Here is a 51,027-nt window from a genome sequence, read left to right as displayed (position 1 = left end):
CATGATGGACCAAAACTGTGGTCACTCTCAGAGGCTCTTTGTCTTTGGCCGCTTGACGAAGTTACTCAGAAACAAGAGAGGAAAAATAATGGCTTCTTCTTACACGAGACAAACAGATAGTTGAAATGTACAAGTTTAAGGCTTATACAGGGCATGTGTTTAACAAAGTTTGTAATTTTGCCCCCATAAAGGCCAAAACTCCAACATTATCCTAATTTTCACAATTTCACAGTATTATTCCAGGTGAGAAGAAGGCAGTGGGATGGTAGGCCCCTAAATGGCAGGTAATCTAAAGAAAGAAGATGAGTAGGCGGCCGGTACGTTGTAATAAACTTTTGTGAACTATTAACAGTATATATCTACAAAAGAATACATATGGGAGCGGCCAGCGTAGTTGTCACTCCTACTCCTGCTCCTTCCTTTCGGAGCTCGAAGTCGCCGGTCTGCTAACCACCGGTCCTGGCAACCCACATTGCGCACATCTGGCAGCCATCATTGCGCACACCTGCTCCCCATCGTTAAGCACACCGGGACTTCATCACCACCCTGATTACTCTCCCTTCATATAGCCCTCAGTAGCCTCAATCATCAGGCAGTATTGGTTTTGGTTACGTTCAGTATGCAGTTCCTGTCCTGTCCTGTCTTGTCATGATGATGATTATTATTATACTCACCTTCTGCACCTGCTTCCTGACTCCCTGCATATACATTATAGAATACTGCCTCAGAAATTATGGAAGCAGTAGAAAGTTACATCATCTTCCAGACGGTTGAGGAACAGGGACATCTACTCCACCAAGACCACGACCAGTTGGCTCTACTGGGTACGACCACAAATGTGGTCCTCCGCGTTCTCCACCGCCTCGTCACCACCAGCGAGGTTCTCCATACCTCTGATTGAGGGCCTCCTACCACGGGTTGTCACAGTGAGCCAGTCCCCCAGCCTATCGAGTTGTCCGTCCAGGTCAGTGATGCTCGACTGTCCCTTCCAGAGAAGTATGATGGCACTCCATCGAAATGCTGTGGCTTCCTAAGCCAGTGCTCCTTCTATTTTGTCTATCAGACTGGAGCCCCCACCACTGAGAGGTCCGAGCTCTGTCCCTATTGCGGCCAGGAGGGGCACCAGCTTCAGTGGTGTCCGGTACGTCACAACCCGGGGTCCACTAGAGAAGAGGGGCAGCCCCGTGACCTTCCGTCTCACAGAGTAGGCGTGAGTATTCCATTATCATCATTTTCCGCCAAACCCTTTGATTCCCACTTTACTGGCTGGCTGTCCCTCAAATGTTGTCTCTACAGCTCTAGTGGATTCCGGTAACGCGGGGAACTTTATTGACCAGGCCCTCGCCTCCTCCCTGAACTTAACTTCATACCCACTCTCCTCTCCTTTTCCTGTTCAAGCCCTGGATATGTGATCATTGGTATCCGGCACAATTATTTGTGAAATCATTTCATGTTGTATTATTCCAACCTCATAGTGTGGAAATATTTATAAAACCTTTTGACTGCACTGGGCCTTTCCAACCATGGGTCTGCTGCAGGTGCCTGACATATCACTTCCTCACTGCTTCACCTCATGTCAAAAAGTCCTGCACGTGTGCCATATGTGCGCAAGCAAGCGCTAACTTGTGGGCAACTTTTATTTTGACAGAGAAAGAAAGTCTCCAGACCACCGTTTGGAAAGTCAGTTTATGAATTAATGGGTCATTCCACTAATTCGGTGCCTTTTGAGAAGTAACTTGGTGATAAAAAAAGTTTTATTTTGCAATGTTTATATTCTCAACTTCATCAAAAACATGTTTAACCATCTCGAGAGGTTAAACAAAAAAAAACGATACTATAGTAAGTGCTAAATAAGGTAACAGGGTTGACGATTTCTTCTTAAATCAGCCATGAATCCACTTGTGACAGGGGGAATGGAAGCTTGTTGTGTGCAACATTGAGTGGCAATTGAATGCAAGCTTCACAATTATTATTTTTTTTATGAGAGGTTCATGGCTAGCCTGTCTGTGTTACAGGGTTGAAATGTTATGCTCGACCCACTCACTTTTCCACCAGAAAATTGCCAAAAAGAATAGAACCAGCTCACCTGCTTTAACTCTATGATTTGACTATTAGATGTTCAATGTTTCTTTGCTTGTGTTTGGCTCGCACTGTGGCTGCAGCACTGAGAAATGACTAGTTCCTGCAAAGATGCTGGGAAATGCGAGATATGTCTATCACAAGATAAAATTATGTCATTTCATTTGATATCAGCTACCTCCCGTCTTTCCAAAACAGTAGGCTACTACTGTATCAATTTAATAAAGCTCAATAAATGCGAAAGGAGTGGCAGTCCCACTACTTAAAAAAAAGATGTAGACTATAGGCTGGAGAATGTTTTATGTATGAGCCGGTCGCTGGGAGACACGAGTGTATCACCAGCTGGCAATATTATAATATGTTTAGATGACAAACCACGTCAGGAATAACAATGCCATCTGGCGGACATTTGGGCTGAGGCTGGAGTAGGAGGCGGAAAGGGATAACGTGCAAACATTTTGGTTTTAGGGCCTGCTATCAAAATAATGGTAGGAGTTTATTTACAGAAGGTCTTACAAAACAAACAAACAAACAATGAACAAAAATAAATCTTTGCAAAGAAATATAAAATCTAACTGATATCAATCCAAAATCTGAATCTTGCCTAAGAAATAGGCTATGTGCACTGTGAAGACAATACAGCTTACCCAGATAGAAATACACATACCTCAGTGGAGGCTCCTCAGAGGAAGAAGGGGAGGACAATCCTCCTCAGTGAATTTCATATAATGTCAAATAGTGAAACATTAAAAAGTTAACCTTTTTAGATAAAAATAAACGAAATATATTCACATGTCACCAAATAATTGATTAAAACACAGTTTTTTTGCAATGAAGATCTACAGTAGCCTCAACAGTACTCTCTGGGGTAGCACCATGGTGTAGCCGGAGGACAGCTAGTTTCCATCCTCCTCTGGGTACATTGACTTCAATACAAAACCTCGGAGGCTAATGGTTCTCACCCCCTTTCATAGACTTGCACAGTAATTATGACAACTTCCGGAGGATGTCCTCCAACCTATCAGAGCCCTTGCAGAATGAACTGACATGTTGTCCACCCAATCAAAGGATCAGAGAATGAATCTAGTACTGAAAGCATAAGCTACATCTAGTAAGCACTGCAGTGCATAACACGTGGTGAGTAGTTGACTCAAACAGAGAGAAAGACAATAATTTCTTCAAAAATGAAGGAAATGCAAGACAGGGAGAGAGAAAGCTAGCTATATTTCAATTGTATTTTTTTCACTTTCACTTTAAGATGCACTAAAAGGAAATCACTCCACCATTTCCATCTCGCTAAAATTCTAATAGTTTCCTTCATTTCAGTTTGAGACAAAACAAGCAAGTATAGTGTAGAGAATAATTGTACCATCTAAACCGCTGTGAAATATATTTTCCATAACACAGAAATATTGTATTTTCAGCTAATTTGAAGCTGGTGTACAAAACCGAAAGTAAAAGACACAAAAACGAAACATAAATAAATGGGAAGCATAGAAATAGCGCACATAGAACAGATCTACCACTTCTTAGACTTGCTTTCAATGATAGTGACAGATCTATAACACAAATTTTTATGTGAATTTGGTCAGGTCGCCTAAAAAGTTACATATTGCAGCTAGCGAATGCAACTAGCTAGTTTAGCCTACTCAAACACCCGGCTCAAATAGAGAGGGATTCTATGTTAGCTAGCTGGCTATGGCTATCCAACACTGGAACTCTTCCAAGTCAAGCCATTTATTGCCACCGAGGCATGCCGGTGTAACTCCTAAACTGCTTGCTGCACACTGTACTGCATGATTGTAGCGGGTTTACTAACGCGTTAGTTCTAGTAGCTATGTTGACTATGACTATCTAATATGGTGACAACGATGTAGGCTGTGTGTAGCGGTTAGCGATTATGGTATGAAGATTTGGCTTGGAAAGTTTTTTTCACCTGGTCACAGAATAGCGCGTAGATGGGAGATATCATGCTGATGAGGCTGCTATGAAAGTGAACTGTGTTTGGGGGTGAACAGGGGTGCATTCATTCAGCCGATTCTGTTTAACATTTCTTAAACAGAATCCAACGGAACGAAACACGAAGAAACATACCTGAATTTGTCCAACAATCTTTTGTTTGCAACTCTTTGGACTAATGAATCCACCCTAGATCAGGTAGATGCAGGCAAGAGTGCGTAAGGCAGTATTGAATGTGTCACTGTCTGTCACCTTGATTACTCCATTTTTTTCTCTCGACCTGTAGGTTGGTGGTAGACCTACATTGTAAACTTTCATTTATAGTCTAGGTTGTAGCAACATCATGATGGGTATAGGGAAAATTTGAGTGTCATGTAGTAAGTAGCCTAAATCTATCGATGTTACACTGAGCTGGGTGAATGGAATATGAACGACAGTCATCCAATATGCTGAGATAGAAATAAGGCCATACTAATAAATAAATAAATTGTCCTACAAAATCTTAAACGGCACCGACCGCCACTGATGTACCTTGGGGCACCCCCTGGGCAACCAACCTGGTGACACACTCCCTTTAGTATGATATGTTACAGTACGTTTTGTATGGTATGTATTAATTTGTGGATTTCCATCACCCATTTTCTATGATATGTTATGAATGACAATTGGTATTGTATGTCTCAAATTTGCAAAACGTATGATATGTTACGAATTTTGGCTAGGTGGCTAGGAGCTAACGTTAGCTAAACTAGGGGTTAGGATTTAGGGTTAAGGTTAGATTTAAGTTTAGGAGTTAGGTTAATTAAAGGGTTACGGTTAGGGGGTTAAGGTTAGGTAAAGGGTTAAGGTTAGGATTAGCTAACATGCTAAGTAGTTGCAAAATAACTAAGAAGTAGTAAGCAGTTGAAAAGTTGCTAATCATCTAAAATTGTCTGTGATGAGATTCGAACTCACAACCTTTGGGTTGCTAGTTGTTCACGTTATAGCCTAAACCTATTGATGTTACATTGAGCTGGGTGAATGGAATATGAATGACTGTCATCCAATATGCTGTAATAGAAATAAGGCCATGCTAATAAATAAATAAATAAATCATTCTCCCTAATCTTAAATGGCACTGAGCACCACTGATGTACCTTGAGGCACCCCCTGGGCAACCAACCTGGTCTCAGAGTATTGCATTATATTCTGTACACTCCATTTATACTGAACAAAATATATAAACGCAAAATGCAAAAATTTCTACGATTTTCCTGCGTTACAGTTCATACAAGGAAAGCCGTCAATTGAAATGAATTCATTAGGCCCTAACCTATGGATTCCACATGACTTGGCAGGGGCACCACCATAGGTGGGTCTGGGAGGGCATAGGTCCAACCACTTGGGAGCCAGGCCCAGCCAATCAGAATGAGTTTTTCCCCACAAAAGGGCTTTATTACAGACAGAAATACTCCTCAGTTTCATCAGCTGTCTGGGTGGCTGGTCTCAGACAATCCCACAGGTGAAGAAGCTGCATGTGGAGGTCCTGGGCTGGCGTAGTTACATGTGGTCTGCGGTTGTGAGGCTGGTTGAACATACTGCCAAATTCTCTAAAACAACATTGGAGCCGGCTTGTGTTGTGTGACAAAACTGCACATTTTAGAGTGCCTTGTATTGTCCCCAGCACAAGGTGCACCTGTGTAATGATCATGCCGTTTAATCAGCTTCTTGATATGCCACACCTGTCAGGTGGATAGATTATCTTGGCAAAGGAGAAATGCTCACTAACAGGGATGTAAACAAATTTGTGCACTTTTAAGAAATAAGCTTTTTGGAAAACGTTTATTTCAGCTCATGAAACATGGGACCAATACTTTACATATAGCATTTATATTTTTGTTCAATATAGTAGATATGTTACGTTTCAAATGGTATGTATTAATTTGTGGGTGTCCATCACCCATTTCTTAGGGATATGTTATGAAATACAATAGGTCAAAGGGTTAAGCTTAGGAGAAGCGTTAGCTAAAAGGGTTAAGGTTAGGGTTAGAGGTATGGTTAGCTAACATGCTAAGTAAACTCAGCAAAAAAGGAAACGTCCTCTCACTATCAACTGTGTTTTTTTTCAGCAAACTTAACATGTGTAAATATTTGTATGAACATGAGATTCAACAACTGAGACATAAACTGAACAAGTTCTACAGACATGTGACTAACAGAAATGGAATAATGTGTCCCTGAACAAAGGGGGGGGGGGGGGCACCAGCTGCATTAAGTACTGCAGTACATCTCCCCCTCATGGACTACACCAGATTTGCCAGTTCTTGCTGTGAGATGTTACCCCACTCTTCCACCAAGGCACCTGCAAGTTCCCGGACATTTCTTGGGGGAATGGCCCTAGCCCTCACCCTCCGATCCAACAGGTCCCAGACATGCTCAATGGGATTGAGATCCGGGCTCTTCGCTGGCCATGGCAGAACACTGACATTCCTGTCTTGCAGGAAATCACGCACAGAACGAGCAGTACGGCTGGTGGCAATGTCATGCTGGAGGGTCATGTCAGGATGAGGGAGGAGGATGTCTTCCCTGTAACGCACAGCGTTGAGATTGCCTGCAATGACAACAAGCTCAGTCCGATGATGCTGTGACACACCGCCCCAGACCATGACGGACCCTCCACCTCCAAATCGATCCCGCTCCAGAGTACAGACCTCGGTGTAACGCTCATTCCTTCGACGATAAACGCGAATCCGACCATCACCCCTGGTGAGACAAAACCGCGACTCGTCAGTGAAAAGCACTTTTTGACAGTCCTGTCTGGTCCAGCGACGGTGGGCATGTGCCTATAGGCGACGTTGTTTCCGGTGATGTTTGGTGAGGACCTGCCTTACAACAGGCCTACAAGCCCTCAGTCCAGCCTCTTTCAGCCTATTGCGTACAGTCTGAGCACTGATGGACGGATTGTGATTTCCTGGTGTAACTCGGGCAGTTGTTGTTGCTGCCATCCTGTACCTGTCCCACAGATGCGATGTTCGGATGTACCGATCCTGTGCAGGTGTTATTACACGTGGTCTGCCACTGTGAGGACGATCAGCTGTCCGTCCTGTCTCCCTGTAGCGCTGTCTTAGGCGTCTCACAGTACGGACAATGTCATTTATTGCCCTGGCCACATCTGCAGTCCTCATGCCTCCTTGCAGCATGTCTAAGGCACGTTCACGCAGATGAGCAAGGACCATGGGCATCTTTCTTTTTGTGTTTTTCAGAGTCAGTAGAAAGGCCTCTTTAGTGTCCTAAGTTATCATAACTGTGACCTTAATTGCCTACCGTCTGTAAGCTGTTATTGTCTTAACGTCCGTTCCACAGGTGCATGTTCATTAATTGTTTACGGTTCATAGAACAAGCATGGGAAACAGTGTTTAAACCCTTTACAGTGAAGTTATTTGGATTTTTACGAATTATCTTTGAAAGACAGGGTCCTGAAAAGGGGACGTTTCTTTTTTTTGCTGAGTTTAGTTGCAAAGTAGGTAAAAAGTAGTAAGTAGTTGAAAAGTTAGTATTTAGCTAAAATGCTAAAGTTGTCCGTGATGACATTCGAAGTCGTTACATGCCCATCCATCCACCCCGACCAACCAACCTACTTTCTTTTTTACTTAAGTAACCATATGTTTTTATGTAACCATACCCAAATTAGTATGATATTTTACATTTAGTATTTCAGATTTACATTTACTATGTTAGGTCTAGTCTATGTGACCTGGCTGGGGCAGATGCTCAGTAGAAGTTGAGACTATGTAGGCCTACTACATCAGAGCAGTTCTCCCCCCAATGGAAAATACCACAGGTTAACATCTCAATTCAGACGTTTGCTAGGGTTTTATTTCAATATTTTTCGTTTAGATTAGTATTTTTGAACTATTCCAGAAAGTCAGACAAGTTTGGGTAACCACTTATCTTTTTAGATTTGTATTTTTAATGTATTATTTACAAAATTTAAATGTATTAAGGGGTCATATCCACTATGCTTAGTGACTAGTAAAAACAGGTCATTTTCAACTGTAAAAATGTATTGCCTTTTAATGTAGCATGAACACAACCAGGCATGATGTTTTCATCTGATTGTCAAACAAATTACTTAAAAAAGTAGACTAGCTGCGCACGTTCATCCACTAAAATAATCCCAACATCCAAACAGTTAATTGTGCACCCGCCATTTGAAGAATGGAAAGAGACGTGTGTTACAAACAGCAAAAAGTGTATGTCAATTCGGTGATTGTCATAAATGGTCTACTTTTTTAGCTCAAATTGATTGACGCGTCTTGTTTCCCACGCGTGTCTACGCCAGTCATCTCTGCCTTGGCAAAATGTCAGTGTTAACTTCGAACCAGACATTCGCTCATTTCTATTGCGACTGATAGGCGGTAGTGATACATTGTGGTGTAATAGCCTACAGTTTTCACACCATCTAATTATTGTGATGCGCTCATGCTTTACCCGTATGGCGTACTGCCACTATTTATTTCGCTGGTACTCTGTACCAGGCAACATCCTAACTTCAACAAGCAGTGCTGAACATGAACAATTAACTGGTTAAAACAGATTTTAATAGTTCAAAGCTAGAATAAACGTTAAAGCAGACTATCATACAATCACATAATATTCACAGACCTTTCTCAATCAAACCGGTATTCCTTTTCAATCTCATCAAACAAAATAATAAAAAGACAGAACCTGCAGGGGAAAGGAGTGCACACTTCTCGAGCATTGGCTTGTATTCTTGTACACTAGTGATGCGTGATTGATTCCTAACCCGACAGTCCCCGCTGGGCGGGCAGATGTAGGGTCATGAAATATTGTCTGGGTGAAGGGCATGTTGAAACAATACATAAAAAATATCCATAAATGTATAATTCTTGTGCAATTTATATCTATAGGCCACATTGAGGTTTTTATTTTTGTAATTGTTTGGCTCTCTGGCAGTAGTGTGCTTTAGGGCAGGGGTATCAAACTCATTCCTTGGAGGGCCTAGTCTCTGCAGGTTTTAGACTTTTCCTTTCAATTAAACCCTATAGACAACCATGTATGGGGAGTTCCTTACTAATTAGTGACCTTAATTAATCAATCAAGTAGTACAAGTGAGGAGCGAAAACCCGCAGACACTCGGCCCTCCATGGAATGAGTATGATGCCTTTGCTTTAGGACCTAACTTTAGGCCTACATGCACGAAATAGCCTACACTCCAATCGCGAAACGCTTTTGGGAGCGGGCATAAAAAGTTAATGTTGAGCCACTCAGGCAAAAAGGGCAATGCCTGAGTTTAATTCAATAAGAGAAAATTAAGCAAAATGGAGAGTTTAAAATAAATAGAATAGAGGGCCAGAAAATGTTTGGGAAAGATTTGGTTTAGTGGTAAAAGATGATGATAGCAGTACAGCACCTAAGTTATGTGTGATTATTGTGAAGCACTATACAAATTCGACAGTCAAGACAGGGACTTCAAATAGGCCAATGGCACCTCAAGGGAACTGTAGCCTACTGTTCAGGTGGGTTAAATGGGAACTGGAATCTGGACACTGACTGTAGGTCTGTAACCTCTCACATAGTCTTATTAGTATTAACTCCTGCAGAATTAAGCATTTCGCAGTAAAATGACTTTGGAACAGTAGTGGAGAAATATTAGTTATTTCTTTAAGCATCTTTAGATAAATTTGCACACAATGCATCCCTGACCAACTCCAGAAGTGGTCAGCCAGATCTGAACACAATCAGACCACAAAGTGACTTTTGAGCGTCTAGACCCGTCTTTTCAATGCGATCTTCGTATTCTGATAGGAGAAGTCGCATGTAAGTGGCATGTGTGCACACGACCAAAAAAAATCATTCCGCCGTCTGTGAGGGTGTTTTCACATATGGTCCGCTTTAAAATAACCGATCTTAGTCCTCTTTAAAGCAAAATAACTCTGTTCTCTTTGAATTCCCACTGCCCTTGCCTTTGAAAGAGGAATGAGTCCTCTTTGTATTCATTGCTATGTTTATAAAAGAACCAAGAACTTTTTCCAACATTCACTCAATGCACTCTGGGTTTTTACAAAATGCAGGACCAGCCATTCCATCAGAACAAGTATGGGTATATGCAGCTCGATATGATCCAATCAGCTAATTGGGCAGATTTGTTGCCACTCGACTGTTTTGCATGGCTGATTGGGCTGCACTACGAATCGATAGTAAGCCGGCGACCAGTGCTCTGGCTTTTGTTACTCGCCGACTTGAAGAGCTTCCTACTGGTTATCATGGTCGTGTTGCCGGCAGGAGCAATGTGGATTTTTTTTTCTCTCACATGATTTTATTTAATGTAGGATAGCAGCCTACACAATAAATAACTCATTAATAACCATCTAGATGTCACATTGATACATGGGAAATAGCTACCTAGTAGCCAATATCAGGGTGACAGTCCAGGTAAGCACACACATACAACGCATGAAGCAACAGTACACCCATCATCAATACTGACAATGTACAATTATTTGTTGTAAAACTATCAGTGAAATACAACTCAGACTCATCCTCTGGCTTCAACGAGAGTCCAAACACTCGCGGTATTGTATCTCAATGTATGGTGGTTGCGTGGTAAGAAACGGTGGAAGAAAAACATCGCTCAATTAAACCCGTCTAACCACAGAGTTTTTCTGTCTTTATTCTAACGTAAATTAGAGCGCTTTACACACGCCCACTACTTTCCTTTCGACACACACACACTCGCTTATACTCCAGACGCTATATTGGGATGCAGCTACCTCCTCTATCAGAAGGTGTTATCGGACAGCTAGATGTACTTACTCACATTTTGGAAGAGAATAGATTGCATTTTGTTAAAAGATGAGCCATAATAATTATAATCAGAAGATAATATTAACATGTACATTTATTGACAACAGAATAATTAGCATAATAACTGCAGATTATGCTGTAAATAATGCTGTAATTGAAAATTGCACGCCCAATGTAGGCTACTGCCCCTTTAAGAGTTAGCGTTGATTTTGTACCCTATGTTGTGACCAAATATGTTGTCTTTTCACACTATTCAAACCCACAATGGAATAAAATATTTTTGAAGCTCCCTTAGCCTAAATATCACATATTGCAAACAAACAATCTAAACATTGTGTCAGTACAAAACTCCACGTATATTTTGTAATGTCTGTGCATCCTTCACAATCGCTAATCAATATTCAAAAACAGCACATGTTTTGTCCGTGAACCTGCACATCATCATCTTCTTTCTTTTGTGGCACCAATGTGAGGGGTTATGGCAGGGCAAATAGTGCTGCAGTAGTAACTGCAGGGGTAACTCTTACCCTACGAGGTCCAGAGCCCGCTGTTTTTCTGTTCTACATGATAATAAATACACCCATCTGATGTCCCGTGTCTAAACCAGTCCCTGATTAGAGGGGAACAATGAAAGAATGCAGTGGAACTGGCTTTGAGGTCCCGAGTTGAGTTTGAGGGGAGTGTGTGGTGCGGGAATAATTACAAGTGAACCTGGGAGCTTTGTGTTCACATTGCCCTTAAAAAGGGAACCAGACTGTGGAATTCAAGTGAACCAAACAGGCCACCTCTCGAGATGGTCTCAGTTCCGGTTCACTTCTGGGGATCTTTTGAGGGTTCTGAGTTCCATTGGAGTGTTCACACTGCACAATAAATTAAGAGAACTGCACTTAGTTCTCAAAAATTGTCTGATTGGAACCAAATGTAGTCTACAGCGCATTTTCTATATTTGCAGGTTAGGGTCAAGTACAGGCCTCAGATTTTCCCTTTATCACATATAGTTGGGGTTGGGTTATTAACAATTGTGGGTGGGGGCGGGATAACAAACAGCTGACCTGCACACAACTACCAGACAAGTCTGTGGGCATGCCTCAGTGCAGATGTGCTCGAGTAGAGATTCAGGAAGCTACAACAGGAACAAGACTAGTCACAAAACGTGGCGATGCTTTCAATTGTGTAGGCAATGCCATTCACGTTTACATAGATAAAACCCTAAACATCCCTTGTCTGTCACAAATGTTGGACTCATCAGACAGCATTCTGCAGTGATACGCCATCCCATCTGGTTTGCGCTTAGTGGGACTATCATTTGTTTTTCAACAGGACAATGACACAACACACCTCCAGGCTGTGTAAGGGCTGTTTGGCCAAGAAGGTGAGTATTTATAGACACACTACCGTTCAAACGTTTGGGGTCACTTAGAAATGTCCTTGTTTTTGAATGAAAAGCTATTTTTTTTGTCCATTAAAATAACATCAAATTGATCAGAAATACAGTGTAGACATTGTTAATGTTGTAAATGACTATTGTAGCTGGAAATGGCTGATTTTTAATGGAATATCTACATAGGTGCACAGAGGCCCATTATCAGCAACCATCACTCCTGTGTTCCAATGGCATGTTGTGTTAGCTAATCCAAGTGTATCATTTTAAAAGGTTAATTGATCATTAGAAAACCCTTTTGTAATTTTGTTAGCACAGCTGAAAACTGTTGTTCTGATTAAAGAAGCAATAAAACTGTCCTTCTTTAGACTAGTTGAGTATCTGGAGCATCAGCATTTGTGGGTTCAATTACAGGCTCAAAATGTCCAGAAACAAAGAACTTTCTTCTGTAACTCGTCAGTCTATTCTTGTTCAGAGAAATGAAGGCTATTCCATGTGAGAAATTGCCAAGAAACTGAAGATCCCGTACAGCGCTGTGTACTACTCCCTTCACAGAACAGCGCAACTGGCTCTAACCAGAATAGAAAGAGGAGTGGGAGGCCCCGGTGCACAACTCAGCAAGAGGACATGTACATTAGAATGTCTAGTTTGAGAAGCAGACTCCTCACAAGTCCTCAACTAGCAGCTTCATTAAATAGTACCCGCAAAACACCAGTCTCAACGTCAAGAGTGAAGAGGCGACTCTGGGATGCTGGCCTTCTAGGCAGAGTTGCAAAGAAAAAGCCATATCTCAGACTGGCCAATAAAAAAGATTAAGATGGACATAGGAACTCAGCATCCCGGAGTGGCCTCTTCACTGTAGACGTTGAGACTGGTGTTTTGCGGGTATTGTTTGTTTTTAGTCCTGTCCTTCCTCTACCCTCAATCTATCCAACTATTTTGGATGTCCATCTAGTTTGAGTTTCTATTTGCCATATATATTTAACTGTGCTGTTTTACAAAAGTTCTGAACCTATATACATTTTACATACACAGTATATATTAGTTATCTTGTTATTAGTCCCACCCTTCAGCTCCGTTCAACCCCTCCAATCTATCTCTTAACACAATCCATATTGGATTTCTATTTGCCATATATTTTTCAACTGTGCTGTGATGTTTCACAAAAGTTTTGAACATTTCTATTCTCATAGTTTCTACAGATTGATTTTTGCTGAAGGTATTATTATATTATTGATTGATTATGACTTTTCAAATCACCCAGTAGTGCTATCTGCAGAGTTAGCTCCAGGTAAATGTTGTAATTCTTCAGCCATTCCTGGACCTGTGACAAAAAACAAGCTACAGTACCAAAATAAATGATCGAATGACTGTCTCTTCACAGCAAAATATGCAGAGCTGGGAAGGTTGTATCCCCCATATACTGTATATAACATTATATTGGTTCCAAGAATTTTGTATATTTCTTTAAATAGAAAATTCTAAGTTTTGAATCTGGCGTTGTTTTGCCTATCATTTTATAAACCATGTGCCATGGAATTGGTACATCAAAAATCTATTCCCAACTATTTTGCAATCTACACTACCGGTCAAAAGTTTTTGAACAATTCAAGAGTTTTTCTTTATTTTTACTAATGGAGCTCAAAATGTCCATATATTTTTGCTAGCTGCATGTTTGACGTACTGTAACTTCACCAGTCCTATTTATGATATAATTTACAAAGAATATACCTTTTTTTTTATATGTTTTTTTTTATCAATTAGTATATTTTAGTTGAATTTGTTGTATTATTTGTTCTGTCTTTTCTGGTGGATTAAACTGAAATTGCAACAAACTTTCTATGGCTTGTTTTAAAAATAGCGATATTTTTGGAGATGATTTCATTTAAAAAAGAAAAAAAAAAAAAAAAAAGTGAGATCTGAATAAAGGGAAAAAGGCCATTCTTGAACATGGGGTGAGACATTCTTACTAATTTGCTAGAGAACCAGTTCGGATTAAGTATAACTTTTGTAAGACTGACGCCTTTTGTGAGAGGTCTAATGCTTTTGTATTTAATATTTTCTGCCCTCCGAATTCATATTCGTTATATAAATAGGCCCTTTTAATTTTGTCTGGCTTGCCATCCCAAATAAAATGGAAATCAATATTCCAAATCAAGATGTGTTTGCTCATGACCTTGTTGCACTTGCACAACACAGAAGTACATGCATGTGATGCATTTATACTCAAATTTGACATGGTTTTGCGCATGTGCCAGATTATATAAATTTCAACTTCAGTACTGGCGCTCTAAAAAGTTTGGTAAACAATACCCACTGGGCACACACACTGACTGAATCAATGTTGTTTCCACATCATTTCAATGAAATACATGGAACCAATGTGGAATAGACTTTGAATTGACATCCATGCCCAGTGGATTATTTTCCTGTGGATGTTTTGTCTCACATTTTGAGCAGGTAAAGGACGAACTGCACAGGCAACCGGTAGAGTAAGTTCAAATGTAATTTTATTAAACATTCTGGCTTGTAAGGAAAATTTCCAATATTTGGCAGTGATTTGTTTCAGACTGTATACCAAGAAGTGTGATTTGGCAAGAACAAGATAAACACAAAGTAAGCACTTGAAATCACTTGTCACGATCGTCTTCTTGAAAGACAGTGGACCAAGGCGCAGCGTGTGGAAAATACAAATTATTTTATTTAGAAGAGAGAGAAACCACGAAACGAACACTATACATAAACTGAAACAAAACAACAAATGACCGTGAAGCTACAAACGTTCAACATAGACAATTACCCACATAAACCTAGTGCCTATGGCTGTCTTAAATATGGCTCCCAATCAGAGACAATTAATGACATCTGTCTCTGATTGAGAACCATTCAGGCAACCATAGACACAGCTAGACACCTACAAGTAAGTCTATTGGCGCAAGTGTGTGCACAGGCATGTATTTTGCCATCACGAAATGATCAAATGAAGTCAAACCATTCTATAAAACCACACTGTAGGTCATATTAGGCCTAGATGTGGGGATTTTTAAATAATCATCTGTCGGTAGCTAAATTAGGGGGTGCTAATTTCCAAGAAATGTAGTCTACGCTGCAGTGAAAATAATTAATTATTTTCAAAATCATACTTGGTGACTGACTTCCTTTCTCCAAACAGCAGAGGGCAATAGTCACATGGCTGAATCTTATATAATTTTGTAGAAAATAGCAGCTTATTATTTGGCATTAAATGTTGCATTAAATAGTTTGCTCTAACATGTACTGTGTACTACAATACAGAGGCACTGAACACCAGGATACGATAGAATGAAGGAAATCAATGTAATGATATCATCATACAATGTTTCCCAGTAAAATGCATGGTCTACACACTCTTCTTTTATGTAAGGTCTATGGTTTGCACTCTAGTCTGAGCTACTTGGGAGAGATGCAATTGGATAGATATCATAATGATGAGAGGTGCTGCTGGGATGCACAGTATCTAGTCACTGTGTGTGCTGAGGTCAGCTTAAAAGAACAGGAAATGAAGCCATACCCCAAGCATATGGGAACTAAATGATCTGGGCATGTGGAGGCAGCATATGGATTAATCTGTACCTCTAGGATCTGTATCTAGGTTACCTACTTTACCTTACTTCTAAATTCCACTAACCCAATAGCTTTAGCTACAGCAAAATAATAGCTGAAGGTCCAAGAAAGATATTGAGGAAAGTGACTCATGGGAATTAAATACACACATTTACTCATCACATCCTTGCGTCTTTAGATCGGCATCATTTGTAGGTGTCAAAACCGTACTACGTTCAGTGTAAAACAATAAGGGAAATGCATGAACCATTATGCCTACATCATTTAATGTTTGACATTGTGTCTGATGTCTGAAAGTAGGCTATATATTACAAAGCTCGCTGTGACTCTCCCTCCCATCTCAATTTTAGAGAATATAAAGGACAAATTGCATTAGTCTAATTTCGTTCTGTGCTATATGACAGGAGACATGCTGATTGGTGGGTAGAGGAGTAGGAGGCGGGCACAATGAAGACTCAAATTACAATTGGTTTTATGCTGGTGACCTTGACTGCTGATTCCCTCATCAGACTGATTCTCTTTCCTCTAACACCGATTTAAAATATATATTGTTTTACTGTCTCTCTGTTTTGCGTTTTAGTAGATCATGGAGCTAAATGTTGTATTTTGATAGGCTAATATGTGTATGTGATTGTTTACATAAAATTCAATTAAGCTAAATCCATCACTGTCTGATGTAGGCTATATGGTGAGGCCATTCAGCCAAGACGTGGCAGTCACGAATTGATTCCACCATCCTACTTGTTGTACATTTTGTATGTTGTGGTGCATTAAAATTCCAGTAGACCAACTTTATGTCAGTCTGGATCTGTGGGAACTGAAAAATACCACCTCTCAGATTTCATTAACCCCATTATCATAGGGCCCCACCCTGTACTATAGGAGACCCAACCCCCTCATTCTTGCAACCCAAAACAAAAAAGCAATTATTTATGTCAGTCTTACAATCAATGTTTTTTGGACTGTCCTTAGATCAGGAAGTATTTCCTTAATTGTCAACTGCATGATTATGGATAGGCCTACATTTAAAAAAAACATTTACTTTATTATTCAATAGTGCACATTTTGATACTTTGATACAAAACGTTTGATTTATGGAAAAAAGGCAGAACCCCTCTCTCCCCCAGTTGTATTTTGGCGTTGACTCTGTTACGTCAGCTGTTTCTCTGCTGTCCTGCAGTGTCCGTGTTTTTGTAGTTGAAAGTGTGAAAAACTGACTCCGTTGCAATGGATAGTCGGATTTAGGAGAATACTTCAGCTTGGAAAGCATAATACATTTTACAATCCCACTCAAGTTAACCAAGGATACGGAATTAAACGTCTCTGCTTGGTAACTGCATTTTTATTTTCAGGTGGGATGGAAGGACACTTCTGCGCAAGGGACTCATTTATGCAGTGGTTAGATATCTGGCTAGCATAGCTAGCCAGCTAATGTGCAAATGCTAACTATAAAAACAATCAGCTAGCTACAAGATACGATTTGCATGAACGTCAGCGGATAGGTTGACTCGTTTAGCATATACAAATGCATTCCGGCAGCATATTGTAATTTGTGTATTTTACTCAATCGAATCACTTAAAATGGATTAATGGATAGTTTACAAGGTAGCTAGCCAATTTAGCCAGCTGATTAGCTAGCTATGGATTGTTGTTGTGTTAGCTGACACGCTAAGGTTAGCTGTCCAGTTAAATCAACATAACACTTGTCTTTGAAAATGTGGTGACACGTATTTAATGGTAGTCGGTACTGTACCCCTAGTATGGGAAATATATCCCAGCAAGCTACTGTTAGCTAACGTTAGCTAACTAGCTAGTTGATGGGGTTGAGATGTAACTTGACTCCCCAATTAAGATGTAGCACGAGACAGCTGAAAGTTAATTTTAGTTTGCTAGCTAGCTAGCTCAGCTCATTCCTCACAGGAAATATTGTATTTTGACATTTATTGCATGAGGGGGTGCCCAACAAGTCAGGCAATCATGTCTAGTAAAGCCACCACTAAAGAGAAGAAATCTGGTAGCTTCAGCAAGAAACTCTTCAGACGAGGCTCTGTGCGCTCCGTGGGTAGTTTTATGGGCAGAGTCCTCAGGACCCTGTCAACCTTGTCCCATTTTGGATCAGATGGGCATGCTATTGAAGGTGACAAAGACGATGGGGGTTTCACAATATTCAAAACTGGAGGCAAAGATTCACCAGCTTTGGATGATAGTGACCGTTTCCTCGGAGAGAAGGTCCCTGGAGTGTCTGGTCTCAAAAACCATGGTAACACTTGTTTCATGAATGCCATCCTCCAGTGCCTGAGTAACACTGAACTCTTTGCTGAGTATTTGGCACTGGAACAATACCGGGGAGTCGAGGAAACGGATGAGGAGAAGGAGAAACCAAAGACAAACGGTGTGCATTTGGGGAGGAAGGGCCCTCATGACAGAGGTGAGGTGACAGAGCAGCTGTCTGGACTGGTCCGGGCCCTGTGGACATTTGAATACACCCCACAGCACAGCAGGGAGTTCAAAGTAAGTTGGTACAATGTATCATAAAGCAAGACTGCTTCTCTCACAGGACTGCATTTGGTCCGCAGAATCAGCCTATACTACACATCTTTGAAATGGTCAAATACATTTAGGCTACATCATACTTCTGAGACTAGGCTATCACCAGAATTTTCAAGCAGTGTTGCTTGTGCTGTTTGTTGCAGAATGCTGTCTCAAAGAGTGCTTTGCAGTATAAAGGCAATGCTCAGCATGACGCCCAGGAGTTTCTGCTCTGGCTTCTGGACAGGGTACATGAAGACCTCAACAACCATCCCAACAACAGGCCTTCCATTAAGGTAAACTTTTGTTTGCGCATCATAGAGTTAGGGCCTACTAATGCAACTTCAGGAACGGTGGTAGTGGCCAGGTTAGCACAACGAGACAGTTAGTGATGTGACCTCGAGCTAGCAGTGAATGGAGGTGAGTCAGCAGTCTGAGTGGACGAGGTGACAAGAGGTGGCTGGCTAATTGTGATATCCTTTGAAGCCTCATTCAGACATTCCAAACGGAATAACATTTGAGCAAGGGTAAGGGCCTGGCATCCTGCAGGACAGATTTACCGACCTAACCCATTTCTGAACGCAGAGCCCCTTGTCAGGCATCAATCTTCCAGAGCACTGGAACAAACAAGTTAGGAGAGAGAGCTCACTTCCTTACTTTACGGAGTGCTGACTGATTCATCTCCTATGGGAGAATGAACAGGAAGTGATGGTGTTCTGTGTCCCCTCCCGGGATTGCTTCCCTTCCGGAACAGTTTGTGCATATATTATGGTGACATTTTGTTTGTTTTGGTCTTAGGCAAGGATTTTTCAGCTGTTCGTGCTGATGTTTTATCTCGAGGCAAATTCTGACTATGTTGAGGAAGTTTATACTGGCTACGGTGTCTTAAGATGCACAAACGGTACTATTGTCAATCTCATTTTTCAAGCAAAGGTCTTTTAAGGGAGTATGCGAGCACATTCGTTTGGATCGCCTTAGGCGCCAGCCGAACCGAAGCATGAAGAAGACTTTAGACATGCAGAGTGAGAGACGTGACCTGAATAGACCCCACAGAGCTTTTGTTGATTAGTCTGCCTTGTCAAATGCTCATAGTTCCTTGAGGATAAGTCAGAGGAGCTGCACCGTCACAGGCAGTTTTGTTTGTATTTTGGTCTCTTATCCTTTCGATGTCTTTCAGACTGCTTTGGATGCTCATTGACCTAGTGAATAGAATACAGCCTCCATATCCTAAATCGTCTAATATGCAGTAAGAGCTCATCCATTCTGTTTTGTCCTATTAGCCACCAGTGGAAGAGGATGATGGGGGTCTAGAGGGGCCTTCTCTTCCACTCTCTACCGGTTCATTTGTGCAAGAGCTATTTCAGGCCCAGTACAGGTAGGTCTTATTTGATGCTTACCCCTGAGGAGTTCTATATTCTCCATTCTGTTTATTCCTCATGACTTCTTCTGAGACAAATGAGTTCCATTTCTTACCAACAGGTCGTCGCTCACCTGCCCGCATTGCCAAAAACAGAGCAACACCTTTGATCCTTTCCTCTGCATCTCCCTGCCCATCCTCTTACCTCACACAAGGTGAGCACACATCTTGCTGTGTTCCATCATTAGGTCTGGTGGGAGGAACAAGACTGTTGACAAGTGTTGAAATGTACATCTTGAGACTACTTGAGACTGCGGTTTATTTCAATTTCCCAGGGTTGCGAAAGCAAAGTAAATAAGAAGGAATGTCGTTTTAGTCTCCAAAATGGCATATTTGGCCAATCTGCAGACCAAACCAAGCCAGTAATTATGGGACTCTTCTATTTCTAAAGTCAATTTAAGGGCTACATGCCCAGACAAACACTCAATGGCTAAAGCAAAAAGGGAAATAGACTTACTTTTAAATGTGAAATGAAAATGTAGGTCTATGACCTTTTAGAAATATGTTAGGCTCTTCTCTGTCATAGTTTTAGTATTTTGAGTTTCATTATTTGTGCCTAGCAGTCAAAACCACCTTTATGCTCACTCAGCTGAGGATTCGTAATGCTCCTAAACTGAGGTACCTGGGACATGTATGGTCTTTTTTGTCCTCATGATACAGTGACGTTTTTTTTTACAATGGTGTTATACTGTCACATCAAGGAGAGAGCGCCTGTTCGATGCAGATTCTTTTTTAAGCCACTAAATTCATTGCTGTCCATGCGTTATTAAAGATGAGAAGAATGAGGTGAAATTAGGAGATATGCAGTGGCAAATGATGTCCCATTAGTCCTCCAGCTGTAATCTGATTGATGATAGAATATTGGTCCTCCAGACCAAGGCTCACCGCTCTGGCTTCACTACTACTCCCAAAAACACAATTCTGTTACTCAACTTTAGGTTATCAGTTATCACTAGTCTGAAGCATGTAGGTTATTTCTCTGAATAAAAATGTTCTGCTAAGCCTGTTATGCCACTGTTTTTGGCCATAGTTGAGCTGATGTGAAGACATATCCCACATAACTGAAGTTCAAGTGACAGAGACACTCAGAAATGGCAACCATCTTAAAAATGGGGGTTCTCCAGAATGTGGGGTATCTCAAACTCAACTCCTGAAAAAGCTGCGTTGCTGTGCCTGCTGGCTAAGTTCTTAGTGTCAGCTTAGAGTAGCACTGATCCACACAGTCAACAGAGGAATCCTGCTCAGTGCTCTCACAGAGTAATTACAAATTAGCAGTCTCCAGACAGTGTTGTAGCAGCATTATTAGAGGAGGTGGAAACGTGTCCTCTCCTGGGAGGTTGATTATTGGACATAATTGTGTTTAATTTGGCAAAAGTTTAGTTTGTCCGTTCTGTTATTTCCTGGCCTTTGTCAGTGGTTTTTATCTGGTGTTTTGTAATTCCTTATATGGTGCCAATATTTGATCCCTGTCATCCCCATGTTTCCTCTCTCTTCCCAGGCCTCTGTATGTGACAGTGGTCTACCAGGGGAAGTACTCTCACTGTATGAGGATCGGAGTGGCCGTGCCCCTGAACAGCACCGTGTCCAGACTCCGAGATGCTGTGTCACGTGAGACCAAGATCCCCCTGGACCAGGTGCTGCTCCCTTCCTGCTCTCTTATCCCTAGCAACCTCAGCTCTGTCTTACTAGGTTACATACACACAGAAGTTAACTTGATTGCTTTACTTTCTGGTGCTACCTAGCTACTAAGGATTTCAAAGGAATGTTATCTGAAAAGAACCGTAAAGGAGCACCCTACTTAGGCTTACTTTTTCCTTTAATGATTCATCCCTGGGTACTAGTCTAATTGTGCCCATTTCAGGATTAATAACTGCTTTACAGTGTTGTTGTAAGTAGTATTAGGCTAGTGCATCATAGTCTTTTTAATCAGGATGAAGGGATCACTGGAACAGAGCCCATTGTATCCAAGATCAACAGAACTGATGCCTTGGGTTTGATGTGGCTGAAACTTTCATACAGTGCTGTCATTGGATTACATTAAGCAGAACACTAGTGTGTGTGAAATCCTGGTCTGAATAAGAAAAGTTGACATGATTGAGGGATAGGGCAAGAACTCCAGAAGAAAGGGAGGGGGTTTTCAATCATAGTGTGTAGCCTTCCATATTTACCATTGTTCTGTATTTGCAGAAGAGTTAGGCCTATACATTGTAGAGAATATTGATGCTGTTTATTTATGTTCTGTAATTCATTCACTGAAATGGGCATGGCCTAACTCTAATCTGTTTTACCATCGTATCTGAATAAAAGGTTTCAGTGTTGACTAAATGGCAGCAGCGTATTGATTTGTTTTGGCCTTCTCCGCTTGCCTCTGATTCAGTTTGTTTTGACGGAGATGTACTACGACGGTTTCCACCGCTCCTTCTGTGATGATGACGACGATCTCGATATCATTCAGGAGAGCGATTCCATCTTTGCCTTTGAGACGCCTGAGACCTTCAGACTAGAGAACATTCGAACCAAGAGAGGTACCTCTTCACTATTCATCTACTGTTGATATCACATTATTTCAATACGTTTTGGGCATTTCTCAATGGAAGTTTTTTTGGTAGTGTACTTGTCATGAATTCTGTGTAATGTATATTGAAGTATTGACTGAGTATCAATGACCGATTGGGATTTGGAATCCAGGGAGTCTCCTTGCCAACCTGAACCAGAACAACTTAAAGTTTGGGAGTGAGATGAGCAGGACTCCATCTTTCATGCAAGGAGCTGTGAATCCTGCCACTGCATCGGCCAATAAGAACACAGGGGCCGACAAGATGGTTCTGCTGATCTGTAACCGAGCGTGCACCGGTCACCAAGGGAGGAGGTACTATAGAGATTTAATAATATTGACTGCAATGTTGGAATTGTATTTCTATGGGTACTACTGCCCAGTGTTTTCAACTGTCCTCTGAAACCGTTACACCATGCAGGTCATATGATATTTGTTATATTAAGGTATACTTGGAGTCTGTTAACAGGAGAATATCATTCCCTCTGTTCCAGGTTTGGTCTTCCATTTGTACTGTACATGGATCGCACTGTGACCTGGGATATCCTGCAGAAGGAGATCCTGGAGAAGATGCATCACCTGCTCAGGCCAGGAGTTTACATTCAGGTGGGTGGAGGATAGTGAATGGAAACACAACCCCACAGAATGCAGGTCAACTAAAAAAAATCATGATATGGCAAAAGAGTCTGAATTACAACCTGTGTAGGCTTTCACTAGTAGGCACTGTGATTTACGGCATTTAACCCCCTAGAGTCGATAAATTACAAAACAAAAAAATCCCCGTCAAAGTCCGTCAGTTTAAGCTAGAGATGTTTTTTGCATTGGATGCCTCTCAATCCACTGCATCCACCAGTGTCGCACTTCCGCATCTGCGGTTAAAGGCGGCAGAGCCAGAGCGGTGTTTGTCAGACCGTGAGACATCGCGAAAATCGTTCTTCTCACGAAAAGGTCTGTAGCATCTGAACAGTTTGACCTAGAAACTATTATGACCACTCTATGCAAAGTAAGACTCCCACAAACTGTTTTGCTCTATGACCCCCACAAGTGTCTCAGGACTCGTCTGAAGATAACCAGGTACTGGTTCAAAACAACTAATGGAAGTATGAAGGTAGTTTTGTGCCTACCCAAAAAGGGGTTAAATATGTGTAAAAAAATAAATATATATAGTACCGTTCAAAAGTTTGGCTCACTTAGGGTCACTTTCCCTTGTTTTCCATGGAAACATACATGAAATGAGTTGCAAAATGAATAGGAAATATAGTCAAGACGTTGACAAGGTTATAAATAATGATTTGTAATTGAAATAATAATTGTGTCCTTCAAACTTTGCTTTCGTCAAAGAATCCTCAATTTGCAGCAATCACAGCCTTGCAGACCTTTGACATTCTAGTTATCAATTTGTTGAGGTAATCTGAAGAGATTTCACCCCATGCTTCCTGAAGCACCTCCCACAAGTTGGATTGGCTTGATGGGCACTTCTTACGTACCATACGGTCAAGCTGCTCCCACAACAGCTCAATAGGGTTGAGATCCGGTGACTGTGCTGGCCACTCCATTATAGACAGAATACCAGCTGACTGCTTCTTCCCTAAATAGTTATTGCATAGTTTGGAGCTGTGCTTTTGGTCATTGTCCTGTTGTAGGATGAAATTGGCTCCAATTAAGCGCCGTCCACAGGGTATGCCATGGTGTTGCAAAATGGAGTGATAGCCTTCCTTCTTCAAGATCCCTTTTACCCTGTACAAATCTCCCACTTTACCACCACCAAATCACCTCCAGACCATCACATTGCCTCCACCATGCTTGACAGATGGCGTCAAGCACTCCTCCAGCATCTTCATTTTTTCTGCGTAACACGAATGCTCTTCTTTGTGATCCGAACACCTCAAACTTAGATTTGTCTGTTCATAACACTTTTTTCAATATTCCTCTGTCCAGTGTCTGTTCTTTTGCCCATCTTAATCTTTTCTTTATATTGGCCAGTCTGAGATATGGCTTTTTCTTTGCAACTCTGCCTAGAAGGCCAGCATCCCGGAGTCGCCTCTTCACTCTTGACGTTGAGACTGGTGTTTTGCGGGTACTATTTAATGAAGCTGCTAGTTGAGGACTTGTGAGGCGTCTGTTTCTCAAACTAGACACTTATGTACTTGTCCTCTTGCTCAGTTGTGCACCGGGGCCTCCCACTCCTCTTTCTATTCTGGTTAGAGCCAGTTTGCACTGTTCTGTGAAGGGAGTAGTACACAGCGTTGTACGAGATCTTCAGTTTCTTGGCAATTTCTCTCATGGAATAGCCTTCATTTCTCTGAACAAGAATAGACTGATGAGTTTCAGAATAAAGTTCTTTGTTTCTGGACATTTTGAGCCTGTAATTGAACCCACAAATGCTGATGCTCCAGATACTCAACTAGTCTAAAGGAGGACAGTTGTATTGCTTCTTTAATCAGTACAACAGTTTTCAGCTGTGCTTACATAATTGCAAAATGGTTTTCTAATGATCAATTAACCTTTTAAAATGATACTTGGATTAGCTAACACAACGTTCCATTGGAACACAGGAGTGATGGTTGCTCATAATAACCCTTAACTTTTGAACGGTAGTTTGTTTTCTGAGTTTTTTTTATGTCCTAGATTTAGGACAGACACTTCAAAACCTTGTTTCTTCCGATTCATTTTTTTGACTGTCCTTTTTGCCATTCTTGAATGTGTTATTCAATGCATTTCTATGGGCTTTAGTAGTAAAGGCCAAAATCATCATTTTATCAAATACATTTTTGATATATTTTTTTATACCTAAAAGGGTCTTAAAATTCAAAGTCAACTAGCTAAATTATCCATAGTATCCATAGTATGACTATCTTAAAACAATTTCATATGTCAGCTTAGCACCCCCTATCCTCCAATGTCTTAGACTCTAAAAAAATAAACTGTTGATTCCCATGTAATGGCATGTTAGACGCTTAAGTTGCCTCATTGGCTAGAATGCTGTTGGTCTGGTTTGAAAAGCACGGCCGTGGCAACATGTCTATACGTAGCAGTCAGGTGGTGGGAATAGGGATAGTGAGTAACTAATGTCCTGGTATTATCTGCAGGTGGGGCCCTTCAGCCTACGAGTGGTTGGTGTGGTTGGCATCACGTACCTCCTGCCCCAAGAGGAGCAGCCTCTCTGTCACCCAACAGTGGAAAGGTCAGTCTCCTTGTTATTCCTGGTCCTCTGTAGCTCAGTTGGTAGAGCATGGTGCTTGCAACTCCAGGATAGTGTGTTCGATTCCCAGGACCACCAATACAGATGTGATATCTTAATTTGACCAGTTTCTATATTATGTGAATCTTAATTAATGGACATTTTTGTAGGGGTTGATACATTTTTCATTAAACCTAGAATGCAATAAGTTTGCATTTCCTGTTCCACATTTGCTGTTGCACAGGAAAATTCTCTGTAACAGAGTGATCAAATTAAGAAAGCACATCTGTACGTAAAAAAAATGTATGCACTCATGACAGTAAGTCACTTTGGATAAAAGTGTCTGCTAAATGGAATATTTTATATTATTATTCAACTGTAGCTCTCAACCAGGGTCATGTTCAGTAGGGCACATAGCAAAATGTTTCTCACCAGAAAAAGGACATTTGTGTTCAGTTACTATCTCCCCTTTTCAAAATGTTATCTTCCTACTGAACACCACCTCTCACCAATTCACAATGTTTACAGTTTACTGCCTCCCTGTAATCCTCTAATCACACTTGAATGCCAGATCAGATGCTCTGATGTCACCAGAACTGTTAAATGGCGTGCCTTTACATGTTTTGGTATCTGTTTCTTCACACACTGCTTGCTCAGCAGGTTTGGTTTATAGTTTGTCCCAGTTGCTGATTCAATTGAGTAGAATGGAAGTTTGTTGAATGGAATGGGAGTTTGTCACACAGTACACACACTAAAAAGCTGGATAGATATGTGTACAGCATACAAAAAGACAGCCACACGGGTAATGTAAATCCAATTCACTTAGATTTGTAGTGTTTTGAAGATAAGAAGAACACAGCTTGTTGGTTGATTTAAGTTTAAGTTTTCCTCAACATAATCTTTCCTTGGCAGAGCGTACAAGTCCTGTGGCCAGGGGGGACCGCCGCACGTCAAGATAGTGGTGGAGTGGGACAAAGAGACCAAGGATTAGTGAGTGAACGCTGCACAACAATATTGCTGGTGCTCTGCATTTCTTTGATAAACGCCATGTTTGTGGTGAGATTTATCCTGCAGGGAAATACATGACCATAAATTACCCCCATAAAGCCACTAGGGATGGGGACGGTTATTAGAATATCCAAATGGACGTTAGTACTCGATTACTTGCGAGGGTATTCATTTAAAAAAAATGTATATATAGGCTAGGCCTATTTTAATGAAAATACTTTCTAAAATGTAATTATCTATGTGACATTGCTACATACAAGGATAGACCATGACATTAGACATTTGAATAAAACAACAGTTTTTAATGAGTTTTTATGAGTGCGCTCCATTAAAAAAAAATCTGGACCGGTAGCCTACACACTTTTCACGAGTGTAGCTTGTTATTGTCGGTCAATCAAAGCAGCACTACCATCAAAGGCTCCATGTGTACAAAGTGAAGTTGGAGCGGTACATTTTCAACCTCATAACTTTTGGAAATAGTCTATAATGAACAAAAATATAAACACAACATGTAAATTGTTGGTTGCGTGTTTAATTTCTTATGGGCAGGTGGGACGCTAGAGCGCGAAATTCAAAAATACCAAATTCAAATATTTAAAATTCTTGAAAATATGTGTTAAACATCAAAATAAAGCTTAACTTCTTGTTAATCCAATCCTCTGTGTCAGATTTCAAAAAGGCTTTACGGCGAAAGCAAACCATGTGATTATCTGAGGACAGCGCCCCGCATACAAACACATGAAAATCATATTTCAACCAGGCAGGTGCGCCACAAAAGTCAGAAATAGCGATAAAATTAATGCCTTACCTCTGAAGATCTTCTTCTGTTGGCACTCCAAACTATCCCAGAAACATCACAAATGGTCCTTTTGTTCGATAATGTCCTTGATGTCCATTTATTTGGCGCGTTTGATTCAGAAATACTCCGGTTCAACTCGCACAACATGCCTACAAAGTATCTAATAAGTTACCTGTAAACTTGGTCCAAACATTTCAAACAACGTTCTTAATCCAACCTCAGGTACCCATAAAACGTAAATAATCGATAAAATTTAAGATGGAATAAACTGTTTCTAATACCGGATAAAAACAACGTGAAGCGCGCTCCAGTTCACGCGCACCAAAACAGTAGAGTCCACCTAGAGTGACACTTACAATGAATGGGACTACTTCATTTCTCAAAAGAAAACATAGAACAATTTCTAAAGACTGTTGACATCTAGTGGAAGCCATAGGAACTGCAACCAGGTTCCTAATAATAAGGGTATCCCATAGAAAACCATTTGAAAATCCTATGACCTCAATTTTTCCCCCCTGGATGATTTGTCCTCGGGGTTTCGCCTGCCAAATCAGTTCTGTTATACTCAGACATAATTTTAACAGTTTTAGAAACTTTAGAGTGTTTTCTATCCAAATTTACCAATTATATGCATATCCTAGCTTCTGGGCCTGAGTAACGGGCAGTTTACTTTGTGCACGCTTTTCATCCCCTACCCAAGAGAGGAAATGAAAGATCCCAGAAATGTTTTATATGCACAAAAAGCTTATTTCTCTCAAATTTTGTGCTCAGAGTGATCATTACACAGGTGCACCCTGTACTGGGGAAAATAAAATACCACTCTAAACTTTGCAGTTTTGTCACACAAGACAACGCCACAAATGTCTCAAGTTTTGAGGGAGTGTGCAATTGGCATACTGACTGCAGGAATGTCCTCGAGCTGTTGCCAGAGAGTTTAATGTTAATTTCTCCGCTATGAGCTGCATCCATCGTCGTTTTAGAGAATTTGTCAGTACGTCCAACCGGCCTCACAACCACAGACCACGTGTAACCATGCCAGACCGGGACCTCCACATATGGCTTTTTCGCCTGCTGGATCGTCTGAGACCAGCCACCTGGACAGCTGATGAAACTGAGGAGTATTTTTCTCTAATAAAGCCCTTTTGTCCGGGACAAACTCATTCTGATTGGCTGGGCCTGGCTCCCAAGTGGGTGGGTCTATGCCCTCCTAGGTTCACCCATGGCTGTGCCCCTGCCCAGTCATGTGAAATGATAGATTAGGGCCTAATTAATTGATTTCAATTGACTGATTTCCTTATATGAACTGTAATGTTGTAAAATCGTTGAAATTGTCGCATGTTGCGTAAAAAATAAAATGTATGTATTTTGATTATCCGGATATTCGAATAGTGATAAAATTTCAAATGCCCATCCCTTAAAGCCAACAAATATTAATTTAAACAAAATATGTTGACAAGGGTGAGAGAGATAGCAGACGAGGCACTTTGATGTTTGTTTTTGCTTTTTTAAGGCAAAAGTCTGCATGTTTCAGTTCGGCGGGCGCCTTGCCGAACTTGGCTTGGCAAACCGAACGAGTGTGCTTGCATACTCTCTTAAAATACCTTCGCTTGATAAATAAGGAAAAAATGCTGTAGCTAGTATACACTTCCACAAAATAGTCAGAATGAATCGAAGATAACACAAGAAATCTGTAATTAATTTTGACGTTTTTGCCGAGGAGTTCATAGTCAAGCAATTTTACATTTAACTAAGATGTCTGGTGCAGTATTTATTTCTGAATTTAAAAAATGTGCATGAAAACAAGCTGTCTCTCGTTGAATGACAAAAGCTTTATTGAAGAATCCCTACTGTTGACGAATCACCCATGAAGGGGTGTAGACTTTGCCTACCGACTTCGGCTCAGTTCGGCTACTGTGCCCGAACAGCCGAAAAAAACCTTACCGAACTCCAAAACTAACAGAAACGTCATAATATATGCACAAACTCTTAGGAACTGTTTCGGCTGGGAAGCATGCGGGTGCCTTTAGACATTTGGAGACAGGATAACATAAAGGAATGAAATCCTTAAGGATTAGACTACCTAAGCAATAGCCACGTATTGGGAAGTGTCAGATTTACTATTGTGTGTTAGGATAGGAGGCAGTGTGTTGAGTGATTGATTGGCTGACTGTGATTCTCCTTCCATGCAGTCTGTTTGGGCTCACTGAGGAAGAGTACATCCCTGATGCTGAGAGTGTGTATCTGCACAGAGAGCAACACCATCAGCCCCAGGCCTGCACCCTCGCTCAGTGCCTCCAGCTCTACACCAAAGAGGAACAGGTAACACTGGAGTACACACACATTGTGTTGGTATCACAAGGCCACACACACACACACACACACACACACACACACACACACACATTGTGTTGGTATCACAAGGCCACACACACACACACACACACACACACACACATTGTGTTGGTATCACAAGGCCACACACACAATGGCTGTCGATGCATTTATATGCTGTTGTATGTATTTAAACAAGAAAAGAGACTTGGAAAAATGAACATTCTCTTCTTACCAGAGGGTTTGTTTATTATTCCACAGCTGAATATCCAATAGCCTTTCATTTTGTTGAAATGCTGAGGGTGCTGTATATTCTGCCCCTAATTCTAGGTTTGAAATACAGCATTCTTATAATGGCTTCTCTGTCTGGAAGGACACCAGATAGACTGAATATACATTGTGGTTAGCAGAGGCTGGAGGTGGTCAGTTTAAGAACTGCCACTGGTCACATAAATGAGGGTGCTGTGAAAACATGGAGTAGATCAGTCCGGAACTCCCTCTGTGAGTGAGACTGATTTTAAAAGCACTGCGGTGGGGGGCTTTTCCTTGATGGCTGTGTGTGTGTGTGTGCGCATTGGTGGGCTGTCTGTTCCAGCTGGCCCCGGATGATGCCTGGCGCTGCCCCCACTGCAAGCAGCTGCAGCAAGGCCGCATCAAGCTCAGCCTGTGGACCCTGCCTGATGTGCTCATACTGCACCTCAAGAGGTTCAGACAGGTACTGCAGCAACAACACAGCATTCAGCACCTGTACAATTCCCCTACTGAGAATTGTGTCCAATCATTCCTGTTTTGTTTTTGTAACGGTAGTTTCTCATACTTTGGGTGGCTCGACTGGTTCCTATTCTTGGTTTTCCTTCAGTCAGTGTTGCTTGTTCTGTCTTGTCCATGTTCAGTCACTACCACTCAGTCTTACCCGGTGACCTATCTCTTGCCCGTCTAAGAGGCAGGTGTAGCGACAGTTCAGTTGACTGGATACTGTGTTTACTGCTGTGTCCTGTAGGAGGCTGACAGGAGGGTGAAGATGCAGAACATGGTGCGGTTCCCCCTGCTTGGCATGGACATGGCTCCTCACATGGTGAAGAGGTCCCAGAGCAGCTGGAGCCTGCCCTCTCACTGGTCACCATGGAGACGACCCTACGGCCTGGGGCGTAACCCTGACGACTACCTGTACGACCTGTACGCCGTCTGCAATCACCACGGAAACATGCATGGAGGCCACTACACAGGTAAGACCAGTGGTTTAGCAGTAAGGTGGTAGTAGGTAGATGGATAGGCTGGAGGTAGATGGATAGGAAAATAACACTACAGTCTGACAGTTTCTTCACCATCACCCTAAATCTCTTGTTCTTCGAACCCCCAGCTTACTGTAAGAACTCTGTTGACGGCCAGTGGTACTGCTTTGACGACAGTGAGGTCCAGCCCGTCGCTGATGATGATGTGTGTCAGCAGACGGCCTACATCTTGTTCTACCAGAGGAGGAACACGATCCCCTCCTGGTCCGCCAACAGCTCTGTAGCAGGTCAGTGGTGACTTGGCGTGGGGGATTTTCCTGACACTGTTTCGTTAAGATGGTGTATTACGTGGTTCTACAGGAGAAATGCCATTAAGTGACATTAAAACTGTTTGTCCACTCTTAGTTGGACAGTAGCATCAACATCTTGTTTATCTTTGAGAGACCTGAGGGATTGATTGTCGTGTCTATCTGTGCCAGGCTCCACCAGCTCATCTCTGTGTGACCACTGGGTGAACCGTCTCCAAGGCAGCAGGCCGGCCAGCCTGGCTTCCGGGGCCTCCTCCAGACGCACCTCTCTGGCCTCCCTGGGCGAGTCGGTGGAGTTCACCACAGGGGACCGCAGCGAAGATGACGGTGAGATACACTGGGCTCTTTTGCCCTCCTCTCTCCCTCCTTTAGCTAGTTATTTCTAACCTTACATGATCTGTTACTATGCTCAGTTGAGAAAAAGGGGCATTAAATTATCCTTTCATTGAGTCTAGTGCATTAGTGTAAACTCATTTATTTGTATCTATTTAGGTGGATTTTCGACCCGTCCCTTTGTTCGGAGCATCCAGCGTCAGAGCTTGTCTTCCAGGTCATCCATTTCCAGTCCTCTGGCCTTCAGTGAGAACAGCTTGAAGCCCTCCTGGTCCCTCTCTGCCAAGCTCCATATGAGGTCCAACTCCCCCTCACGCTTCTCCCTGGACTCACGCTCTTCTCCCCCCTTGGAGAGGATAGGAGAAAGGGGAGAGGCCTGTGATGACAAGGTATCCACGTCTTGCTTCGGTAGCTACAGCCGGCACGAGCGCTACCCTGGTGGCAGGGCCCCCTTGTCCATGATGGAGGGGAACAGCACCGACCAGGACCATGGCAGGAGGATCCTAGACGAAGTCTACTGCAGGGCCCCCACGCCGGCCGATAAGAAGAGCTCCAAGAGTGACCCGACGGACAACAACAACCAGATAACAGCCCTGGACCAAAACGCACAAGCCCCCCTGTCGAAAGAGCAGAAACGCAAGAGCAGCACCGCCGGATCTGCCCCAAAGTTAGAGAGCGCCGGGTCCAAAAAGAGTTCCATCAAGTCTGAGCCAGAGAAAAACTCCAAGAAGCGCCAGTGTTCGTCCTCCACCCCCAAATCCTCTACATCCCAAATGTCTTCCAGCCCTGTGGTGAAGGGCCCCAAGGTGACCAACTCTAAAGACAAGACCACCAGCAGTGGCAGCGCTACGCCCGCCAGGACCCCGTCCAAAAAGAAAGAGTCTTTGTCTTCCAGGGGTCCTGACTCGGCAGATGGAACCCCCCAGCGCAAGCAACGCATCTCCACGCCGCTGTCCTCCGCTTCCCCCTCCCCCACCGTAAAGAAGAGTGCCTCTGGCCTTGAGAAGACCACCTCTGGACGAAAGAAGCTGCTGGAGAGGAGCTGCAGTCGGGACTCGGGGTTGGTAAGCCCTCTGGTTGATAGACCACGATGGGGCAGCAACGCTGCAGCCAGGACCCCCACCAAGACTGCTGCGGAGGGGGTCCATCCAGAGAGGAGGTTTTTGCGGAGTTCCATCAGCAGCTCCTCTGTCACCAGCCTGCGCTCCCCCAGTGTCTCCTGCAGGGGCCCTAGGCACAGCAGCAAGTCAGAGGACAAGGGCCTGTCGTTCTTCAAGAACGCCCTGCGCCAGAGAGAGTCCCGCCGGTCGGCCGATCTGGGTAAGACCAGCATCCTGGCCAAGAAGGCCTCTGAGAGGACAGCCAGGCTGAGCGTTCAGGAGGGGGATGGGTCGGCCAGTGCCTCAGAGCATCATGTGAACAAGGTTGTCATTGAGGTAAAGGAGTCCTCCAAGCCCTCCACCCCAGTCAGACGCTCTCTTTTGCCTGTTATAGGTAAATCCAAGTCTTCCACTTCTGAATCCAGTCTTAGTTCTCCCCCCAATGGGAAAAAGCCTCTTGAGAAGCAGGCGTCCTCCAGAAATCTTTCTGCCAGCATGCAATCTTCTGCACGCCCAACAAAGAAGCCTCAATGACATCATATATCGATAGCAGTCTCATTGTTTTATGTATGCAGCAATTTTTTTCCCGTGTGCCTAAGATATAAATATATATAGATTGAGAGAGTGTATAATATATATATGTACTTGTATTTTTCTTTTCATAAGCAAGATTTAAATTATCAAAAGCGCCTTTCTATCCTGTCATGGAACCAAATCATTGCCTTCGGCAAAGTATGGTATTAGTCTACTACTGTACGCAAAACTGAATCGGAATGTTTTAAGATAGCACTTTGTAAATAGATTATGGAGTATTTTTCCCCAGAACAACACTATACAGTAACTTAGTTAACAACAAATCTATTACTGTAAATTTTTATGTATTACTTTTACTTGATTTATAAAGGTCACGTGAAACTAGAGTAACGGGTCTAGGACTTGACATTTATTAAGGCTGTAAGGGTACACTAGTCTTAAAATATTTTGTGGAGTAGTTTAAAATGTTACTCCTTTTCTACACCTGGTGCTGTTCAAAGGGCAATACTGGCACTGTTTGAAATATTTAAAATGTTGAGGGTCTGAAATATTTAAAAAACTATATGTCGGGTCAGCAACAGGCGTTCTGTGGCGCGAAACCGGGCAGGAAGTGAACTTTTGGGGGGGTTGGGGGACTACCCAAAGTTTTTAGTATAAACAATTATATGTATATATTTTGGGAATTGTTTTTGGTCAAAAAATGTGTTTAGTTTAGGAACTCTGTTTCCAAGTATTCTCTTGAATAAAAAAAGAAAGAGACGTGATCGTGTCTCAATGTAATCAAGGTATGAAACGATACAATCTGTTTTTGGGCTTAGTTGTGGTCAGTTTGCAGTGTAGAAATTATTCTAATTATGTTCCGGCCACCGACCATCCGCGGCTAATCTAGTTGCCTAACCCTGATCCAGTCCTGGTAGCACCTCTCAACCTGTGGTACCTCATGAGAGATTAACATAAAAGGCCATGTATGGAATAGCAGCCAGAGGCTGCTGTCTAGTACTGATAAAATCCATAACCGCTCATTTAAGTTGAACATTTGTGTTTATTTGCCTTTGTCCTGTCTTCGGATGAAGTCAATTCAATCTAAATAACGCACACTGCACTGAACGTGTTGCTCTTTGCTGTTACTTGAAGCACACCTACATAACTGTACAACTGTCAGGCCATGCATGGGATGTTCTCCTTAGTTGAATGATAGTTTGACGAGTCATTTAAGTCAGATCTGGTGCCACCCCCATATCTGCAAAGCTTTTCTAGCTGTAGTTTTGACATGTTACTGAACTCTCCCTGTGTCTTGCTGTAACCTATGTGGTAATCTACCATGCCCAAGCCATTAAGTGCAATACTTCTCAAGACTGTTTATCAGTCTTACCTTCTATGTTAAATATGATAACTTTAATTATGATTTAAGATACCAGGGTAAACATTTTTGGTGGTCTGCTTGTAACATATTGAAATCTTCAGATACCCCTCCACTGAAATGGCATTTAACACATTTTGTAATATTTCATATTTCGCTTGCTGACAATGTAAGAGACCCAGTTTCTCCAGGGTCTTGAGATTTGATATCTCTAACCTACTGCACCAAGTTTAATATTAAACCCCACTGCAGACATTTTGCTGCCTATAGCTACAGTCTGTCTGAAAGTGAAACCCCCACTGTTACTAATGAACTATTAACACATTAATGATTCTGTAAGGGTTCAGCAACAGTCTGACAACATGTCACTTGTTATTGTTGCCCATGGCTACACTGTCATTGAGTGAGCTGCTGCTGCAAACACTGTTGAAATGGTGGGCTTTTGATCCAATAGCAGCGCTAGTTCACTGAATTACTTTGCCTTGACCTGAGGGTTATACTACAAAACAGAATCAATGAGTTAGCCAGCTAACTATGATAAGCAACCAGAAATAACTGTTGATTTTATGGTTAATTAAATCAATTAGAGCATACCCATTTCAAACGTAACTTTTTATTTTGTAGAAAGATGTCCAAATATTTAAATAAGTTAGCTGGCTAACTCCATGATCCTGCTTTGTATTTTACCCTTCTGAAGGCATGTGTTGACTTCCAGATGTAATGTCTTGGCCTAAACTCTAGTTTATCATTATCTTGAGTCTCACTGATGACCCGGGTTCCAAACCTGTTCAGTTACATTCCCCTGTTGCCATGTTACGAATACATTTAACCACATCTCTCACATCTTTCACAAAATGGCCATAAAAAATATTCTCAAAGTTTAGGTGATGAAAAGCTTTATTTTATGGCCCATCCTCATCTTTGAATATATATTTTATTTGTGAAATCAGCTTTCACAGAGAAATCAGCTTTCACAGAGAAATCAGCTTTCACAGAGAAATCAGCTTTCACAGAGAAATCAACTGCCTGCAACAATATTATCCTTTTCGGCTTTCAAGTAGATGGTTGTGCCACTGTGTTGTCAATCGATGGAAACAACCATTTCAACACTGTGGAAAGCAGCATTGCATGATAACTCTAACGCATGCATGTCCTTAACTATGCAATAGATTGTTGCTATGTGAACCAGAGAGTAAATGTACAATATATCCTATCTTCCAAATGCCAGCAATGGAGAGCATGGTTAGTGACTTCCATTGCGGCCATTGCTTTAATTGCACATGTATGTTTCAGGGTTTTCTTTACACTTTTTATTTTATTTTATTTACATGCGAGAATGTTACCACATTGTGAAACGGATGTAACCCAAAATCGTTAAGATGCTGAACATTTTGTATTTGTCTTGATGTTTTCTAACTTAAGTTTACACTAAATGGATTTAGTCTTATGATTGTTTTAAGGGATTGTCGCTACCTTTTTTTATTTTTTACATTCATGTTCATTGTGTCAATATATGTTCATTGTTTTCCACTATGCTGGAGTACGTGTTCAAAGGGTGCTCTCTTTTTAAAGAGCAGGTTATCAGTCTTCTCCTTGCCCTCTTGTTCACCAGCAAGGACTTCATTATTAACACTACAGAAACTACAGACTGACTCCATCTTTAGCTCAGTCATCTCATGTGTTGCCTATGCACTCTGTTCTCATTTCACTTTTCTATGAACTGGTTGACTGTTAGATTTAGGTATGAAAGGCATGTCAGTTAATGGATGAATGTCATTATTAAGCAATGGGAGTGTTTTCCATTTTTTTAAAGGACACTTTTGGTCTTGTTGTAGTTGCCATAAAGACACCTGTTGTGGCATAGACTACTAGAGTAAATATGTGTCTAGGGCAGGGCTCTCCAACCCTGTTCCTGGATAGCTAACCTCCATGTAGGTTTCCGTTTCAACCCCAGCTGTAACCTGATTCAGCTTATCAACCAGCTAATTATTAGAATCAGGTGTGCTAGATGAGGGTTGGAGGGAAAACCTACAGGATGGTAGCTCTCCAGGAACAGGGTTGGAGAGCCCTGGTCTAGGACATCTGACATAGTTAGTGGTAGCTAATTAGATCATGTAAAGACCATGTCATTAATCAGTCATATGGAATTGGATTCATTCTTTTCTCCTTGATTGACACACTGGACTGTAGATACTGACTACCTAATAGTACCAGGCAGCAGCCCACGTTTCTACAATACTACAATAACACTAGCTTAGTGGTTATCTGTACAGTAGGAGTCTTCTGGAAGTAGTTCATAACGGGTCCAGGAAAATATTTGACGATGAAATAAGTTTTGGAAAGTGCGTGAGACTGCGTCAAACCTTTTTATGTTAATTTATTTTTATGTTTTGTTTATGACGTATATGCACTTTTAAAATGCATTTTTTTCTCATTTTTTATTTTCAAATAATGCATTTCTTTGAAAGAGAGACATTATGTTGGTTTACCAATGCAAGAACAACATGTAAAATGTAATAAAAAAAATGTAAAGCAGTGTTATATTGTACATGGTCCCTTTTAATACAAATCTTTTACATATCTCCAGTATTATGAAATAATATTTTCCACTGACCCACTAGAGGGAGCTTGTCTCCTGTGAATGTTTTTGCTTTGCACTGTAAAGCCAGTTCATTGGACATCAGTTGTCCAACTGAATATCCTAAAACGGGTCAAATTTATTTGGTATAATTCTACTGACTGTCATGTAATTAGCCTACTACTTAATTGTGGGATTATTTACATAATTATGTTTTTTTCTCATTGTGAGAGTATAACTGGTTCATTCCTCCACCCCTGACCCCGCCTTACATTGCAATAGGACAAATCAAATGCATGTACTGCAATTAATTTGAAAGTGCTGATTCCATTAAGTCAGAAAACCCTGAGCCTTTAGCAGGGTGCTGACTGCTAAATATTTACAGTAGTGCTTGACGTTGGCATGGAGTTAAATTTCCAACCAGATCGGCAGGATTGTCCACACTCCTCTTGCAGCAATCCAGAGCTTATGCAGAGCCTTTTGTTACTCAGAAACCAACAGTCAACATTGACAGCATGAACGGCATTTGATGGTGTTTTTTGCGTGATACGTATAAAAATAAAAATAAATGTATCTCCTATCCTCCCCCCTTCCATTATAGATTATGTTGGTGGTGGTGGTGTATGGACGTGGTGAGTGTGTGAGAGATCATAAGTCAATGCCTCATGCTCTTACAGATAGATACAAGATGGTGCTATGTACCAAGTCGGGAGCAGCTATTTCTGAAGCTTATTATCGCAAGCAGCGAACAGGGAAGTGTCAGGGCTTGAGGGGCTTGTAAATGTGTTTTTATCGGTGTTTTGCATGTCTTATCGATTTGCACATTGCAGAAAATGGTACCGCTTTCATCTCATCACACATTAACACATGTGTTTTAGCAGAACAATAACATGTTTTATTGAGTCTTGGGAGGATATTTTCTCACAGATATTCTCTGCTCAGAGAATGTTTGGCATCTTAGTTAAACACTTTTTTACTGAATAGATTTCAGAAGTTCATAATTTGATGACTTCTGTTCATTGTTTTGCAATAGGTCCTCCACTCCAAACTGAACTGACATTTCAAGTCTTAGTGTGTTAATCTCCAGTCGGGTCCTAAATTATTGGCACCCTTAATAAAGATGAGCAAAAAATACTATAAAATAAATAATACATACTGAGCTATATTGTATGCTCAAAAACATTTGAAAACTAGAATTTAATACTAATACAATTGCTCAGAGAAAGATTATGATTAATATATTAAACAAGTAAAATATATTTTTTCCCAAGATGGTTTAAAATTATTGCCACCCCTATTTTCCATAACTTTCAATACCTCACCTTCCAATGATAATGGCACTGAGCCTTTTTGAATAATGTTTTGAGATTGTAAACACATTGGGAGAGATCGTAGACTGTTCCTCCATACATACTTTTTCCATGTCCTTCGTCCGCGCTCTTCATTTCAAACCACAGGTTTTCAATGGGGTTCAAGTCCGGAGAGATGGCCATTGCAAAATGTTGATTTTGTGGTTAATAATTAACCATTCATTTGTGGATTTTGATATGTGCTTGGTGTCATTGTCTTGCTGGAAGATCCACTTGCGGCCAAGTTTCAGCCTCCTGGCAGAGGCAACCAGGTTTTTGGCTAAAATGTCTTGATACTGGGTGAAGTTCATGGGCATACAGGGAAATGTTCGGAATTTCGAATGACTGACGTGCCCAAAGTAAACTGCCCAGAACCTACCGAATCAGGCCCAGAACCTAGGATATGCATATAATTGGTAGCATTGGATAGAAAACACTCAGAAGTTTCTAAAACTGTTAACATAATGTCTCTGAGTATAACAAAACTGATATTGCAGGTGAAAACCAGAGGAAAATTATTTTGTGTTTGAGGTCACAGGCCATTTCAATGCTAGCCTATAGGATATACAAATAGATAGGACCCATATTGCAGTTCCTATGGCTTCCACTAGATGTCAACAGTCTTTCGACAGGGTTTCAGGCTTGTTCCTTGAAAAATGAGCAAGTAGTTGTAGTTTTTCCAAGGTGTCTCTCATTAGAAAAGTAGTCTTGTTGGCGCATGAATGAGGTGCGCGCTCTTCATTATTTATCTTCCCTATTGAACACACTATTCTCCGTCTTAAATATTATTGCTTATGTAGATATTAGAGTACCTGAGGATTAATTAGAAACATCGTTTGACTTGTTTGGATGAACTTTACCGGTAACCTTTTGGATTCGTTTGTATGCATGTTGAACGAGTGGATTACTGAATCATTGGCGCCAACTAAACAGACTTTTTTGGATATGAAGAAGGACTTTATCAAACAAAACGACCATTCCTTGTGTATCTGGGACCCTTGGGATTGCAAACAGAGGAAGATCTTCAAAGGTAAGTGATTTATTTAATCGCTATTTGTGATTCTGTGACGCCTGTGCTGGTTGAAAAAGTATTTTGATGTGGGGCACTGTCCTCAGATAATCGCATGGTATGCCTTCGCCGTAAAGCCTTTTTGAAATCTGACAACGCGGTTGGATTAACAAGAAGTTAAGCTTTTAAATGTTGTAAGACACTTGTATTTTCATGAATGTTTAATATTACGATTTTTGTATTTTGAATTTCGTGCTCTGCAATTTCACCGGACGTTGTCGTAGGTGTCCCGCTAGCAGTTCATGCGCCCTAAGAGGGTCCCAGGACCAGTGGAAGCAAAATAGCATCCTAACATCAAAGATCCACCACCATATTTGACAGTAGTTATGGGGTTCTTTTCTGCATATGCATCTTTCTTTAGATGCAAAACCCATATCGTGGCTAAAAACCTATTTTCACGTCATCCAACAAATCTAAACGCCTGAGGGGTATACTACGAATGAAACTAGATCTACTCAGGCTTTTACAAAGCTAGCCAGCTTCTGTTCTCTGCACATTCCAGCTCAGGCTTCATTCGTACTATGACGGTGGAAATTGCTCGTCTGCCTGCCGCTAACTCTAGCAGGCTTGTAACTGTGCGTGCATGTCGCAAGTGGCTGGTCGAAGATCAAACTGTTTGAGACAATGCTGCAACCATCAAACCATGGGAGTGGACATTTAAATTATTGCCGAAATCAACATGAAAGATAAGTTACAGTATCTTGCAAATTCAGCAGGCTATGATGTGAAATAGGCTAGAAGTTTATTTTATTTCCGTATTGTTAATGTTGTCTTTGATGTGCTTTGGCATGCTAATCAATGCACACGATAACCTTTTTTCCCGCTCCTATTTGGATAGTACAGTAACATTTCAACGAAGTATCTACTAACCCTAACCTTAACTATTACCCTAACCTTAACCCTTACACAAATCCTTATTATAACCCTAACTGTACCTTAGCAAGCAGTTGCTTATCAACAGATAGTTTGTTGATATTATGATCATCTGTAGAGCATGCACAGATGTTAAATCCGGACTATCCAAATAAAGTGTGACCAGCAATTTTGGTAATAGAAAACTTTTACTGTCATGATCTTTCAAATGTATATGTGTGATGTGATAGGCATTTTAATATGACCATTTTTTTTTTTACAAAACACTTTTGATTAATATATTTAACCGGTCATCTTTCTCAAATGAAGGAGATACTGAGTGAGGGAATCTGATTCCATTGGTGCACAACACGCAACTCAGTCATCTCATTGAGGGTAAGTCAGTTAGCCTGAACCCTGGAGAAGGTTAGTTCTGAAGCATGCGTTGCCATAGAAATGGCTGGCTAAAAGGTGAGCCACTTTCGTATGACCGGTTATCAGAGTTGACCTCGCTAACTCAAACCTGAGTCGTAGTATACCCCTCTGGAGTTTGCTAAAAAGCATTGGCACTTGGATTGGAACCGGTGCTTTGGTCAGATGGCATGAAAATAGAGCTCTTTGGCCACGCACACCAGTGGTGGGTTTTACATCAAAAGAAATATGCAAATTCAGAAAATAAACCCCATACCTAGTGTAAAATATGGTGGTGGATCTTTGGTGTTATGTAGGCTGGCCCACTTCTCTCACCAGCTCTGCCTACTGAGACTTCTCCTTACAGGGCAGTCAGATGCCAGCCTTCTCTACCTTTCAGCCAGTATAAACCTGTAGTTAATGATGACGACCAATGACCAGAGCTTCTGTTGAAGTCATCTGCAGACCATTAGGACTGAGCCTAGCAGGCCAGATGATCTGTCAACCTCCTCCCACCACCCCGTTGTGTTCCTCTCTTCTGTCTGGCAGCTCTACATGCCCCCGGAACACAAAACCACATCCCTTTCATGTACTGGTAGTACCTGTAGCGATGTTACTCAATTTCCCCCCACAACACATCCACCACCACTTCCTTTGTCAGCCAGTCCAGGTTGTGAGGATGCATTTAAACTGATGTCAGTGTCTGAGATTCCAGCTGTAGGCATGAGAGAGAATCAGGATGGATGTTCTTTAACGGTGACGCCAGGGGAGAAAAAGAGAAGTGTGAATGGAAATGTTGTTTGAACAATAAGTGTTGTGAACAAGTCCCACTCCCACCAGTGCCAGACCTCATCGAAATAAAAGCTCAGTAATCTAATCACTGTGCTGACCAAAAAAGAATTTGTCATGCTGGGTTTTTTATCCAATGACAGACTAACGTTGAAACTCAGAAAAATGAGTTGAATATTGATCAATGGAGGCCCTCCCCAGGGTACTTGTTGCCCTCTAGCTGAGATTGCTGGAAGAGAAATGGCCCACTAGTTTCATTAGCATTTTGCAATAAACAACGTGTTGGTTGCCAAAACCATGCCAGAGTGAAGCCAGATGAGTATAAGAAGAGCCCTTCTTGGTTGTCTTTGCACAGGCGTATCTCCCTGCATTTCTCTACACCATGTCATATCATGCCATAAAAAGGGATTTGTGGCTTGGCAGAGCTCCAGAAGACAAGCCATTTAAAATGTCCCCACACTTAGCAGAGGATGCCATTTACTCACATTCACCATGCTTTGAAGCAGAGTGGCACCGACGTCGTCCTCTTCACACTCAATAATATCAGTCTCCCATAGTAAGGGGCGAGTTACTTTAGTAATTCACATGTGGTTTTATCTCCTTTGTCCCGTCTTTTGACTCTGCTCTAGAGAGTGTGGGGAACTTTGTAAGAAAATCGATAGTAATTGATTCTTGAGGGCTGGAGTAGCAGGTAGGAATTCACGGTAAAAGCTCTGGGAAGACGTAGACAGAGAGGCAGTAGTGAAGGAGTGCAGGAACCTGGGCTTAATATGCATGTGGCAGCTCAGCTAAAGGTCAGCAACATGAACCTGTCTGTAGCTACAGATGATTAAAGACGGCCACCGCACCGGGCACACAGTTACTAAGGGCCCAGAGATAAGCCAAGTTACACTACTGGCTCATCTTCTCTGATGTAGGGTGGTCGAGGGGGGCAGCACACAACTCTGAGAAATAGTAGCAATCATGTCACAATTTTGAGTGTCTTGCTCATAGCTGGTCTGAAGTACAGTAAAACATTGTAAAGCAGATTATCTATAGAGATGATCTACTGTGGGGAATGTAGTTTGAACAAAAATGTATGATTTTAGGAAGCATGTGCCACACTGGGTACAATCCATTTTTTCTGCAGTCTTGAACTCTCTGGTAATTTCTCTCTAAGGAGTATTTTTTTGTTTCCTCCCTCATCTCTACTATCCATAACAGTGCTTGTCATTGCTAGTTAGTCCACATCAATCTGTCACATCAATGTCAGGATATTCTTTCTTTCTCCTCTTGTACTTTCTCACACTACTTGTTTGTTAGCCTCTCTTCCCCAACACTAGTCAATCAGCCCTTCACAGGCCTACATTCAGAACAAGATAGCTACAGACAATGGCCATTGAAAACGTCACCATGGAGAGAGGGACTGTTTGATTTCATTTGGAAGATTTCTCTGCTGTGACGGGGTCTAGCGGGTCACAGCTGACAGCTCCCAGATTGATGGCTGACATCCTCCCTACTGCTGCTGTGTGTGTGTGTGTGCGTGTGTGTGTGTGTGTGTGTATATGTGTGTGTGTGTGTGTGTGTGTGTGTGTGTGTGTGTGTGTGTGTGTGTGTGTGTGTGTGTGTGTGTGTGTGTGTGTGTGTGTGTGTGTGTGTGTGTGTGTGTGTGTTGGAAAACTATTCCCAGTGGTGGTGTGGAACCCCTGGCTGAAGGCCATGTGATATCCCTAATTATGACCACTGAATGGCACTCAGCATGGTGAGGCCCTCATCTAAACCTCCAACCTGGACTCAGGGGTATACGTAACACAGTAAACCAAAATCTGGGATTCTCAAATTAGGATGAAATGTTACTTATGGTATGAATTAATTTGTGGATGTCCATCATCCGTTTTGTATGATATGTAACGAATTACAATTAATATGATATGTTGTGAATTACAATTATTATGATATGTTACGAATTGCAATTTGTTGTGGCTAACTTTAGCTAGGTGGCTAACATTAGCTAGCTAGGGATTAAATTTAGGGTTAAGGTTAGGAGTTAGGTTAAAGGGTTATGGTTAAATCAAATCAAATTTATTTATATAGCCCTTCGTACATCAGCTGATATCTCAAAGTGCTGTACAGAAACCCAGCCTAAAACCCCAAACAGCAAGCAATGCAGGTGTAGAAGCACGGTTAGGTTAAAGTGTTAAGGTTTTGTTTAGGAGAAGGGTTAGCTAACATGCTAAGTAGTTGCAAAGTATCTAAAAAGTAGTAAGTAGTTGCAAATTAGCTAAAGTTGTCCATAATGCAGTTTGAACATGCAACCTTTGGGTTGCTAGACGTTTGGCATAAGTAACCTTCTGTCTTACGTAACCATACCAAACGTAACATATCATGCTAATTTGAGTGTCTAGTGAGATTCTCGTTTACCATGTAACTTCTACGTCTAGTCTCAGAAGCTGTATACCACCTGAAAAAGAGCTACCACACTAGCAAAAACAACATGTAACATATATTGATAATGCCCTGGTACAATTTCCTTCACAAGTCTATCTGGTGTTATCTGAAGAAACAAATACACAAAGATTAACCCAGCGTAGAGACATAGACAGTCTGTTTGTTACTGATTGCGATCTTTACCATCCAAACCATGGACTGATTTTAATATAGATTTGCTGGCACATGAACACGCCAAATAGCAATGCCATGGTGTTCTACTTTCAAGAGGTTTGTTTTCTTTGAGATAGAAAATAATCTGTTCACACACAATCGGTTCCCCACAATTATAGAATGATCTTTGGAGTAATTTGCAATAATCCCAAATGTCACTTAAATTTATATTTCTCAAAGAGTAAGATTGCATTTCAGCCAGTACATATCCTGTTTGGGCTGCAAGCTGAATATTGAAAAAACTGGAAAATGTGTGCACATTTTCAAACGGCCTCCTAAGAAACTTTTTATTTTCCAATATGCATATATTTACTACTGTTGGATAGATAACAGTCTATAGTTTCTAAAAAGGTTTGAATTGTTTCTCTAAGTCGAACAGAAATATTTTTACAGCCATTTTCCCAGCCGAATTGAGATTTCCAAAATGCGATGTGTCTCTTTAAGACCTTCTCTATAAAAGGCCCTTTGACTTGGGACCATATAAACACGTCACACGCCTTCGTCAGGCTGTAATGCGGAAGTGAGAATTGAAAGGAGTCGAATATCTCGTCCATGGACTGAATAACACACCTTCTTGTGAGACCTGCGCAGTTAAAAAAAAAATCCGGGCGCGAAGCATAATTTGGTCTCGGCTTCTGGAACAAGGTAGATAACGGTGAATATGATGTCTGACTACGATATTATTTGATACATGTCACAAAATCATCCTAAAGTATGTTTTTTCAATATACTTTAATTATATTATTGCAATTTATTCTGGACTTTAGATGTGATACGACGGAAGAATTTTTTGAAGAAACGCTGTGTAGCGCCGCAATGCTATTGTGCTTGCTAACCAAAGAGGGAAATAATTCGTTCTGGAACCCAACTAAAGACTCTACTGGACATTGGACCCCGTTACAACATTCTGATGGAATATCAACAAAGATAAGACCCAATTTGGGATGCTTTTTCATATATCTGTTGAGCTGTGCTGTGCTAACTGGGCTAACTGTGCTAGGCTAGCGCTTGACCAATGCTAGTGCTGACTTATGCTAGCTTATGTTGTTAGCTAATATAACGATATATTGTGTTTTCGCTGTAAAACACTTCAAAAATCGGAAATGTTGGCTTTATTCACACGATATCTGTCTTTCATTAGCTATCCACCATATGTTTTTCTGAAATGTTTTATGAGGTGTAATTAGTAGCCGACGTTGGTGTATGTATTTTCTCTGGCTACTCCCGTCTGGATTCAGACTCTAGCTATGTGTTAGCATTTATGTTAGCATCAATGTAAAACTGATTTATAGCTAAAATATGCACTTTTTATGAACAAAACATAGATTTATTGTGTAACATGTTATATGACTGTCATCTGAGGTAGTTTTTTCTGGGCTCTTTAGGTTGGTTTTAGTTTATTTCGGTTGGCTTGTGCATGCTACTTGAATCATAATTCATACTTCATAATCATATCCATACGTGTCTGTCCACTTTTGTATTTGGTGGTGAGCTAACATAAATATATGTGGTGTTTTCTCTGTAAAACATTTAAAAAATCGGACATGTTGGCTGGATTGACAAGATGTTTATCTTTCAAATGCTGTATTGGACTTGTTAATGTGTAAAAGTTAAATATTTTAAAAAAATAGATTTTGAATTTCGCGCCCTGCAGCTGTTGTCATTTTCGTCCGATTTCGGGCTTGCAGCCCAAACAGTATATCTTATATATTCAAATATAGAAAATAGTAACTCAATAATTAACAAGGAGTTCCCGTTACCGAGTCAATGTGCAGGGGTACCTGATAGTTTAGGTAATATGTACATGTAGATAGGGGTAAAAGTGACTAGACAATCAGGATAGATTTTCCTGTATTAAAGTTAACGCTTTAACCTAACACCTAACCTTAACTCTAACCCCTAGCCTAGCTAATGTTAGCCAGCTAGCTAATGTTAGCATTAGCGACCTAGCCACCTAGCTAACGTTAGCCGCAACAAATAGGAATTCGTAACATATCATTCGTTTTTGCAAATTCGTAATGTATTGTACATTTTGCTAAATCGTAACATTTCATGCTAAATGGTGGGTCTCGGATTTACCTACAGAACAACACAAAATGTTCTGAGACCAGATTTGTATTTTGTCAGTGTATTACAAAGTCTCACCTCACCTGCTCTCCTGCACACAGGTCTGCTGTATGATGATCAATCAGGGAGATCTGTCTGGATACCTACCAGGCCTCCCCAGTCTAATGGAGCAACCAAGTGGTGTGGTAGATAGCGCTTCAGAGGTTCTTTCTGGTGTTCCCTACCACCACCAACAACAACACCAACTACAGTCATACACAGTGAATATATTATATTGGTTCTGCTGCTGGGTACACACAACGTGTGATTAACGTTCCATGTTTCTCTTCCTGCTGTGTTGGTAGTGAGCATGCTGCTTGTGCTGCTGAGCGATCAAACAGGTATGATAACCCTCAATAACACAGGTCAGAGGATGCAGATCTCCACAGATGGGATACTCAATAGGTTTTCAATTGCTCCGACCTCAGGTTTCAACGACTTTGACAGCCGTGTGAGATGCTCTCACTCACAGCGATAAGAATTACCTAGACCTGCCAATCAGATGAGGCGAGGTCAGCTTCTCTGTGTGAGATTTGTTTATGACAACAGAGTTTATGTTCTGCCAACAATCTAACAGCACAAACAATGATGCTGTCGGCTTGGCAACTTTCCTACTCTGTCACATCGTTTGAGGCTTTTTTCCCCCATTATATTACCTGTATGAGGATGTTTTTTCTTTGTGCATTTGCAGGCAAGTCTGTCTTTGAGATTCACAACAAATGCACTGTCTTGATGCATTAGTATTGCATTGTAAAACAAATCAACATTTAGCACATACCAAAATAGTAGTGTTTCACTGAAAGGTTAGTATGCAAGGCAAGGGTAGAGCAAGAGAACAATCCTTATCTACAGTATGAAAGGATAGCACTATACAGTATGTACCCTGACAACCACTGTCGCTGCACTGCAAATATAGACTGAGGCTAATGAAAAACGAATAGAAAGAAGCAGCCATTGATTTGATCAACCATTGCCGAATGAATGATGTCATTTCTAAGTTCTCTGATCGTGGTCTCAAGGCTCATACCTCTACCCTCCTTCTCCATTGTTGTTCCAGAGGAATGGAAAACCATATTTTAGAACAACTGCTGTGCCATATTGCCTCCATTAATCCTTTTTATCATGATACATTGCTCCAGGAGTGCAGCAGCTAATACAAATATCAAGCCAGATGCCCTCCTCATAATCTGTTCCACCATTATTTATTTATAAATTAATATTCTCCAACTGTGCAAACATTTCTCAGGGCTTAGGAGAATGAGCTAATGTATTTGTAATTCATTGTCTTGGTTGCTTTATTATTACGTGTCAAACGAATAAAGGTGTTACTAAGTATTATTTTTAGTTCTGTCTTTCCCATTCCCCCATGACTACTGTAATTGGAGAATTCCCCCTAAATATGAGCAGCAGAATTCCACACTGGTTAGAGTAGAGGTGTCAAACTCATGCCCCAGGTGCCGTATTCAGTCTTCAATGAGGTTTGAATGTCCGCACTGAAAATGTATTATATTTCCTCGCTGTCAAAATCTGCCCAAAAATTCCTCTATCCATAGTTTTGGAATTTCCGATGCTCCCTGACTGTCTAGCTTTCATTTTGGTGATTATAGCGAGCTGGAAACAGTCAAGAAACGGTATGAATGTAGGTCCATTATCATTACTACACTGTTTCCATTTAGTTTTAGTCATTTTAAAGTATATTAGTAGTTGGTCCCACCCCTCAAAAAAAAATTGTGACAAATGTTTTTACTCAAACCACACATGGTCTGGATTGGACCCCGGGTGTTTGAAACCCCTAGGCTAGATTGTTAAATCTTTGGAGGCACAGGGACCCCGAATAAAGTGATTCCATTTCCAATTACCTGGAGCTGTTCGGTTATTGAATTCTGCACACTGTGTGTTTCTAAATGTGGTTCAAAGTTGGATTCTCAAGGTGTCCTTGTTAAGATTTTGTACTATGAATACACCAAAGGAGATAGAGAACACACCATCATAAGATCACTGTTTGCTAAAATCGTGACAATGAGAATAGGAACTGGTAAGACAGCAGAAACAGATCTGGGACTAAATGTTGTTAATTATCCAATATAAAATCAATTCAACTATCAAAGTGGCCAGAGGCCTATACAAGAATGCTGCCAAATCAGCTGGCAGGTCAAGCAGGCATAATGTAACCAAGATGGGCAACACACAAAAGTGAGTTCTTATTTGCTTATTTTATACAAATATATACATTTTGTTCACTGTGTATTTGATTTCTTTCATAGTCTACTTATTTATCAGATGATCTGTTTGAACATTACTTTTGATGTTTTACTGCTCTATTGTTAGCCTATGCAATTAGCATTTAGTATATTCTATCTGCTACCAACATGTTTTGTTGTTAACCTATGTTAGGTCACAGGGCAACTGATACCAACTGCTTTTATGTCTGTTGATTATGTGGATTATATACACTGCATGATCAAAATTATGGGGATTTCCCTTCACTGGAACTAAGGTGCCTAGGCTGAACCATGAAAACAGCCCCAGACCTTTATTCCTCCTCCACCAAACTTGACAGTTGGCACTATGCATTGGGGCAGGTAGCGTTCTCTTGGCATCCGCCAAACCCAGATGGTGAAGTGTGATTCATCACTCCAGAGAAAGAGTTTCCACTGCTCCAGAGTTCAATGGCAGTGAGCTTTACACCACTCCAGCTGACGCTTGGCATTAATCTAGGCTTGTGTGCGGCTGCTCGGGCACGGAAACCCATTTCATGAAGCTCCCGACGAACAGTTCTTGTCCTGACGTTGCTTCCAGAGGCAGTTTGGAACTCGGTAGTGAGTGTTGCAACCAAGGGCAGACTATTTTTACATGCTACGCACTTAAGCACTCAGTGGTCCCGTTCTGTGAGCTTGTGTGGCCTACCACTTTGCAGCTGAGCCGGTGATGCTCCTAGATGTTTCCACTTCACAATAACAGCACTTACAGTTGACCAGGGCAGCACTAGCAGGGCAGAAATTTGACTTGTTGGAAAGGTGGCAACATATCACTGTTCCACGTTGAAAGTCACTGATCTCTTCAGTAAGGCCATTCTACTGCCAATGTTTGTCTATGGCTGTGTGCTCGATTTTATACACCTGTCAGCAACGGGTGTGGCTGAAATAGCCAAATCCACTAATTTGAAGAGATGCCCACATACTTTTGTATACATAGTGTAACAGCCACCTGTTTCAGTCTGCCCACTGGACTATACTAGATCACTAATTCCTGTTGTTACCTGAAACCAGTCTGAGCCAGATGATGTTAATGTTGTCATGGGAAGATAGAGCTCTCTGTCAGAGGTGGAGGACGTTGATGGTAAGAAGATGTTCAGTTTGTCATCCAGCCTCCATAAACATAGACACTCAAAATGCAAATGCTCAATGTGCTCCTTGTTAATGACCCAGTCGTAAACACTAACTCCCCCTCACACATTTGCATCTTCAACATAACCTGCAGCAGGCTTGTCCAGTAAATTGGTACTTCAATACATTTGTCAGTAAGAGGCATTTTCTCATTACTTTTATGAAGATGCAGCTGCTTGCTCGCTGCAGCACAACAAGGAGGAACAAGAGGAAGTGACCCGCAGGAAGTTGTGATAAATCAGAACATATTAATACTGTCAAAGTAACCTCTCACTGAAAACAAATCAATGTTTGTTTGCATACATAGATTTGCAGATGTTTTCGTAGATGCAGGGAAATGCTTACGTTTCTAGCTCCAACAGTGCAGTAATACCTAAATATACACGCATGATCCAAAAATTTTACACGTATCAGAACAAGCAATTTCAGAAAAAGCAATGTAGGAGTCCAGAATATACAGTTGAAGTCGGAAGTTTATATACACTTAGGTTGGAGTCATTATAACTTGTTTTTCAACCACTCCACAAATTTCTTGTTAACAAACTATAGTTTTGGCAAGTCGGTTAGGACATGTACTTTGTGCATGACACAAGTAATTTTTCCAACAATTGTTTACAGACAGATTATTTCACTTGTAATTTACTGTATCACAATTCCAGTGGGTCAGAAGTTTACATACACTAAGTTGACTGTGCCTTTAAACAGCTTGAAAATTCCTGAAAAGTATGTCATGGCTTTAGAAGCTTCTGATAGGCTAATTGACATAATTTGAGTCAATTGGAGGTGTACCTGTGGATGTATTTCAAGGCCTACCTTCAAACTCAGTGCCTTTTTGCTTGACATCATGGGGAAATTAAAATAAATCATCCAAGACCTCAGAAAAAAATTGTAGACCTCCACAAGTCTGGTTCATCCTTGGGAGCAATTTCAAAATGCCTGAAGGTACCACATTCATATGTACAAACAATAGTATGTAAGTATAAACACCATGGGACCACGCAGCCGTCACACCGCTCAGGAAGGAGATGCGTTCTGTCTCCTAGAGATGAATGTACTTTGGTGGGAAAAGTGCAAATCAATCCCAGAACAACAGCAAAGGACCTTGTGAAGATGCTGGAGGAAACAGGTACAAAAGTATCTATATCCAGAGTGAAACGAGTCCTATATCGACATAACCTGAAAGGCCACTCAGCAAGGAAGAAGTCACTGCTCCAAAACCACCATAAAAAAGCCAGACTACGGTTTGCAACTGCACATGGGGACAAAGATCGTACTTTTTGGAGAAATGTCCTCTGGACTAATGAAACAAAAATAGATATTTTTGGCCATAAT

At 41.3% G+C, this 51,027-nt stretch overlaps 1 protein-coding gene and 1 long non-coding RNA gene across 2 annotated transcripts; both read left to right on the top strand.

Annotated features, from left to right (window-relative positions):
• Nucleotides 1–10,246: 10,246 nt before the first annotated feature.
• LOC129830403 (uncharacterized) lies at nt 10,247–14,338 on the top strand. Its single transcript, XR_008755516.1, has 3 exons — nt 10,247–10,473; nt 12,166–12,217; nt 12,702–14,338. It is a non-coding gene; the product is annotated as an uncharacterized LOC129830403 (long non-coding RNA).
• A 2,618-nt stretch (nt 14,339–16,956) lies between these two features.
• LOC129830396 (ubiquitin carboxyl-terminal hydrolase 31-like) lies at nt 16,957–37,053 on the top strand. The gene is made up of 16 exons (XM_055892948.1): nt 16,957–18,340; nt 18,523–18,654; nt 19,639–19,733; nt 19,838–19,930; nt 21,274–21,409; nt 22,153–22,300; nt 22,464–22,644; nt 22,824–22,935; nt 25,419–25,513; nt 26,423–26,500; nt 29,507–29,636; nt 30,244–30,363; nt 30,649–30,874; nt 31,009–31,167; nt 31,360–31,515; nt 31,681–37,053. Exons 1-16 carry the CDS (start codon nt 17,777–17,779, stop codon nt 33,153–33,155), a joined length of 3,900 nt encoding a protein of 1,299 aa, XP_055748923.1. The 5' UTR covers nt 16,957–17,776; the 3' UTR covers nt 33,156–37,053.
• Nucleotides 37,054–51,027: the final 13,974 nt, after the last annotated feature.

The sequence above is a fragment of the Salvelinus fontinalis genome, chromosome 2 (genome assembly GCF_029448725.1).
Source record: "Salvelinus fontinalis isolate EN_2023a chromosome 2, ASM2944872v1, whole genome shotgun sequence".
NCBI classification, from domain to species: Eukaryota; Metazoa; Chordata; class Actinopteri; order Salmoniformes; family Salmonidae; genus Salvelinus; species Salvelinus fontinalis.
The sequence above is the reverse complement of the archived record's forward strand: the minus strand, read 5'-3'. Positions and strand labels throughout refer to the sequence as shown.

Excerpts from the sequence above, each read along its gene's own strand:
- LOC129830396 (XM_055892948.1), top strand. The coding sequence starts at position 17,777 with ATGAGGGGGTGCCCAACAAGTCAGGCAATCATGTCTAGTAAAGCCACC. Across the intron at positions 22,645-22,823 it reads ACCGGTCACCAAGGGAGGAG|GTTTGGTCTTCCATTTGTAC; the intron begins GTACTATAGAGA and ends CCTCTGTTCCAG. Across the intron at positions 31,516-31,680 it reads GGACCGCAGCGAAGATGACG|GTGGATTTTCGACCCGTCCC; the intron begins GTGAGATACACT and ends GTATCTATTTAG.